The sequence below is a fragment of the Equus quagga genome, chromosome 5 (genome assembly GCF_021613505.1).
Source record: "Equus quagga isolate Etosha38 chromosome 5, UCLA_HA_Equagga_1.0, whole genome shotgun sequence".
Taxonomy (NCBI): domain Eukaryota; kingdom Metazoa; phylum Chordata; class Mammalia; order Perissodactyla; family Equidae; genus Equus; species Equus quagga.
The window spans coordinates 130,640,976-130,712,521 of NC_060271.1; the positions used below are offsets into that span (position 1 = coordinate 130,640,976).

General features: G+C 49.1%; 1 long non-coding RNA gene across 1 annotated transcript; it reads left to right on the forward strand.

Moving 5' to 3' along the window:
• Window positions 1–23,285: 23,285 nt before the first annotated feature.
• LOC124240193 (uncharacterized) lies at window positions 23,286–29,623 on the forward strand. Its single transcript, XR_006888805.1, has 3 exons — window positions 23,286–23,369; window positions 23,713–23,857; window positions 29,262–29,623. It is a non-coding gene; the product is annotated as an uncharacterized LOC124240193 (long non-coding RNA).
• Window positions 29,624–71,546: the final 41,923 nt, after the last annotated feature.

The following is a 71,546-nucleotide window of genomic DNA, read 5'->3' on the forward strand; positions in this document are numbered from 1 at the left end:
ATGTCATGCTAGGAATCTGGGAACACGCTATCAGAAAGAGGGATCCTGGGAACACCTGTCAGAGAGGAATCCTGGGAACATCCATCAGAGAGGGATGCTGGGAACACATCCTCAGAGAGAGGGATGCTGGGAACAAGCCTTCAGAGAGAGGGATGCTGAGAACATATCTCAGAGAGAGGGATGCTGGGAACCCCATCAGAGAGAGCGATGCTGGGAACACTTCTCAGAGAGAGCTGCTCCCCCTCAGAGTAGCAGGGCCTGTTACTACGTGTCCATGGAGTCCTTATTCAGAAGTTTCAGTGTGAAAAGGGAAGACCCTGAGATGTTAAGCCATTAAATACTACAGATAGCAAATGTTATTAATTATCTGAGAAATTTAGGTGTGATGGATTTTTAAACTTATGCTTATTTACAGTTCATATTGTCTTTTGGATAGCTAGGTAAAAATGTTTTGTTATTCCATCTAAGTCTCTAATGCACACTGTAAAACCTCAAACTCACCCATTAAGAATGACTATTACTGCTCCAGGTAACTAAGCAAATGCTACACGATCCATTTGCCAAAGAATATACTCCACCATGTCTGCACAGCTCTCCGTGTGTTTGTTCATTATGTGGAACAAAATACCTTTTGGCCCTTTTAATGCTTTCCCCCAAAGAACACCTCTAACCAAGCAGAAGCAATCTGATCCCCCAGCTGGAACGATGTAAGCGGAATTAAATATTTTTAAATGATGTCTTGATAGTTATGGAAATTCCTGGGCCTCCGCTGTGACTTGACAGCTTGGTAATTGGTAATTCGCTTTCATGCTAATTTAACTGGATCCTGGTTGACGGTTTTCATGTTAAACTCCAAGGCTCGTTGGCTGAGTCAGGGCTGCTCCTACAATGTGCTGGATGGAAGCAGTGCAGGGCACGGCTCGGGCCTCATGCTGCTGTGTCTCCAACAGCCCCCGCAGCCCCTGCAGCCCCCGCAGCCCCTGCAGCCCCGGCTCCTTACACAAGGAAGATGCTCAGGAAGCATGCATCTCATGAGTAAAGCCTGTAAAAGGGAGTGTGATTTTCTGAAGGGGAAATCAGTGCTTCTTCAGCCCCGCGAGCATTCCCTTACAGCTGTCACAGGCAGCTGATGGAGAGGAAGGAGCATAAGTTTTAGAGTGACACATAGCTGGTTTCAAATAATTTCTCTGCCAATTACTAGCTGAGTGGGAAAATTGCTTAACCTCCCTGGGCATGTTTCTCATCTACAAAATGCAAATAACGTATCTACCTTGGGGTGTTGCCTGCATTTAAGGAGTTAATGTGTTTGATTAAATATAAAGTTAACTGCCTGCAGCAGTGTTACGACGGCACGTGGTATTCAAGAAACACTGGCTTCCTTTTTCTTTCTCCTTTTAAGCAATTATGAAGCTGTTTTCAGCTGTTTTGTTACATTCCTTCCCTCTCCCCAAACACTATCGATAGCACTCGTTTATGACGTTTGACTTTGTGCCAAGCTCTGTGTCACGTGCGCACAAAGAGATCAAGCACAGCCTCCACTCTCAGAGGTCTAACGGTGATGGAGGCAGGGGGCTGTCAGGCTGGGACTCCAGGCAGTGAGGTTCAGGTCCAGACTCCTCATAGAGCCCAGAACTCTGATGGCACCTGGGGGCGATTGGGAAACATCAGGGGACCTCCCACCCAACGTGCACGTTTCTATCCTGACCTTCCGGTACTCTTACTTGGGAAACAAATCTTCTTATTAGCCCCAACTCTCAATCCTGGGGCAGGAAACAGACCCATGAGCAGGGATCTATGTCACCTTTCTTCTTTCCAAATGTCCTCCTCTTCACAATAGGAACTTAGAATAACAATTTACTGCATGAAATGAAGTATGGCAGATAACGGTATACAAGAAATAAAAGCTTCCTTATTATTCTGTTATTCATGATTTATATTGAGAGTTACCATTCACCTGAGGTGGCAGAAACTTAATTTTGGTGGATTTGGGGCCTCTTCTTTCTCCCTGGGTAGCATCTAGGTACCAAGGGGCTTATGTCAGGTTGAAGCCCTTAGTACTTGGCACCATGTGTCCACACGGATGCCTGCTGAGCTCTCCGTTGGCTCCTGGTTCTTCATCGCTGGTCCACGCAGCTGCCGCTGTGTCCCCGTCCCGCATGGCGGGGCCCTCCAGGGCTGCTCACTCCACACCTGCCCAGGCCCTGCTTCCCTGGGGATCCCCGCACCCTGCAGGGACACACCACTCTCTGGGGCCATCTATCACTCTGCCGTCCTTGACTGCAGGGACAGTTGTCTCTCTCTGGGTCTTCTCGCCTCCTGGGCATTCATGCCGGAAGCCAGCCCCAGGCCTCCTTTGCTCGGGGACCCCACCTATCTGTCTGGGGTTTTGCTCAGACCCTGGCCTCTTTGATTGCACTTGGCTGCACTTTGAATGTCTCCTCACTCAGGACAAAACCAGACTGTGCCCCCCTCTTTCTGTAAAGCCAGGCCTGAGAATGCTTTTGGGGCAAAGTGAAGAAAACACGGGACTTCTCTTCAGAGTCCCTTCTTTTCCTGACTGGCCCCACGGCACTGGGTGCATTCCACATAAGAGAGGCCAGGCTTTCCGGCCAGTCATCGTGCTCCAGGCGGGTTTTCTCTGTAGACAGGTGTCAGCACTGTATCTCTGGTGTGTGGGTTTGTGGCAGGAAGGGGGGGAGACCCAAGGACTTGCCCCCAACTCTCCCTCTCTTCTAAACCAGGACACACACTGGTTTCACATTTTTACTTCTCCAGCCACTCGTTTCTCCTTGTTTTCTATTTTTAAGAGGTTTTTAAAATGCCTGGGATGATTCTTTTTTTAAGATGGAAACATAAATCTTCTCGACATGACGTGGAATTTTAACCACAGAAAAGAGCACAGAGTCTTCCCAGAACGTATCTTGAGGAGATGCTTCTGCCTTTTCAATCACCATTTTCCTGGGAGCTCTCCTCACCAGTTCTCCCCCTCCCCCCACTTCTCAGCCAAGGCTCTCCTCCTCCAGGAAGCTTTCTCTGGTTGCCCAGCCAGCAGGGGGGGTCTCACGTGTGTGAATCTGTGCAGCACCCCTTAACAACATCACTGTCTTAGTCTGCTCAGGCTGCCATAACAAAATTCCACAGACTCGGTGGCTTACCCAACAGACATTTATTCCTCACTGCTCTGGAGGGTGGAAGTCCAAGATCAGGGTGCCAGTCGATTTGGTTTCTGGCGAGGACTCTGCCTGGCTTGCAGACGGTCGCCTTCTCATTGTGTCTTCACATGGCCTGCCTTTGGTGCGTGCACCAGGGAGAGAGAGAGGAATCTCTCTCTTCCTCTTATTATAATGCCACCAATCCTAGTGGCTAGAGACCCCGCCCTTATGACCTCATTTAACCTTAATTACCTCCAAATACAATCCCATTGGGCATTAGGGCTTCAGCATAGAATGTGGGAGAGGTACAATTCAGTCCATAGCAATTGCTCTCCAGTCTCCTCGGCTTTGGGGATTAACTCCTCCGCAGCCCGTGTGCCTTCCCCACCAGCTCAGCAATGGGAAGGCCCCGGCAGGCAAGCACTTGCCTTCACTGTCTTGACCTCAGCCCCATGCCTGGCCCCTCTGAGTCAAGCCTCAGCGCTGCCCCACGCTCTCTGGTTTGGCTCAATCCTCTGGCCGTTGCATCTCCTCCTGTCTCAGGTAGGAACTCCCTGCTGGCTGTGGGTGATAGAGCCCATTCTCCTTCCAAACGGCTGGACTGGGCTGGCTCCTCTTTCACCCCCTTCCCCGCAGGTAGAGTGTAGGGTATGGAGGGGTTTCTGACAATTTAGCATCACGACTAGTAACACGAGCTTGAGAGCCCAACGGGCTTTCTTCCACAGCCCGACTCTGCCATGAACAACAGCTGGCTCACCACACATGGCACCTGCCGTCCCAGCGGGGGCTCCTCTTTAAAAGGAAGATGACAATCCCGCCTCACCAGGTTTGGGGAGGACTGAGCATGATCATAGATGGAAAGTGCTCTGGACTAGGTACATGTTCTAGAGACATCCTGTGCCGCTGCTGCCGGCAACAGTCTGGAGCCGCTCCGAGGGTCAGCCACTCTGCTGGCTCCAGCGGCAGAGTTTTGCATTTGGCACCTCCTTGCAGACTCTCCTAAAACCTATTTCCCGCAGGATTTTCATTTCAGGCTTCCATGAGCAGGGGGCTCATCCCATCGTCTCTTGACCCCTCTGCACCCTCAGAGTTTACACAGTATCTGCAAACATTCTGGTAGTTTCTCCCAGTTTCTCCATCCCGAGAGCGATGAAGTCGCTGCTGCTCTGCCTGCAGGGGCGCTGTTAACGTCATGTCTAATTTCACAGCTCCTGGGTTGCTGTGCGTTTCCTGGTTGAGCAGACAAGACTCAGAGGACCAGGCCTGGCCAGCCGCTGGCCCTGCCCCAGTGCATTTACTTAGGGGTCGGGAGAGAGTGTCAGGTTTTCTGGTCCCGCTGTCATTGGAAGCAGGAGCAACATCGGAGTTTCCGTCCTGGAGAGTTTCCTTGGAGAGGTGTTTTCACTTGGGCAGGGCTGAGGATTTAGACACCTGGGTGTTTTTCATTTATTTTGAAATAATTTGGGGATCTACAGAAAAGTTGCAGAGACGTTGCACAGAATTCCTGCACACCCTCCCCAGTTTCCCCCATTGATATCTTACGTCATGGTCCATTTGTCAAAACTAAGAAAGTGCTGCTGGCACATGGCTGTTAACTAAACTCCGGGCTTGCTTTGGGTTGCACTAGTTTTCTGTTAACGTCCTCTTCCCATTCCAGATCCAGTTGAGGACACCACATTGCGGTTAGTTGTCACAGCTTCCTAGTCTTCTCTGGTGACAATTTCTCAGTCTTCCCTTCTCCCCACCCCCTACTCCCCTGCTTTCCTTTTTTTATTTTGGTAAAATATGTAGAGCATAAAATTTATCATTTTAACTATTTTTTTTAAAGATTTTATTTTTTCCTTTTTCTCCCCAAAGCCCCCCGTACATAGTTGTATATTCTTCATTGTGGGTCCTTCTAGTTGTGGCATGTGGGACGCTGCCTCAGCGTGGTCTGATGAGCAGTGCCATGTCCGCGCCCAGGATTCGAACCAACGAAACACTGGGCCGCCTGCAGTGGAGCGCGTGAACTTAACCACTCCGCCACGGGGCAGCCCCTCATTTTAACTATTTTTAAGTGTATAATCCAGTGGCATTAAATACATTCACAGTGTTGTGCAACCATCGCCACCATTCATTTCCAGAACTTTCTCATCATCCCGAACAGGAACTTTGTACCCATTAGACAGTAACTCTCTGTTTCCCCACCCCCAGCTCATGGTGACCTGAATCCTACTTTCTGTCTCTCTGAATCTGACTACTCTAGGACCTCATATAGGTGGATGCATACAACAGTTCTCTTTTTGTGTCTGGCTTATTTCACTAAGTATAATGTTTTCAAGGTTCATCCATGTTGTAGCATGTATCTGAACTTCCTTCCCTTTTATAGTTGAATAATATTCCATTGTATGTATGTAGCACATTTTGCTTATCCATTCCTCAGTTGATGGACATCTGGGTTATTTCCACCTTTGGGCTATTGGGAATAATGCTGCTGTGAGCATTGTGGACAAGAATCTGTTAGAGTCCCTGCTTTCAATTCTTTGGGGCATATATCCAGGAGCAGAGTTGCTGGATCATATGGTAAGTCTACGTGTAAATTTTTGAGGAACTCCTGTACAGTTTTCCACACGTTTCTTCTTTTCTATGACCTTGATCATCTTGAGGAGTTGGCTAGGTATTCTGTAAAATGTCCCCCAATATATGGGTTTGTCTATTGTTTCTCTCATGGTTAGACTGTGCTTTTGTGTTTTTGGAGAGACTACGACATAGGTGATGGGCCCTTCTCATCACATCACAGCCGAGGGTTCATGAGACGCACACGACATCACTGGTGATATTAACATTCAGCACATGGTTAAGGTGATGTCTGCCAGGTTTCTCCACTGTAAAGTTACTATTTACCCTCCCCTAGTCTATTCTTAGGAAGTGAGTCACTGAGTCTCGGTCCCTCAGGGGGAGGGGGGTGGGCTCCACCTCCCAGACGGCTGGTATGTACGTACATGACTTGGGATTCTTCTGTATGGAAGGTTTGTGTCTTCTCACATTTATTTACTTATTCAAGGGTTTATTTATATCAGTATGACCCATGCCTATTTATTTTATCCTTTGGGTTATAATCCAGTATGACATTATTTTGTTGCTCAAATCATTCCAGCTTTTGGCTCTTTCACGTTGCCTCCAGTGTCCCTTTGGGACATGCCCCGTCCTTTTGTTTTTTGAGCTCTGCTTTACCTTTGCTACTCCAGGGTGTATCAGGTTATCTTGTATTTTCCCTGCTCCATCCCTAGAATCAGCCATTTCTCCAAGGAGCCCTGGTTTCTTTTTTGAAGAGCCGTGTTTAGAAACCAGGCTCTTGGCTCTGGGTGTGAAATGCCTGAGTTTTGAAGGAGGTTTAGTTAATGTTCATTGACTGCCCTCAACCAACCCCAGCAGACATAGCCTGGGGCCCCAGCAACAGAAGTCAGCCGCGATGAGCACAGACAAAACCCATTATTACCTGAAGCAATAGGTGGTTGGTGCAAGGTTTGTCTCATTTTGGGGACACAGGTATATATCTAAAAGCCCCACTTCTCAAAGTTGTCTGTTGTGGGACAGGGCACAGGATGAGAGCGTAGAAGCCAGAGCCTATATTGTAAAGCCCTACAGCCAGTTACGCTGAGTGCTTTCGGGACATCTAGGTAGGCTACAAACATGCCTACGGTTATGCCAATCTGAGACGTGGGCAGCAGGAGGGTCGAACTTCCTGTAACATGTCAGTATGGCTAGTATCCCAGGTCAGGGTTGAGTACAGACAGAAAGGTACACAGGCTAGAAGGAGGGATGACCAAACTCAAATCCCAATGACCTTTCAATGAGTGTCCTTGTAGGACAACGGGCCAGAGAACTGGAAAGTGGGATCCTCTCCAAAGATCCAGGCTGTTGGTTGTCATGTCCAAGTAGAACTGGGCAAGTGGGCAGTAGGTCAGAGCCCCCCCCCCCCCCCCCAGTGTGTCAGCTCCGGTGGGAAGGGTGCAAAGGCTGGTGCCTGGAGGCCAGAGGAGTGCAAGTGAAGGACCAGTGCTCAGCAGAGCCCAGGACCACACCCTTGTGCCGTCTGCCTTCTTTCGTGATTTCTGCTGGATGTGGGCGGAGGCAGGCGGCTCTGCAGGACATGGTGGAGCCAAGCCTGCAGGTGGAGCCCTGAAGGAAGCTGAGGTTCTAGATCTCTAGGGTAGCTCCAGCTTCCTCTCTGAGGGGCTACCTCCTCTTTGACAATAGAATCTAGAGCCTACAGTGTCCCTATTGCCTCATAATATAAAAGTTACAGAGGGGCCCACATACATCAGTGGCAGGAGGGGTAGGTTTTGTTATTGGACTTGGGAAATTTGGACGGTGTCATTTGCTTTGCCAGAGATCTAAACCTACACAATAATGAGAACTGTATAGAGGTTTGCTATGCATAAGTTTGCTTGGCTTACACGCTAGACATTTTCTAGTGCAATTTTTAATTTCTCATTCCATCCAAGTTCCCTAGAGTCATTGCCTTTATTTTATAAGTCTGGTAGGAAAACATTTGATATCTGAAAGACTTCTCGGCCTGAAAAATAGCTTCCAATATTGGAAAGGGATGGAATCTTCCTAGCATTGTTCATGCTTGGGCTATAGCAAAGCTTCCAGAAAGATCTGCCAATTATTTCTCAGCAGGGCTGGCTGGAGCTTGCGCGGACTGCGCTGTGGGACTGAGGTAAGAAAACAACCAATTTTTCATAATTAAAAACATTCCCTACCTAATTTTGAAATGAAGAAGAAAAAGGAAGGCTTTTGTCCAATATATTTACAGATACGTTCTTAAAATCTGACTATAATGTTAATCTTGGTTCATTTGTTCAGTCATTCAACGAATATTTATTTTCAGAAAGCCAGCCGTGCATTTTGCATAGGAGCTCTTCTGTGCCATCCAATGTGCTTGGTGCTGGAAGAAAGAATGTGGTTTGTGCCTTCACAGGTTGATAGCCCCGTGGGGCAAGTGCTAAACAGAGGTATGAGGAGAGAGGAAAAAAGGATGGAGCAGGAAACCAGGGAGAAGCATAATTCTGCCTCTGCTGAGCTCCCTTGATGACTTACTAGACATTAATAATATGATTGGGTTCTGGTTCAAAACGGTGAACTGAGCACCTACATTTACCTCTTCCGTCTCCAAAATCTCCGCTGAAGTGATACTAAAGAAGTACTATAAAATTAGTAACAAAAAGGAGAGTCGGGGGCGGGGGGATGGCTATCCAAAGGCAAGGGATTTTCACGGATTTCAAGAAAATGCACAGCACACAGGATTGTACTGGTGGGTAAAGCAGAGCGGAGAGGGCTGCTGTCGGCGTGAGCCCGGGGGAGGGCTGCAGGGGAAACGGCAGCTGTTCTTTCCCTGCGAGCCCGGGGGTGGAGGACGGGGGTGAGATGTGGAGCACAGGCAGACTGTGTGCCAGCTGTGGTACTGTCCTCGGATTAAAAGGAGAGAAACACTTACTAAGAAGCTGAACAATCTACCGGGAAAGGACTGGATCTTGTAGCATGAGTTCTGGCACACCAGAGTAAAGGCACCCTAACTTCGGGATGAAGGCGGGGCACAGCCAAACTTGCCTGAGTCTCTCCTTTGAATCTTAAAGTCAAGTCTGCCATGCATATGCTTGGACCCAGACCTCAGATGTCCAGTTCCCAGGCCTCCAGGGGAAACAGAGCTGCGTGGAAGAGGAAGCCCTTCGTGACAGTGATTCACGTTGTTCAACCAAGTCCTTCTTTTATAAATGTAAATAGACAACTAAATATCACCACACAACTGGAAAAATAAACAGCATAAGAGAAGGGCATCAACGGGAACAAACCCTAGAGGAACCGAAGATGAACAGAAGATAACTTCGAGAAAATATAATTGGCCTCTCAGAGGGATTTAATAAAACATCATTTCCATAAAATAAGAATCAGAGGCTATGAAACAGGAGAACAGAAAACAGACGGCTGAACTTCCAGGGGAAACAGGCCAAGGCCATTCTTTCCATTTTCTTCTGGGAGAAAACTTCAGAAGAAAGTGTGGATTATATTAGAACTCACCAACAGATTATATTCTAGGATAGTCCAACCTCGGCAACACAAGCGTTGAAATCTAAAAATAGAGATTTCAGATTTTTTAAATTAAAATATAATTGGCATACCATAAACTTTGCCCGTTGAAATGTGCAATTCAAGAGTTTTTAGTCTATTTGTAAAGTGCAACCAACACCACATGTAAATGTTTCCACTACTACTGAAAGAAACCCTGTACCCATTGACAGTCCTTCCCCATTCCTGCCCCACTAGCCCCTAGCAACCACCAATCTACTTCCTGCCTCTATATATTTGTCTGTTCTGAACATTTCATATAAATGCAATCATACAATATGTGACCCTTTGTGTCTGGCTTTTTTCACTGAGCACGATGTTTTTAAGGTTCATTCATGTTGTAACATGTATCAGTACGTCATCTCCTTTAATGGCTGAATCATATACCATTTTATAGATAGAGCATTCTTTGTTTATCCATTCCTCAGTTCATGGAATTTGGTTTCCACTTTTTGGCTATCATGAATAAAGATGCTATGAACAGTTGTGTATAAATTTTTGTGTGGTCATGTATTTTTAGTTTTCTTGAGTGTATACCTAAGAATGGAATTACTGAGTCATATGGTAAATCTATGTTTACATTTTTAAGGAACTGTCAAACTGTTTTCCAAAGTGGCGACCCCACTTTATATTCCCGCCAGCAATGTTGGAGGATTCCAGTTCTGCTAAATCTGTGCCAACCCTTCTGATTATGCCCGTCCTCGTGGGTACAAAGTGGCTTCTCACTGTGGTTTCCATTTGCATCTCTATAATGACTAATTCTGTTGACCTTCTTTTCATGTCTTCAACACGCAGCCAGGCAACTGACAACTCTACTTAGTCTTTACTTCCTGCTCACAGTATCCTCAAGATCAGTTAGAGGTGAGGACTTTGGGTTTTCTCAGGTCTTTCAAGGGCATGCACACGGTGCTGCACGTATAGAAGATTCTGTCATTCCTGCTGATGTCACTCTGAGATTTCAGATCCTTGACCACAGCAGACCATACTGCCAAGGGGTAGAAGAATTTATTTTTGCTAATCCGAGAGAACAAAGTCAATATTTATTATTTAAATAATTAGTTGATTTGACAAAATTTAAAAGCCTGAGATATTTTCCTCTAAGCAACATTTGACCGGGGACTGGGACATCTGAATTTCCTCTCAGACTTCCATATTTTGAACAACAGCCTTATTTCTTTACCAGGGAAGTAGCACTATCAGGCTCCTCCAGTTTCTGTCCATATTACACAACTATTGTCCTTTGATATATGTGTCTTCTAGGCTGAAATGCAATTCAATCAACCAGTGAGGCCTGAGGTTTAAGTAAAAGGTTTTGATTACCAGATAGATCTTAATTTTTAGAAATCTTAATTTCTCCTGCCCCCGAAGAAATTCTATTAATGTAATTCAGCACATTAACCGGAAAAGAATACAGTGATTCAATAGATGCATTAAGAGCATTTGATAAAATTTAACATCCACTTATGATTTTTTTTAAAAGGAAAGAAAACTCAGCACATAAGAATTAGAAGAAAACTTCTTTAACTTAACAAAGGATATCTACAAAAAACCTACAGATACCATCTTACTTAGTGATTAAGCATTAAAGTAATTCCTGGTAAAACCCAGAAAAATGTGCCAGTGATCCCCACCCCCACAATATAATTTAATTTAGTAAAAGAAGTTCTAGCAAGAATAGAAAATGGAAGTTTTAAGGATTGGAAGAGAAGAAACCAACCTGTCACTTTTTGCAGATGATATGACTGTTATGTAGAAAACCCAAGAGATTAGACAATTAGAATTAATAAGAGAGTTCAGCAAGATAGTAGATTATTTTTTAAATTAAAAATTATATTTCCACATACCACAATCAAATAGTTATAAAATGTCATTTAAAACAAAATACCATTTACGACAGTTACAAAACAAGACAAACAAAAATAAACCCAGCTACCTAGAAATAAATCTAACAAAGACGTGCATGATTTTTGTGGAGAAAATGGTAAAATTTACTGAGCAACGTTAAGGAAAACCTAGAGATATGTCCTGTTTGTGGATGGAAAGACTCAACATCATAGAGATGTTAATTCTCCCAAAACAGATCCAAAGATTTAATGTAATTCTAATTTTAAAACTCCAATGGGGTTGTTCATTAAACTCAACAAGATTATTCTAAAATCTATGAGGAAGAATAATAGACTAAGAACAGTCAAGAACTCTGAAGAAAAACCAGAGTGGGCAGAGGGCATGACCTCCGGATCTCTTAGCACAGCAATGATCACTAAGGCAATTTTGTGTTGACTCGAAGATGGACAAGCAGAGCATGGGGAACGGAATGGAGAGGCTCCCAAAAGTCTCCCACACCCGTGAGAACGAGATATCGACAGAGCTGACCCTGAAGGTCAGTGGAGGGAGGATGGACTATGTAATGAATGCAGTTGGGGTAACTGGTTATCCGTGCGGCGAAGGAGGAAATCAGACATTTACTTCATCCCTTATGCAAAAGTCAATCTTGAATGGATTAAAGACTTAAGTGTGAAAGTCAAAACTTGGCGAGAAGATATAGGAGAGCCTCTTTATGGTCCCTGGGTATGGAGGGATTGCTCAAACAAATCCTGAAAGAGAAGATCGGTACATGTGGGGGGTTAAAGGAATAGCATTCATCCAAACACTGTAAAGAAATTAAAAAGATAAGTCACAAACCGGCAGAAGGCATTTTCAACACACAACTGACTAAAGATCCAGAACATATAAATATTTCTAATATGACAAAACTAAACTATCCAACACCAACAAAGCACAACAGACAGGCGTCCCCCAGAAGGGGAGACACAAATAGCCAATTAAGATGTGAAAAGAAGAACGACTTCCAGAACAAAGTAGTGACTGTTCAGTGAGCTCTCTGATAAAGAACCAGGAAGATCCGAGTGATGTGGTAAAGAAACACAGATGTTTTTCTTTCAACAATAAAAAAGAACTAGAAACCCAAGAAAAACAAAAAGCTGCACAGGAAAGTTGCGGTCGATTTCGCCAATGGGCCCGCCCAGGGCCGTTCCAACCCCAGATGGTACAACTGAGGGTGAACCTGGGCCAGCTGCACCAGCATTATCTGAGAAATTATTAGAAATGTTAATTTTCAGGTCCCGGCCCAGATCTGCTGAATCAGACACTCGGGCGGCAGGCCCCCCAGGGGATTCTGCTGCTCCTTTCAGGTGGGGGATCATGGCCCATTTGTGTGTTAGAGGCGGGAGAGCCAGAGGCCACATTCCCAGGCTCCCCTGCGGCCTGGGCTCATCCGGTGGCCTAGCTCCTGCCCCGCTGATGCAGGCCCTGGTGACTGGGGGACATCGGAGTGAGGCTGGCTTGCACCAGCAGGTCAGAGGGGCCTTGGTTTGCCTGCAGCCGGGACAGGCAGATGGCCCAGTGTCTGGCCCCAAGTCTGTGGGTGGTAAGAGGCTGGCACAGGCTATCTGTGATGCCGGCACAGATAGTGCATGAGACAGTGAGAACTCGAGGCCCCCAGAGGCCAGTGGGCTCCAATCCCTACATGGAGGGTGACGCAGTGCGGTGCTGAGGCAGCAGCTTCCTGGTTCTCATCTCCCTGATCAACCTCCTGCTTCCTGGGACAGCTTCCCTGAAGGCCTGGCTTTCCTCTTCTGAGAGTCATTTCTAGAAGCTCAGCCTTGAGCCTGGGCCTCCAACCCTCCCAACAATTTTATAAGCTTATAATTCCTCATATTAAATTTCTCTCTCCTTAGACCAACTAGAGTGGTTTCTGTTATCTGTTGAGTGAATTCTGATAAGGAAAAGGATTGTGGCTCAAACACACGTGACCCAAAATGAGACATGACGCTCAACAATGGATCCAGTATAAGAAAAGAGAATCTGCTTGATCTGCGTGCGTGGAAATGTTCTCCTCCTCGATCATGGGTAAGTTACACACAAGAGTCCTCAGGTACAGACATGAGTCCTTCCACACTTCACTTTACAAATTCCAAGCTGTGTCTATGACGGCCAACATCCTTTTACTAACTAGATGGATTAAAGGAGAAAATAAAACAGGGGTTTTATGACCCACTTTGTGTTGACAGCTCAGGAATCTTCTGCCAGAATGTGACGTGAGGGGAAGCAGTGCAATGCAGGGGTGAGTTACCTGACAACACAAAATTGTACCTGGCAACATAGAGTCTCCAACCCCAAGAAGTGGGCTTTGAGCTGGTTGATTGTGGGTATCAACCCGGAACAAACCCATCGCAGTTGGCTGCTGTGGCATATTAATCATTTTACGTATCAGATTCAACCCTTGTTATAAGTTTCCTTGGTTCCTTTCGGAAGACAGTAACGGTGGCCACACAGACACGAGGTGACGAGGAACCTGAAGTGCAGGATGAGGGAGGACCCAAGGGTGCAGGCCTCCCAGAGGTATCACCACTTGTGGCAGGAAGCTTCTAATATCGTGGAATTACGTTCCCTCCTCGATGGATCAAATCACACTACTTTACAGAAAATAATATTTGTATAATATTATAAACTCTATTGACTTTAGTTTTTAGAATTGACCTATGGGCAATTAGGTTGTTAATTCTATAATTAAGTTAATTATAGATACCGAACAAGATATTAATATTATAAGGCCTGATAAATTAAAAGTAATGGGGGAGCTGACCAAACGAGGGGCTGGGGAGATTGTAGAGGACGGGTACAGGGCCACGAGGAGACTATTTCCTTCATCTAACAGAATACGAAATGAAGGGTACTCTATATACTTGTTGGAACAAGAGATGGAAGTTTCTGCATATTTTTAGAGTTAAATATACTGGATTAACCAAACAGAAACTATTGTTATAACTAAGAAAATTCTGGAAGATGAGAGAGGTAGGAAAGAGTGTAAGCTAAATGTTTCATCTGTAAAGCGGGGAGTCAAGTTGCCAACAGAGGTATTCATATCTTGTTGGGGGGCCAAGACGAGGTGATGGAGAGAGGGAGGACATTTAATTTTTTAATATCATTCTTGATTGTTTAATTTTTCTAACTATGTGTGAATATTTTTTTTCTCTCTGTCTCTCTTTCTCCCTTCTAACTCTTTCTCTCATGTATCCAGTCACTCTGTAGATGTTAAAAAAAAAAAAGACAAAGCAGCTGGTCTCTTTCAAAACCTGGCCTCCTGAAATGGGAGGATGTGCGAACGGAGCCACAGAGGGAGAGCGCGGTGACACACCAGGTGTTACAGCAAAAGACCCTTCAGGTGGTTGTGTGGTCCCCGAGGGGGCGCCGGGCTATCCCCCGCTGACAGCGTGCGTTAGAAGGAGTCAGGAGTACTTTCTCCTTCTGTTGTTCTCTTGTTCTGTGTGCATGTCTCACCCTGTCTGAGGGCACTGCCCCAGCTTGGGGTCACTCATGGCTCACTCACATGTGAGCGTGTCTCCCCCACCCTCTATAGTCTGCTCTGGAACCTTCTTCTCTGAGGCTAGCTCATCAGTCAGAGGAGATGCAGAGTCATCAACTGCCTGTCTGCGAAGCTTTGGGGAGAGGTTCCGTCTGGTCCATTCTGGTCGTTTGCTTTGTTGCTTTTCATAGCAGCGGATCGCATGTGCACAGCCTGTCTATTGACAAAGCGTGTTTCTACTGCTTACGCCATGTGGCCTTGGAAGTCAACCCTGAGAGGGCTGAGGGGGAGGCCAGGAGAGCTGGGGGGAGACAGGGGAGGGAGAAGGGCCTGGGGCATCTTCAGAGGGACTTGATTCTGGGGGTGAGGGAGCAACAGGTCTGACTTCTACTTGAGAGAGACCACTGCCTCCCAGTGGATTGGAGACTGGCAGGGCCAACACGAGCCAGGAAAACCAGCTCACCAAGCACCCAAGGACACAAGAGGTGATGAAGCCTGCAGAGGGAGAGCAGCAGTGGAGCTGAGAAAGAACCAGGGTTTCCTTGGATGTGTGAGAACCAACTTTGCCTCCTCCGGGGCCCCCCAGCGCTGCCTTGTGAATGAGGCATTTACAACTGTGGTTCTGGGGTCAGGTGCAACGTGGGCCCACATCTGGCCACGCACACCATCATCCCCGAGAATGGTGACCGAGATGTAGTGTGGACAGCAGGGCACACCAGGTGCGAGCAGTCCCACCCCTCTGGGGCCCTCGCTCTGACTTCTTGGATGAGTTCCTGCTCCACCGGTTGGAGATTTTCAGAAGTTAAATTCAAAGTTGCTGGTGGTTTTGAGTCACCTGTTTTTTTCAATAGTGACTCTTGAGAGAAAATTAGGCTGTTGAGTGGGCGGCTGTTAAGGGTGCCTCATTTCCACATCGGAGAGCTACCCACACAGCAGATTTTAGTAGCACTTGAAGTGGAACCTGATTTTGCCTCTCAGCTGCTATATAAAAATAAAAAGCCCTTAAGCTGATTATAAAGATACCAATTTAAATGTATAGATACCATTTCCATGAGGGAAGAAATGTCTTCATTGCTTCTCTGAGGCCTCACGTCCCCTGTGGGGGTGCATGTCACACCCACCTTCCAGCACCCTGTAGCAGAGAATGGCCCAGGGTAGGGGAAGCGGTGGCCGTGGAAAGAGCACTGGACAGAGAGTCAGGAGACCCGAGTTGCAGGCCGACTCTGCTGCTGAACTGCTGTGTGGTTTAACCAAGTCACTTCTCTAGGCGTCCCAGCCTCTGTCCACGTGGGGACATTCCCGCCTGCTTGTCCACCTGACCACGTTACCCTGAGGACTGGATGAGCTGTCCGAGGGCAAAACTCTTTGCACATATTTTCTTGAGGTGGTTTGGGGGCTGGCAGGGTCAACCTGCTGCTCCCGTATTTGCCCCTTCCCGAATGAATTTTCTTTGGGCTCCTTTGGAAGAATTCCATGCCTTCCCCTCCTTTCATTCAGCCTGTAGTGACAGCCTCTTAGCTAAACTTGCTTCTCTTGGTTCCACCTTCGGTGTAACTGCCGGAGAGATCTCTCCAGCGCGCAAGCAGGAGCCTGCGCCTCCCTTGCTTAAGACAGAAGTCTTCAGGATCAAGGTGGAGCTCTTCAACTTGGCGCTCAGGCTCTCTCCTTGCTCTTCTGGCCTCTCTGCGAGTTTCTTCCCATCTCTCCAGGGTGAAGCTTTCGCAGCCTCCTCCAGGCGGCGGAAGTGCTCAGTCCCCCTCCGTCGGGAGGACTTCCGGCACACGGGGTAACTGACCAGCCCTCTCTGCTGTGATGGCGCGGAGTGGGGAGTGGAGTGGAGGGGAGGGCGCTGGGTGGGAGAAGGGTCTAACGCTAACCCATCCCATCACCATATCCGTCACAGACGCTCAGGACTGTTTGTTGAGTGAATAAATGAATGGATGATTTAAGATGCCCCTTTTGTTGGGAATATTCTTCTCATTCTACTGAACCTTTGTAGATTCCACTGGGGGCTACACCCTCTGCGGGAGAATTCCTGAGAAACCCTCCAGGGAGACTGCAGTTCCCTCCAGGTCCCCAGATACAGTTCTTTGTTTTCCTCCTCAGTTTTATTGAGATGTAATTGACACACTTCCCTGTATAAGTTTAAGGCATACGGTATTGTGGTTTGACTTGCATATCTTGTGAAATAATTGCTGCAATAAGTTTAGTTAACATCCATCATCTCATATAGCTATGAGAAAAAGAGAAAACAAGAAGAGAAAAAATTTTTTTTTCCTTGTGATGAGAACTCTTAGGATTTACTCTCTTAATAGCTCTCAAATACACCATACAGCAGCATTAACTGTGGTCGGCGTGCTGTGCGTTACACCCCTAGTACTTATTTATCTTGTAACCGGAAGTTGGCACCTGTTGACTACCTTCATCCAATTCCCGCTTCCCCCGACCTCTGGTAACCACAAATCTGATCTCTTTTTTTCTATGAGGTTTGTTTTTTTTTCAGATTTCATGTATAAGTGAGATCATACAATATTTGTCTTTCTCTATCTGACATTTCACTTAGCATAATGCCCTCAAGCTCCATCCATGTTGTCACAAACGGCCAGATTTCCTTATTTTTTACAACTGAATAATATTTCATGGTGTGTATATAGCACATCCTCTCTAACCATTCATCCATCCACGGGCCCTTACACTGTTTTTGTGTCTTGGCTGTTGTGAATAATGCTGCTATCAACATGGGGTGCAGATGTCTTTTTGAGTCAGTGTTTTCATTTCCCAGGTAGATTTCTGTCGCAACACCAGCACAGGTTTCCTTCACTGAGTTGCTTATACAATCCCGAAGTTTCTCCCGCCTACTCTAATTCCTACGGCACAGGATGAGCCCTGTGCATCCATGATGCTGAGTCTCTTCATCTCTAGAACCTGAGGTCTAATCCTGGCCCAGGAGAGGTCTGCTACCGCCTCTAACAAAGACGACCCCACACCACAGTCCACAGGGGCCTGGGGTGGTGGGCAGGTGCCGCGCCAGTCTGCTGTCTGCTGAGGTTGGCAAGGGATGACAGCTGGCCGGGATATGCCCCTTTCTGAGGTCACCTGCCCTCCTCCGCCATCCGCCTGTACCAGAGCAGTGCCTCTGCATTGCGAGGTGAGGGCCGAGCGCAGGGGCGTATCACAGGGTCGGAGCATGAATGCTGATGTGCTGGCACCTTAGCTGCTCCCTTGCACCCTCGGGACATAGCTCACTCCACTTCTGAACCTGTCCTCTCACCTCCAGCTCTCTGCCCACCTGGAAGCCCAGGTGTGACAGGGCAGGGGGTGCGCTCCAGCTCCATGGGTAGGAGAAGTGTGAGTGCTCCCGTTCCAGTTTGATATCCTCACAAAATAAAGTGGTAGCTGATTGCTCAATAGATCACTGGAAAAGTTAGCGCACCTTACCCGGGGCGAGCATCTGTGTTTCCTGGAGGCATCACAGTCTAACTGCGTGTGGAGGAAAGGCTGTGGCCCTTTTTGGTTCTGGGGTTGGGCCTTTTGGGAACAACTGACCCGAATGCTATTGTGTCAAGGAGACTTGGCCCTTTCCTGACCTACCCAGCTTGGCTGCTTCCCAGAGAAATAGCGTTAGTTGTCCCCAGTTTTTGTCCTTGATACCTGGCTGACATGGTCCCATCTCTGATGCACCTGCTCTGACGAAATTCCACTGGCTTCCTTTTCTCCCTCTGATGGTGGCGGTGGCAGGATGGCAGTGCTCTGGTTTATTACGTTGTATATTTTTTCCTCTATTAGGCTTGAGGGCAGGGGCATCACCTACTTGTCACTGTATTCCAAGGGCCCAACGCAGGACTGGATCCTGAATACATGTTCAGTAGATGTTTATAGAAAGAGTGAAATGAGTGCTGGGAAACAGGGGTTCAGCATCAGTGAGGAAAAAGAAAGCAGAAGTGGGCCTGTGACAATGGGATTCCTTGACAGCCCCACAGGCCTGGGAGGGAAGGAGATGGAAAGAGAGCCGGTGCGGCTGGGGAGGGCACGGAGGGGCAGGTGCACGACAGTCCTTCTCAGCCTCCTCAGTGCAGACTTGTAGCCTTTTCTGGCCAGCGTCTCCCCTCCCTCTGTTCTATCCCAAGGTGGGTGGTGGGCAGTGGACAGAGGAGCCTCCGCCGACTGAGCTGGGCGGATTGCGGGGCAGACATCCAGGTCGGGACTCTGTGCTCCTTTAGATTTCCCACAGGGCAGCAGGCCAGCCGCCTTCCCTGGGGGGTGAGAGCTATTTTCCTGGCCCAAACCAAGGGAAAGGGGCTCTACGAGGATCACTGGTAGGTACGGGGTGCCTGCAGGCAGAGGAGACTGCGTTTTGCCCCTGGGTGGGGTCTGCTGAGTTAGTGGCTGCTGATCTGACCAGTGCTGTGAGCAGGAGACCAGGGAAGCGGGGGGAACAGCAGGGTGAGGCGAGGCGGGGAGCCATGACCTGGCCTGCAGCCTCGCCACTGGACAGGGACGCTTGAGTCTCCATGGTCTGAGCCATCCAGCTGGCGCCCTACCCAGGAGAGCTGCCTGCTGGATGAGAGAGAGGCTGTGGGTGGACGGTCCTGGGGCTGGAGGAGGAGGTTGGAGACTCAGCTGGAGCCAGGGGAACTGGGGGCGGGGGCGCGGGGCACTGTAAGATCTTCATGGGAACCCAGGCAGAGCATCGTTTGGACCCCAGGGCACAGAGGGGATTGCTGGGCCTTCAGGCGGGGCCAGAGGAACCGCGAAGAAGCCACAGCCCCTGCCTAAGGAAACGCATCTGCGCTCCATGAACTTCCATCCCCGAGAGGTGAGCCTGGGCAAGTGGCTGAGGATCAGTGGTGGAGGCGGCCTGTGGGACCAGCCGCGCCCCTCTCCTGTCTGCCAGAGATCCTAGGCCCACACTCAGGGTGGGGCCAGGAGCAGATGAGAGACCAAGTTTAAAACGGACGGGATTCGGTCTTTTCAGTGGACTTTGCTAGCCACTGAGAAGGACAGAAAGGTATGAGATTTGGTCAAGCTGTTATTAGGGGAGCTGCTGCCCAGCGGGCAAAGGGGGATTTGACCAAACACAGTTTGTGGGGAATCATGGAAAACAGTAAAACCTTTCTACACCGATTCTTTTCTTGATATATGGGTTGCACGATGCTCATGAGAGTGCGGAGACCTCGCGTCCCCCTATGGCAGGTGCTCGCTCGTGCTCTCCTCTGACCTCCCACGGGCTTTGTGAGCTGGAGATTATTGGCCTTATTCTTACAGGCGCGAGCACAGAGGTCCAGAGAGGTCAGGACTTTGACCAGAGCTGCACGGTGGGTGAGGAGCCACGCAGAGTTCAATGATCTGCTGTCAGCCCACCCCATGGGGGCTGATGCTTACTGAGCATCTGTTATGCACCTGTGGCTTCTCCTGGGGTCTCTCTCTTCCAATGGGGAGGCTGCTCTTGCATCGTTTTACCAGGAGAGACACTGAGTGGTGCTGGCAAGTATGAGGCTGGAGTTGGTGCCCCAGTTAGTCTCACAGCAAATCCGGTCCTTTCCCCAGTATTCCCAGCTGCTCCATCCAGAGCCCTGCAGGATTCCTCAGCAGGGCCCAGCTTGGAGGTCTTGTTCTAATCCCGACAGAGCGTGATTGCTTTGACCTTTGGGCTCCACTAAAATGCAGTCTTCTGACCGAGCTTGTCTCTGATTTTGGAAATTGCTCTCAACTCCAGCCCTTGCTGTTTGGTCTGAAGCCACAGGGCGCCTTGAGTGTAGACAGAGAGCCTGGGCCCAATCAGACAGCTCCTGGCTCTCCAGCGCCCGAGAGGGAGCTGTTTGTGCAGGCCCTTCCTGCCTGCTGCCTTCTAAAGATGGATTGGGGGCCGCGTGGTTAAAAAGAAGAAACCTTCCATCCTGAGAATGCCATTGAAAGTCTGGTAAAAATAAATGCTGAGGCTCTTTGCTTTTGTAGGCGTCCTCATTGAAATCCTGTCTCTGTCCCTTTGGGGTAGGGAGCCTGGGAGACACTGCCGGGTCCCGGATGGGGTGCGGGTGTTTTCTCCAGACACGGTGAGTGCAGTCATGGATACTGCTTGTGTGGGCTTTAGTTATAGTCTTCCACATAAAACGGGAAGCATGCCAGCAAATATATAATATTTGCTTCAAAGTACTAAATTCCCAGAATTAGTCCTCCGTTTTACCTCGGTGGAGGTCTGGAGATTCTTGGAGCCCTTCTGGGTCCTCCTCAATGCCTGACGTCACCTTTTCCCTGCTTTTAATGTTGAACAAAGCATCTGTGGAGCACTCAGAATTGTCCCACATCTGAAGTCAGAAGGCCTGGGTCTGTGTTCCAGCTCCATCCGTCACTGACTGTGTGACCTTGGGCAAGTCTTCTAACTTTTCGGAGGCCTGGTCTCTCCCTCTGAAAAGAATAAGGGCAGCCCCCCGGGTTGGAATCAGGCACAAAGGCTCGATCAGCAAATCTGAAGCCCTTGGAGCCCATTAAGCGCTTGTTCATACATACGAACTGATTTCCTTTGAATTTTCTTTTGAAGCTCACTGTCCTTGTTGTATTCTGAGTCTTTGTTAGCTATTGGGTACGTTTTGGGGTGTTGATTATTTTTCCTTTCTCTCAAATGGAAAAGCCCCTTATGTCCATCCCTACCTTCTGTCTCTGTGCAAGTTTCCCTTTCACCTGCTGCCCCTGTGGTCTGTTGATTTCCCATTCATCTTCCCAAGCAATCCTTGGTCCTCCTAGCCACCTTGGCAACAGACATGGCTCCCATTGCTTCTGCCACTAGCACTGATCATAATCCTCCATCTCACAAGCACATCTAAGATGTTTCTCATTTTGGTAGCACCATGTTTTTCTTCCTCCTACTTCCTTTCATCCAGATTATATTGACGTGTTTCAAAGAAGGAACTGAAATTGACTACATAGGAGAAGGTGGGCTGGAGGTTGCTTTCTTGCTGAAGGTCTTAGTAATTTCTCTTTCCTCTCTTCCATCTTGGTACTTGGTTTAGAGTGGGTGGTGGTGTGAGGAGGGGCAGGGGTGTAAGAACTGAAATTATTTAACTTGTCATCGCAAAATGTGGAGACCCGTGGGGAAAAGCCCTCTTTTCACAACATCAGGGACACACAGCCTTTGAAATCAGAGACCTCATTTTGAATCCTCACTAGGCACTTCCGCTTTTTTCTTTTTTAAAGATCATTAAGTTTCCTTCCAGATTTAAAGACATATGTTTAGATATTTAATGCGCCCAGAGATGTGAGATGTGAGGCAGGGCAGCGTCTTCATTTTTTCCTAAATGGATAAGCCATTGTAACAATACTGTTTCTTGATTAGTCTGTCTTTTTCTGACTGATTTGAAATATCATCTTTATCACGTGCTACATGACAACACATAGGTCTGTTTCTGGATTTGCTATTCTGTTGCACAGATTTTTCTAGCCCGCGCCAGTGTCACATGTTTTAATTACCATTGGAAAGCTTGAGTTTCTGAGCCGGGATATCCATGGATACTCGGAATTCGCTTTTGTACAAGAATAAAGGGGAGCTGCAGAGTCCGCTCTTCCTACCAGCCAACTGGTATTCCCCAACGCTTGTAAAAATAACATAAAACAACAATTTAGACTTCTATTTTATTATTTTAGAAATCATTTTGAGCATCCTAGTTAAGAAGACATCACTAAGTCTTCGAGCTGAAGAGAAGTAGGACTCCAAATGATTCATTTATGAGGTGTTTGTTCCACGGAGACCAGCTTGTTTTCAGGTCTGGGAAAACAAACCAAGTTTGGGCAAATTTCCTGTTTTTCAGTCCTGGTGCTGGGGACTAGTTTATGACATCCCGTGTTGTGCCGCACTGAGTTTAGGGTGGGGCGCTGCGTGCTTCCAGTCCTGGCCTAACTAGTACCTTACAGCCACGGTCAAAGTCAGGTTGTTGTGACTTTCCTGGGCTTTGCAGTGGGCCGGTCTCAGGCCATCAGCTGTCACCTGCACAGTCGGTAACTTTCACTGACATCTGGGAGATGTCTACCATCTGAGATTATTCTAGAGCGCATCTATTAGGTTTCATGAACTTTTTTTAAAGTTTCCAATTTTGAAGAGTAAAACGAGTTTTTGATGCTTTATAAGGCGGGGGGAGTATTTGTTGGACACCTAGTTTGTTCCTCGACACTGAGATGCTTTACTTTTGCTATCCAAATTGATTCTTAGGGCCCGCAGAAATAGCTGGGCCATCCTGTGAGAAACCTGAGGCGGAGAGATCTCGGAAACTTCCCCCATCAACACATCCCCATGCAATGGAGCAGGGATCCAAACCCCGCCCTTCAGACCACCTGCTCTCTGCCCCATCGCGCTTTCTCTGGTTGCCGTTGGCCAGTTCAGATTCTGCTTCGTTCTGTGCCATGTGCCACCTCAGACTACGATCATTTTGTAACGTTATCAGTAGGGCCAACCAAAGCCAGAGTTGAGGGCCATTATTGTTTCCAATGTTTTTCTACATTTGTTTTAAGGCAGTGAAATTGCCTTGGAGTTTTTGGCACAATTACGTATCTCATGTTCCAGATTTGACAGTTCCTGTCTGTTCCTGTCTGTGTCACACTCCTACCTCCCACCCCACCTGGCCTCAGGTAAACCAGGGAGAGAACTGGAAAGGCTTTTTTGTGAGTCACCCTGGCCAGGGCGAGAACATCCAGAGAAGCAGCCTCACGCATGCTGGAGTCGGAACATCCCTGACATTGGAAGGCTCAGACCGGTAACCCTCACAGAACGGGCCAGAGAGAACTGCACAGCATTTAAACTGAGTGCAGATGCTGGGTGTGAGGGGCTGGGGACAGGGAGATGTTGCCCTGCTGGGGAGTCACAGCAGCGGGGGAGGAGGAAGGAGGGAGGAAGACCTCAGAAATCAGGGCTCCTGCGCCAGCCAGCAGGGACGCCGGTGATCCAAGCCAGTGTCAGATTTGACAACCACAGTGGCTGGGAACCCAGGAGAGACATTGTCCCCATTTTACAGATGACACACGGAGGCTCTGAGAAGCTCCAGAGCCTCAGTGGTGGAACCAGTCTGTCCGTCTGATAATTCCTTCTGTCGTTTTCAGCATCCCATGCTGTGAACCACAAACTCCGGTGCCATCTTCATTTTCCACAGATCGGAAGGACTCATTGGTCCCCCATTCCTAGCACCTGCTCACTTCTCTGTTTCTTCTTTCTCCTGTTCGGGCTTTGGCGTTTGGTGATCATAGGGTAAGTATACTTCTGCATTCTGCTGTTTTCATTTTGCATTGTTGGCAAATATTTTCCCATGTTGTTCATACTTCTCATTTTGAAAATCTCCATGAATCCCATTGAGTTGATGCCTCAGAACAATGTACTTGATCCTATTGTTAGACAGCGAGGTTGTTTCCAGGGTTTAGCTACTATAAATTATGTGGTGACCAGTTTATAAACAGAAGACAGTGTCAGGTAGGGGATGAGAATACAGCCCTGCAGTCAGACTGCCACGCAATAGCTGTGTGACTTTATGTAGGTGGTTTCATCCCTCTGCGCCTCCACTTCTTAGTGTATAAAGTAGAAATGATAAGAGCGCCTGTCTTGGGAGCTCTGGGTCCCTAGCACAGGCAGGTCTGACTCTGCTAACACAGCGTCCAGGGTCCTTTGCTTTCCCATTTCAAGCAGCAACATGTCTGGTGACTTGGAACGTTCCTCTGAGACGGAAAGTGCATTTGTTTTTCTAAGGCTGCGCTGACTAATGACCAAACTTGGTGGCTTAGAACAGCACAGACTTACTCTTTTCAATTCTATAGAGAGGAGCCAAACACGTTCTCAGTGGGCTCAAATGAAGGTATGTCCCTTCCTGGAGAGCCCAGGGAAGAAGTTGAGTCCTCGCCTTTTGCAGCTCCAGAGGCCACCTGCTTGGCTCACGGCCCTTCCTCCAGCTCACAGTCCACAGTGCCAGGCACTCCTTCTCCCGTTGCCCCTCTCCGCTCCTCTCGCCTGATTCCCTCGTCCATTTTTAGGGCCGTTAGACTCACCTGGACAACCCGAGATACTCCCCCTATGTTAAAGTCAGTTGATGCAAAACCTTAATTCCATCTCTAAGCTTAATTCTCTTTTGCCTCATAACCTGGCATATTTACGGGTTCTGGAGATCAGGACGTAGATATCTTTGGGAGACATCATTCTGCCTGCCACATGCTGATGGGGCTAGAAGCCTGGACTCTACGGGTCCCAGGCTCCCTTGCTAGGCGACTTCCAACTAGAGTCGGCCGATGAGAGGCCCTGGCAGCAGATTAGAAGGTAGAAGCCCTTGCATTCCTGGAGGTGGCTCTGGGGCGGCAGCGGCCCTGGGTCCAGCAGCATCGGGCTGACCTCGGGTTGTGGCCCCAGCCCAGGGTACTGACAGCTTCCTTTTCTCTGCCTGGTACCTTGGCCCGCTCTGCCCCTCCAGCCTGGAAGTAGTAGCAGCTTCCTGATCTCTAGGTCACACCCCGCTCCCTGTGTCCCCTCCCACACCTTTGTCACAAGCTCCGTGCAGGCAAGGCTGGGAACCACACAGACATACCTCCTCCCGTGGCTGTGGCCAAGGTGAAATTGGGTACACGTGAGTGCCCCTGGTGTAGTACCTGATGCTTTAGAAATGCTTAACATTTCTCAGTTATACATGATTTTAGATTTTAGGTTTGTTGGCCTTTGCTATGCTAAGGATTTAAATTTTCAACGAGATAGTCAAATGCCCTTTTCCACGGAAATTTCTTCTACTGATTCCACTTTGAAGAAGTTAGCTTCTCTCTGAGGTTGAGATAAATGTTCAAATCTATTTTTAGCAAGTTTCCCGTACTTAAAATTATTTATTTCCTTGAAGCATCTGGAGTCTATTTTGGGGGCATGATGTTAGATGTAGGTCTAAATTAATTTCTGCATCCCTGTGCAATTAGCGCGACTTCATTCAATAGCGCTTTATCTCCCCAGCGTTGGGTGTTGCTTATTTTAGTGCGTATTAAGTTCTCATACATCTGTCGGGGGCTCTGATCTGCTGATCCACACAGCCAAATAAGGACATCCTGCAGTTCTGAGAGTGTCATTCTGCAGCCTCAGATGTGAATGACAACTTGTTTGGGTAACTCATTCTCAGAGCACATCGCTTTCTGCCGAGCTGGGGCCTATAGATACATTTCTTTTGTCTTTGGGAAGTTAAGTTATGGGAGGAATCAGAGGCAGCTATGATTCATACCTTTCATTGTAACCTGCCTTTCTGCTTGGGTGATTGCTGAATTCTCTCTTTTCCCTGAGGTTTAAAATTTTTATGAGACGCCGTCTTGGTGGCTGTCTCTGATTGTAAATTTCATCTCTGTGAACCTCTTCTGCTCCCAGTTGTGGTTCTTGTTTCAAGTATCATTCTCCTACTAGAATCTTGATTTTATTTTCTCATGATTCTTTTGTTTTCTGATAGTGACTTTAATTGCTCTATTGTGATTTTTACTCCATGACTTTCTTTAAAATAACCGTCATCCTGGTTTATTCTTGTTTACCTGCGGTGATGTCCTTTTTCATTTCTTGGAGAAAAGATGCCAGCAACTCTCTAAATTCTTACCCTCATGTCTGATGGAAATGTCAGGGTGTGTAACTTTGAGCTCTCACTGTTTTGTTCCTAGGTGGGGTGAGTTTTGCTAGCAGCCATCATGTCTTTCTGCCTTGCTGTCCTTCGCACATGAGCTTGTTTCCCATCCTGGCTGCCTCATTCATGCTTGTACCTCAGGCCACATCCTCATGCCAGGGAGGAAGAAGGGGGAAGGGCAGGGGAGCCAGGAGCTTTCTCTTCCCATAAGGGAAGGGACACATGGATTTTTGCTTATATCTCACTGTTCAGTACTATTTAGTTTCCTAGGGCTGCAGTAAAAAAGTACCACAATCCAGGTGGCCTAAGACAACAGAAATCTCTTCTCTCTAGTTCCAGAGGCTAGAAGCCTGAAATCGAAGTCTCAGCAGGGCCACGCTCCCTCTGAAGTCTCTAGGGGAGGATCCTTCCTTGCCTTTTCCAGCTTCTGGGGTTGCCGGCATCCTTGGCGTTCCTTGGCTAGTAGACACATCCGTCCCATCTCTGCCTCTGTCGTCACGTGATGTTCTCCCATGTGTTTCAATCTCATCGGCTCTTTTCTTCTTATAGGCGGTCATATTGGATTAGGGCCACCCTGCTCCAGAATGACCTCATTTTAACTAAATGCGTCTCAAAGACTATAGTTCCAAATAAGGTCATACTCACAGGTATCTAGGGTTAGGACTTCAACGTATATTTTGAGGGGAACACGATTCAACCCACAACAAGCACCATGTCACATGGCCACCCTTAGCAGCAAGGAAGCTTGGAAGACTGGAAATGGAATCTATTTAGCTAGACACACTGACATCTCTCCCTTTTTGGAGTTCCCTTAGTAAGTAAAACAAGGAGAAGGCATATCTAGCCAGTAACTAGCCGCGTCTGCCATAGCGGTCTAAGCAAAAGCCACAGCCTCGCCCAGGCAGGCTGAGAGCTCAGTCTGGCAAACTCCTGTTTATCCGGAAATCAGACTTTTCTGGCCCTCTGCAACCTTCTGATTATGGACATGAACCCAGAAGGTCTCTGTGCAACCAAAACCTCATGCCCAGGTCCACTATTCCATAAGATAACCTCTCTCATGGTCGCTCAAGAATACTTTTTCTTTCTTTTTTTTTAAACAGGCTTGGTTTCTTGATTTCTGATGTTGCAACCTACATTAACAGCCAACAAATCCCAGAAATTAGTGACAATTGGCAGCAGTAAGAGCAGCCTATTAGTCCTTGTTGATGGCAATGAGGAATGAAAATGGAGAGTATGTGCTTTAATTTGTCTTTCTAAGCGGTCCAGGCAATGCAAGGCAGTCTGGGTCCCTGAGCACGGGGCACACTCGCACACTCAAGAGAACGCGGGGGTGCGCCCTTCCATGATGACTGTCTTCCATTCATTACTGGCTGAGGGCACAGGGCCCGGGGGGCCAAGGGGGACATGGAGGGTTACACCACGGGGCAACAAGGAAGTGGCATGTACCTCTGTGATGTGTTCTGTGCAAATTCCCATCAAATGTTTCACTCCTTAAAAGGGTAAACCAGTAATTTGAAAACCTTAATTATGCCAAATAGCTTATTTTCTAAGTTGCTTAGAGGGAGAACTGGGTTCGAACACGAGTCCCACTGTATATTGGGGTGTGTGGCAAGTTACTTAACCTTAAGCCTCTTGGAGCCCTCTCTCCGCATTGATGAAAATGAGGCAGAACTGCCCTCTCTTACAAGATTCAGGCATCCTGCACCCAAGAGCCTCCTGACATCTCTGCTTGGACTCTCTGCCAGCTCCCAGGCCATCCCCCTCCCAGTCCTCTCTGCCTTCAGATGTCAGCATCCACCCAGAGCACAAGGCAAAGGGCCTCATCCTTCATTTCTCCTTCGCTCTCTTCATCATCCCAACCCGCCAGCCAGCCCTGCCAAGAGGCTGTCCTACCTCTAAAAGATGGCTTTTTCCATCTCTACCACCATGAACCTGACCTTAATTAATTGTCACCTTAAATAAGGTAATTAATTAATTAAGGAGTAACTTACTCTTTCCCCAGGTCACTAGTCTCCCTGATCCATCCTCCAGACAGCTGTAAAAATGATGTTTTTAAGTGTTCATGAGACCAAGCCTCTCCTTTGTTTAATCCTGTGAGATTGAGCCCTTTCTTTCCCCCTCGACCTTGCCTCTTCCCACTCCCCCGTCCCCGACTACACTCCCATCTCATTGGTCTTCCCTCTGTTCTCGAACACACCCAGCTCCTCCTAGCTCCGGGCCTGCCTTGCTCTCCGAGATGAGCTCATTGGGGAAGGGACGATGCTGAGGGTAGGATGGGTCTGATTTCATGAGTCATCGGGACCAGTTGTGATGCTCCCTGCTCACATTTAGTCATGAAATTAATGAGCAAATTAACTGGGAACTGATTATTCCAAAAATAAATTATAAATTCAACTTCTTTCTTTTGGCTTAAAGCGTTTGAAGTTCCACAACTTTTCTTGATAAGAATGAAAAGAAAAGAGACATTTGCAATTGTAATTTTTACATCACTTTTATATAAAACTACAAAAGAAAGAATAAGAAATATCAGCAAGATCAAAGGAAATAGAAAAACTACAAAGAGGGGGAACAGTGCTATTTTGCTATTTTGTTTACAGACTATTCAGAAAGACACGAATAATACATAAGAAAGCGTACTGATTAGTTCAGGAAAACAGAGGGTTGGTACTTTATTATTATGAATGAAGACTGTACGTGGGCTGGGAGTCCAGAGGGAACGGTGCTGAATCAGTGCACGGAAGAAATCTATGAATGAGGAAACCATGAAACCAAGCTGGTCAGAACTGTGTAGGAAGTGAGTTAATTCTGCGGGGACCTCTTCTCTGGGGTGAAGTTCATGGGCATTGTGACAGATATTCCAATTCCCCAGGTTTTTTTTGCTTACTTTTGGTTTTGTGATGCTATTCCAGAAGGTGGAGATTGCTAGAATCTCATCTAGGTTCCTAGAATCCCAGAATTCGAGCACAGCTTTCTTTCGCCTCTCTTGTATGTTGCACTTCATCTTCAGACCTCTTTTTCTCTTCCTTTTTACAGAGGGAAAGAAATGACCCCTCTCACTAAAAGTGAAACAGAGAAACCCAAGATTAATAGAAAGAGAAGTGTGATGCCGTGTGCAGAATGCACTGAAGAGGAGAGATCCTTGTGGACACAGGACCAGCTGGACTTTGAGGCTGTCTCCAGAGAAGATCTCTAAGTTTCATGTAATATGCACAGGCTCATGACAGTGGCCTCGCGAGTCCTCATCTTCTGGAAGAGCACATCAGATCCTGTAGGACAAGGCTAGAAACAATGGTAGATGAAGACCCCAGCAAAGGAGAGGACTCTCCCTCTCTCTCTACTCATCCACCTACCCATCCATCCATCCATCCACCCATCCTTCCTTTCTTCCTTCTGTCCATCCATCTGTCCATCATCAACCTCCTTCCAGAAAAGAGGAGAAATCTTGCAAATATACAAATAATACTTCAAGATAGATATGTAAAGTTCATAATAAGAAAGATACAGAAAAGGTAAAATAAGTATAGGAAAGTAAGCTGAAGCCAGGAGTGAGTCTGTCCCACAAAATATCTGCCTCTACATCCTAAGCACCTGCTAGGGATGAGGCACATCCTGGCTCTGGGCTTTCCAGCAGCCGATGGGAATAGGGAACATGACGACATGATTGCTCCCTTAACTCTCAGTGTCTGTAAGGTAAAAATAAACCCGTTGCCAAGGAAAAGCGTGGCTGCGACTGTTTCAGAGACCAGTGCGAGTTTTCCTGGGGCTTTTGTAGAAGAGGAGGGTTGAGGTTTAGCCAGGAACCAGGCTCCTGGGCTAGTGATCGATGCCCAACCCCTGTTAAGGGGAGACTGTGTTGTTAAAGTAATTAAACAAGCAGGCCATTAGGCTGAGGTCAGTAGAGAAGGGATGATGCTGAGGCTGGGATGGCTCTGATTTGTTGAGCCATCAGGACTGGCTCTGGTGCTCTGGAGGTGGGGAGTATGGGAGGTGTCAACAAGGCCCAGCACCCTGAGGTCATCCTCCCAGCCTGCTGGCCTTCTCTGGGTCTTCAGCAGGACCATGAGAAGAGGCTTTAATGCCTTAGCAGCCTAGGTCAGCAAACCAAAACCTAAGCCTGTATAGCCTCAAGGTTAAGAGACAGAAACCCAAGGACAACCAGCCACAAACGTCCCGCAAGGCTTTCCTAAATAAGGACCTGCTTAAGCTACAGCCAATCAAATCATCTCCCTGCTTTGCTGTCACCTCCTCTCTACGAAAGCCTCTCCCGAACCCCTGTCAGTGGAGCGCTCCTCCTAACCACTTCCGGCTCAGTGCTGTTTGATTGGAATTGGTTTTTGCTCAGATAAACTCTAATAATTTTTAATACTCCTCAGTTTGTCTTTTAACAGTGGTTTACTGGAAACTGTTTTACTCCTTAGCATGGTGCCCTATGCGGGTTGGGGGGAACGGAGCTGCTAAGATGATGCGTCACCTAGGGGGTTGGGCCCATCTGTGTGGTACTGGGAGAGGAAAGGTAGAGAGTGCGGCCATTTGTAGAAGAGGATAGGATAGGATAGAACAGAATATGAAATGTTCAAACTCATCAAAGTATAAGAGAGAAAGGAAGCCTGAAATCCCGCCACCCACCCTGGATGTTGGCTCCTGGCTGATTCGCGGCCTCGCCACTGCACGGGGCAGAGCATCTGCCGTGAGAATTCCCTGCGGGGCAGATTCCCTTGGATGTGGCTTGAGGCCTTGCTGTGTTCGTTGCAGAGGATTTTCTTCTGAAACCTTCTCTCTGGGAGGATAGGTTGAACTTTTCCTAAAGGTCCTGGCGGTGGATCCCAACGATGGGGCTCCTTCCCGGCGAGTGCCCTCTTGTGTCCATGAGGGCCCGATGTTGGTGGGGGCACTTCTCATGAGAGTCTTCTGGGGATGGTAAATGATGCCTCCACTGGGAATTGTCTTCCAGGCAGAGCAGCCTCATGTCTCTGTTGTGGGAGTTTCCCAGTTGGCCATTCTGTGCCTGGAGGAGCCTGCTGCATGATGAGAAGGCTGCTCTTGGCCATCCATGGCTGCAAAGCCTTGGCTGCCCACCTGGGCATTCTGGGGCCTTGCGGGTGAATTTCTTTCTGGGCGTGTTGGTGGTCACCACTCCCTGGGCTTCGAGATGCAGGGCCCTTCCTGGATTCCTGGCTCCCAGACATCTGTGTGTCCATCATCCCTTTCCTGTCAGGAAGCTCCTCAGTGCGTCCTCCCTGCAGAGCTCTTCTTTCCGTTTCCCCAGTTGGCTCATCCCACTGTTCTCCTGCAGTGCATTTAAGAGACTGCAGTCTCTTAAGAGACTGCAGTCTCTTAAGAGACTTTAGGAAAGCATGCGGAATTTTCCCTCCTCCCAGGGAACAGACATGGCTGCATCTGCAAAACGACATTGCTGTCTGGACAGAGGTCATTCGCACAGAAACGGGGAAGATGAGGGGAAGAGACAAACCAGAAGCCGCGCCAGCAGCCCTGGGGCCCAGGCTCCTGACACACGCTCCCTCCTCCACCTCTTTAGAGAAACAGAAACTTGCTCATCCTTAACTGACTTTTGAAGTTTAAAAATATACACTCTACAAATCAAAGTTCATTATTAAAGTTCAAACTTCAGTCTTGTAATCTAGGGGAACTTTTTTTAAAGAAATAAATAAATAAATTATAATATGAAAAAAGTAGGGCAGCCAGGACTGTCTGGCTCTGTGAATCTGGTTAACCACACAGATCTTTGAAGTGAAAAATTTTCTGGCCGTGGATCAAATTATTTGTAAGAGAAAACTTTCTCCAAAAATATGGCCATAAAAAATAACAAATGAGGTCTCCCACTTCAAGTTGGAGAAGACACACTTTCACCTACCGTTCCCGCTAAGTACTAAACCCCTGGACATTAGACATAAAACAATCACGAGAACCATCTGAAAGGTGGAGAGAAGAAGGCAGAGCAGCTGGGACCTCGGGACTCAGGAGCGACACGGTAGTGAGTTTCCTTGGTTTTCCTGTTGCCTCATGTGTCCCAGACCTGGAGCAGAAGAGGCCAGAAACATCCATGGGCACAGACAGTAAAAGTCCCAATAAAAGCCTGTTCTCTGGAGCCAGAGGACAAGGGAAGGGGCAGCCTAGCAGGACCGAAAACCTTAGACAATAATCCTACTCCAGCAGACACCATGGAGGACACTGCGACCCCATTCCTTCCCGTGTGGTGAAGGCCGACTGAGGCACCAGACTCCCGCTCGTGGCTGGAAGGGACACCTTCCCTTCCTTCTGGGGAGAAGGACACGGTGGCCGTGGTGGGTGGGAGTGGGTGGCAGCATTGTTAGAAGGGGAGGTGAGTGGGGAGCAGAGGGGATGCCACTACCTGGGGCAGGGAAGGAGTGAGCAGAGCCCACAGGGAGGGCCTTGGACTGCTCTTATCGTCTCCCTCCCTGCTGTTCCTGACACCACAGGGCAGGGCGGGAGAGTCAGTTCTTGGGTCCCTCTCCGGTTGCCTACTGAGCTGAACCGCAGGGCCGTGGCCCTCTCAGTTAGGAGTCTCTCTGGGATGCGGCTGCAGCCTTGGGGAAATAACCATGCTTATGGAACGATGATGTCCTCAAGGCCTCCATCCATATGTGGTTTCCCTTGAGTTAACGTTCAGATGAAATGGCCTGAGTCCTCATCCAAGGCCAGCGCCCTCTCCCAATGTCCGAGGAGTCTTGGGGCCATTGCTCATGTCACATTCCTGCCTCGCTAAATTCCAGTCTTCACCTGCCCTCTTGCCCTCTAGGGTCATTGGCCTCTCTCTGTCCTTCACCACCTCAGAGACGAATGTCACTCTTGCCCCTTCACTCCCTTGGAGCAGTAGGATCACATGGAAGCTGTTCATATCAGGTGTCACTCAAGACTTAGGGGAAGAGAGTTTCTTAGAGCTTCACGCGGAATGTCAGATATCTCTGTTTCTTCAAATTGATGAGTCATTCCCTCACAACAGGAATTTCTTGCTGGCTGATTCCCTCAATAGACCTCGGCTTCCACCTATCTTTCTAGGCCTCTCTTTCCCCCCAGTTTCGCATTCAGATACCAAGTCTCTTTGCTGGTCACCAAGAAGCTGACAGTGCACAGTGCCAAAATTCCTATTACTTTGTTATGCAGAACAATTTAGCGCTCTGTCTGCCTCAGTCCTCACCCACCTGGCCTGGTCTGGTATGTCCCGCTTCTCACAACCCAAAAGCCCTTCAGACATTTTCCCCAACAGGAGACTGGGCCACCTCTGAGAGAATGCTTCCCCTCTTCTAGAATGCAGAGGCGTAGCAGGCACAGCCTTCTTTTAATGTTTATTAGCATTTTTCTTTCTCTTATATTCATAAAAGAAAGTGTGCTGCCAAGTTAACTAGTCAAGTATAGCAAGAAGAACCTTCCAGAACTTTCTAGAAAGAACTTAGCTCATGGATCTCAGGAACCAAAAGAGAAGGAAGGAACCCAGGCATTGAGAGGCGGATAGAGACAGAGCAAGAGAGGCTTGGGGCAGACGACTGGAGGCCTGTCTCCTCAAGAGGCAGGGTGGCGTCTGGGCCAGACAGAGGGAGCAAGGAGCTGAAATCAGCTACCACTCCCAGGAGCTGGACATTCAGCGGGAAAGCTCTGCAAAGACAGAGGAAGGCTCCCTTTCTTGAGTGAGAGAGGGCAAGGCCCTACCTAGAACAAAGCCCCACTTTACATCTGGGTAAGATGCTCTGGAAACAGAGATCCCTAAGATTGAGCTCTTAGTTTGGCCAGGCCCACCTCCGGGCCAGCTCCATCCCTCTGATTGGAGCCCAGAACATTCCCGTGCCCTGATCCACCCGGCCTCATAGCATCTGCTGTGCCCAAGGGGACCAATTTGAGAACTGGAACATGGAGGGGAGATTCGCCGAGCAAGGGAACATGTGTTCCAGAGGGGAGGTCAGCGGGAGACTTGGGCCCACTCAGTTTCCCAGTTCTGTTATAATTTACCTCTGCAGCACAGCCTCCTCGCACCCTGCAGCAAAAGAGAGGCAGATGGGGATACAGCGTGTGAGCTTGGAGACAGTTCTGAAGGATGTCCATCAACAAGAAGGCTTTCTGGGTTTTGTTTTGCTTTTCTTGTTTGCTTTCAAATAACAGAACAAACCAGCAGATGCATTGGGCAGATGCAGATTCCTAGCATTTAGCAAAATAGCAAGCAACATGCGATGCCCAACAGATTCCTTGTTTTTGCAGGCGGTCTGGAGGGATGCGGCTCCTTGAACCGTGGGAAGAGTCAGAGCTTCATCTTTCTCTCCACCAAGGGCTCCCAAGGAGCATCTGGTTCACCCCCCTCCTCCAGACCACCTGCCACCGAACCATCTTCGTCTCATCCCAGAAACACCCTAGTTTCTTCACGAGGATGATTTCTATAGGGAAAAATGATCTCCAAACATCAGTGAAAATCTTTTGAGTATGCACTGCCAGTATACATATAGTTATATATTGAAATATATATATTCCAGTACTACTTTAGTAATACATAATATACAAAATGTAAATGAAAATGAATGAGACAAAAATAGGGTATAAACTACTGGCTTGGATAATGTCCTCCCAAAATTCATATCTCTCTTGGAACTAAAGAATATAATCTTATTTGGAAATAGGGTCTTTGCAGGTGTAATTAGTTAAGAAGTCATACTGGAGTAGGGTGGGGCCTTCACCCCATGTGACTGGAGTCCTCATCAGAAGAGAAGACACACAGGCACACACAGGGAGAGCACCATGTGGCCACGAGGCAGAGAGGGGAGGGATGTGTCTACAAGCCCCGGAATGCCAAGGCTTGCTGGCAACACCAGAAGCTGGGAGAGGGAAGGAAGGCTCCTCCCCAAGCGCTTCCAGAGAGAGTGTGGCCCTGCTGACACCTGACTTCAGACTTCTAACTCACTGAGAGCATCGCTTCCTTCCACAGCCTGTCCCCCTCAGTCCTGAGCGTGGTCAGTGCTGACGTTATTCACAGTTTCCCAGGCCAGAAATCTGGGGGTCCTTCTGATGCCTCTCTGGCCCCCACCCCAGCTACAGCAAGTCCTGTTGATGGTGCTTCTCATTCACTCCTGTCCCGGAGCCTCTGGCTGCACTGACAGTCGCTCTCGCTTCCCTGGATGACAGTAGCAGCCGTCTCTCCGGCCTCCAGTCGTGTCCTCCTTCAGTCCTTGGATTCGTGGGAAGTTCATTATGCTGGCAGCCAGCATGGTAGACAGAAAGTTCCTCGTAGGTGAGACAATTCCTCTGTGAAACCCCTTGCGTCTGACTCCTGACCAAGGGCTCAGTAATGTTTGCAGGTGCAAAATCCAAGTCGTTTTCTTCCCTCTTTTGGCAGAAGTCATGGAAAGCACCACTTTGGGCAGACACCTGTCTCTCATGAGTCCTCCCCGCCATCCCAGAGGAGGAGCAGGGCCATCTCCTCAGCGGCTCAGTGTCCCTTGTCCTCCAGCTCTGTGCCTCCCAGCTGCCTCTGCCGGGGACACAGCACTCCAGCTCCTTCCTCGCCGGTGTCCTGGCCCATCGCTCCCCGCTGCCTCTTAGCCTTCCTCCCGTCACCCAGATCTAGTCAGTGCTTAGGACCTGTCGAGTCCACCTCCTGGATGGACTGCGGTCCCACTGCCTTCTTTCCCCTCCCTCTGCCACCAGCTCTCCCGCACCCCTCGTCAGTCCTGCAGCCTTTAAGACAGGCAGCCCACAGGTCCATCACGTTCCGGAGCCAGACTTTGATCTATGATGCTGCCTTCACAGTGCTTTACATATTTTAAGATATTATTTGCTAACATTTTAAAACCAGGATCTTTCACATAAATATTCCAATCTCCAGGTCCTCCTGAAAAATCAGAGGCTCTGCCATTGAAGGGCCACCTTTCTTCACAGGAGATCAGTGGGGGCTGGGAAGGAGCTGGCTGTTTAGAAGGAGCGCGGGTCCCACTGTTCCCACCGGCCCAGCGCCCCTGGATTTTCTTTCAGACACGGGCCTGCTTTGATCTGGAATTCACCCCGCAGACTCCCGTAGGCACTTATTTGCAAACCCTGCTTTATAACCTTCAAATACAGCCAGCTGATAAGGCAGTCTGACTGGACAGGATTTTCAGACAAAATTTTCTTAATTCTCTCCAGTCTCTGCTCTTATCCAGTCCACACTGTGGCAGATTTCATAACTTCCCAGGAACTTTCATTGTTTAAAGATCAGTCCAGTCCAGTGTTTTCACATTGCAAGTTGTGACCTGTTAGAGGCTCATGAAATCTGTTTAGTAGGTCACAGCCGGTATTGTTTTAAAAATAAAATAGAATAGGATAGAAAATATCAGACTGTGTTGCATGTAGCAAGGGTTAAGTATTGTTTTGTGAAACTTTTAATTTGATTATTTATAGGTCTATGCACTTGTGTGCCGGTTTGCAGTGTAAATATACTCCTTACTGTGAGTCTTAGTCTCCTGGGACTCTTAAAATGCTCCCCAATTCCAAAGAGACGGAGAGGGGAACTCAAGGGCACTAGAGAGTCGGCGGGGAGGCAGGCTGGCACTGCTGGCCACCTCTCTTTCCCCCAGTGCCTTTTGCAAACCTTGCTTTATAACCTTCCTGGTCTTGTCGGGGTGCTGCTGTGGGCTTGTCCAAGAATGGCTCCTCCCCCCATTCTCAGGGGCTGCTTCCTCTGGGGTTGCAATGAGTAAAAAGTCTTATTTTAGAAACAGAGGGCTCCTCCAGTCTGGAATGAATCTTCACCAGCCTTCTCCATTAGGGCAATCTTCTCCCGTGTGCTCCGTTACGTTATTTTCGATGTTGGTGGTTATCCCTTGAAAGAAGTCTTGTGTTCTAGCAAGTTTGGGCAGTGCTGGACTTAAAATAAATGGGTTTCTTGTCTGTGAGCCTTCTCAGATTGTCTAAGAATTCTTGATGCAGTGTTCTCTAGAAAATGCTTTGGGAAATGCACGCTTAGAGGTTGAACTCTAAGGCTCCTAAAATCTGAAAGAAGTTTGCACTCAAATCTTGAAAGGAGGCTGCAGATACCTTGGTTTCACCTCTTCTCCCCCCGGCCCCTGAGTGAATAATTCTCCTTGTTGCCTTCATTCAGCGAATGAGCTGGATAGTTAGACGTCGATGCTGCCTTTGATGAGCTCGCAGTCCAAGGCGCTATTAACAAGATGAGGACATCAGCGGCTGCAACGTAAGTCAGAGAGGGCCCTGCCCCAAAGGAGAGGAGTGGCCAAAAGCCATGGGCACTGCACCGAGAGGGAGGCCTCCTGCCAGCTGAGGGACAGGCCAGGCGGTGGATACGGAGGTGGCCTCTGAGGGAGCTGGAAGGCTGTGTGAGACACACACTCGTGCAGAGGGGTGGGCGGTGTGGGCACTCAGACAGGAGGGAGAAGTCTAGGGGGAGGCTTGGAGCGAGGAGAGCCTGGGAAATCCAGAGGCACAGTGCCTGGGCCGAGGTCACCGCTCAACGTGAGCTGCGGAGCGAATGCTTCCAGGGTGGAGCAGGAGTGGGAAATAGGGACATACAGACAGGGCCAGACGTGGGAGGGCCTCAAATAAGGGCCTCGAGTCTTCCACCTTTGTGCTGTTGGGCGAAAGGAGCCATGGAGGGTGCGCGGGCTGGTGATGAGGACGGTAGGTCCCTGACCAAACTTAGGGGGGCAGGTCACTGTCCCATGACCAGATAATGTGGAAATCCCTCCTTGCAGTGGGCCCTGGGCTGCCGCCCTGCGTCTTAGCTCTCTGCACAAATACGGCAACAGGATGATGGTGCGAACGAGCCCCTGTCTGGCTTTGGAGGGTTTCCAGGCTCCCCAGCAGTGGGGCCTGGATGCGCACCCCCGCCCGTGGCTTTCTTTCCAGGACGGGCCTGCCAAGATGAACAGAACCTGTGAATGTTCTTCCCTCACAAACGGATGAGCCTCCGGGAACAGGCACCGGACGCCTCTTTTGTGACTCGCCCTGTCTCGGTGACTGTGTGGTTGCTGCTTCCATCTCCTGCCAGCTGTCGAAACAGCAAGGCCTTGGAAAAGTGGATTCATGTCAACAGGCCGAGCAGACAACTATCCCCAGGACCGGCTCGCTCTGCCCTTCAAAGTGGGCCTCTCTGTCCAGGGACTGAAAGCACAGAATGTTTTGGCCCAAGAGCACAGCTCAGAAAGGTAGCTGGTTGGGAAATTCTCCCTGCCTGAGCAATGGGTCCTCCTCAGGAGACCCTCAGCGGAGCAGGTGGCTCCAGCTGGAGTCTCTCCCAGGAGAAAGGCTGCTCTTGTTTCCCCGATTTCTGGTCTCCCAGAGCTAGAAGGGTCCTCCAGTGATCATTCAGTCTGGCTCCTTGTCTTGATCGGGAAAGCATCTAAGGCAGCTGGTGTGGAACCTCGGCACCGAGCCAGGTGGGAAGCTGGATGCAGGAGCTGGGGAGGTGAGAACGGCGCTGGCTAGGAAGGGAGGGGAGCCGGGAGCCAGCATCCAGAACACCCGCCCCCAGCTGAGTCCCCAGCCATAAAGCGCAGGACGGGAGCCGGAGCCCAGCGCTGGGTCATATGGGTCTGTTTTTAAGGGGACCCCTGTGTGAGGAGCCCGCACTGAGGAGAGACCATGGGGTTTGAAATCAGGCAGAACCTCTGAGATGTTCAAACATACCCCTAAGCCATAATTCCTTTCCGTGGAGCCTGCGGAAAACCCTGGTGGTGTTAGGGGTTATTATTTCGGTCAGAAGGCATTATGCCACAAACATAAAAGCGACATTCTGGAATTTGATACTTCATTGGCGAAATGATTATTTGGCTGAAAAATCTCATAAGGCCAATAATAACTGTGAAATCACCACTGCGTTTCATCACTGAGCTGTCCCCTCACCCCACCACCACTGAGAAATGAAAACAAGGCTCTAAATTTGTTTTCATATTATTTTATCCATAAATGGGTCTTGGCTTAGAAAAACACTTACATCATTCCACGGAGGAAGCAACAAAGTTCATTATCAGATGGAAAAATCGGAGCAGGGAAACTAACCGTCCAAAGAGGGAACTGAGGCTGCCTGAGCCGAGAGGAGAGAGGGATGCTGGCCAGATGTTCCTGCAGGAAGAAGGATCTTGTGCCCTGTAGATGGCAAGCTGCCTGCCCGGGCCAGGTCTCCCAAGGGCCCGGGGCCCACAAGCAGGCCACCATGCCCATACGGCCAGACTCAGTGGGGGCCGGTTAGCAAACCCAAACCACGGGACACACGCAGGATGGGTGAACGGAGATGTGGTCCTGGCAGCCAGACGCCTGCGCGAGTGTCCGCGTGAAAGGACACCTCTTCTTCCTGGCTGGGAGCTGTCCGAGGTGCCGCGGCGGAGCCTGGCACACAGCCGGTGCAGGGACTGTAGGAATGGGGAATGCCGCACGGACGTGTCTCTGACTCGAGGACCACGTTTCTCTGAGCTGCAGTGGTAACAACTGTCGGTGGCTGCAACTAGATGGCATGGAGAGAACTCAAGTCTCCGTGTCATGGCTGGATTCAAGTCCCGGTTTTTCCATTTGTCTGCTGGGTCAACTCACACACTCAAGGACTCTCTTTGGGCCTCAGGTTTTTCACGCATAAAATGGAGTTAACATGAGTGAGAACTGAAAGAATGCATGGAAATGCCTCAAGCAGGGCACCTTGGAGGTGCTCAACGGAGGAAGTCTCGGTCACGCTCTACGTTCCTGCAGCTGGTGGCCAGCTCACCAGGAGAAGTGGTGCTGGAACTCTCTTTGGTGCCTACTGGGAATGCTTGGTGGATGCTGTCAGTGTAACAGATCTGTTCGTCCGTGTGGGTTTCTTCCCTGAGTCTCATATATGCAGAAATTCGAAGCAAATAGACATGACAGACTCCTGAAACCCCTATTAGGTGCCAGTAATAGAAGCGTCCTTCACCCCCCTTGACAAGTGTGAATCCTTTCTGAATGCCTCCAGCTGTTAGAATGGGAGCCGGGAGCTGCCAGCCTGGGGATGCACCAGAGTGGGAGGCCCTGGGACTCAGCGACGGATGGGTCTTCTCAGGTGGGGCAGAAGCTGAAAGCGGGGAGCCAAGGCCAGGAGCTGGGGGACTGATCAGTGGGTTCGTCAGAAGGATGAAGCGCAAGCAGGGTTTCTCAGTCTTGGCTGCACATTGGAATCACCTGGGAGGCTTCAGAAACTCCTGCTGCCTGGGTCCTGCCCCTAGGGCTTATGACAATGGGTCTGAGGTGTGGCCTGGGTAGCAGAGTTTTAATCTTCCCCAGGTGATTCTAATGTGTAGCGGAGGTGAGACCAGTGATGCAGACAGCAGGGCACCTGGAGATGAGAAGAATGTGGGGAGGTTGGCAGCATTTGTCAGGCCACTCAATGCAAGAACACCCAGACGTGCAAAGGACGAAATAAGACCAGCTTCTGGGCTGGGATACAAAACCCTGGCCAGAGGAGACCGGCAGGAGCCCCATTTCCTGGGACCCAGTCCAACGTCAAAGGGAGACTTGTCCTTCATCCTCTGGGCTCCCTAAGCACACTATGCCACCCCGTCAGAGCCCCAACCTCGCTGCACTGCACTTATCTGGTTATCTGTCTCTCTCGCAGGCTGCAGGGAGATTCTGGAAGGCAGAGGCTCTGCTGTTTATTTATTATTAAATCTGAGCACCCCCAGTAATAAGGACCACGCCTAGCCATGCCTGGTCCCTGGTGGGTGTGTAGTGAACGAACAGACACCATCTTGGGTGACTTGTTTGGTGCTAATGTGATGTTCTATATCGCCCAGACAGAGGCTGGGTTGGTCCCAGTGCCTGGGCCGAAACTGAGCCTGTTATCAGGAATGAAGTGATTTCATGTGAGAAGAAAAAGAGCCTGGGGCCTCATTGGGCCTGATACCCCTTCTGATTATTTGCCTAAATGAAGACTTTCTTTAATAAAAAGTAGAATTTCTAGTTGCCACAAACCATTCAGGTTCAAGGAAGACATTAGGCAGCTATTACATGTTACTGAACAGTTTCTTAATCTGGTTTATTTTCTATTTTTTAGCTTGTGCTCATGAGGCATTAATTGCTGTGCGCAGAGCTAGGGTGACGTTAGCAACCTCCCATTCGGGAGGGGAGGTGGTGGGAAGAAAAGGCACCACGAGCTGCTTTTCGGAGTGTGAGTTTAGTCTGTCAGCTTTGACCTTTCCATTCCAACTCAATGCCTATTCAACAGAAACCTTGACATTTAGAAAGGCAGCGCATCCAGCCCACATCTTTATCTTATAGGCCGACCACTTTCCAGATCCTTCTTTCTTCAGAGCCGCAGCCGCTAAAAAAGCAGTTTGGCATTTCTGTTACTTCTGTTCCCCAGGTTTCTGAAAAATACAGGGGAGTCGGAAAGTTGAAAGATAAAAGTGTCGGTTATCTGACGTCCGTTCCCTGAATGCACTTGCATTTGCTGGTGGGTGTCTGTGTGTCTGCACACAGCTTTATTTTGCTGTGAAAAGGATAGGACCGCAGGTGTCAGGGAGCAAGATGAGACAGGTGGAAACCCACTTCAGCACACCTATTTTTAGTTCAGATTCTATTTAAGTGGAAGTGATAACTTCAAGGTAACTGGCAAGAGAAAATGAGTCTGTGTGCACAGTAATTGTTTTGCCCAAAAAAGGAATGAACATCCTTAAGGTATTCTGAAGGCTGAGTGAAGGGAAAAATCAAAACAGGTTACTTAGAGAAGAACCTTTGTAGGAGGGCCCTTTAAAGACATCAGTGGAGCCAGGAAAATGATAATAATACAGTGATGAATAATGAAATCTCTGGCTGACTCAGGACCAGCCATAAGACTGCTGCATTATCTTCCTCTCTCATGTCGTGGCTCTTGAGATTCTAAGCGCACCAGCAGGGAAAGTGACTAGTTATGAAGTCTGGTCAGTGCTGGAACTTACCACCACCCAGACCCACACCACCCTGGAAGTCCTGAAAGCCAGTGTCTGCTCTGACCACGGTCTCTAACCTTTCAGATCCCTCTCTCCTTCACTCCTATCACACCTGCACTCTGACATCTTAGAGACGTCAACCTTTTTATTATACCCTTTTGTCTATACCCTTCCTCCCTTATCTTTACTTCCTTCACTGGCACAGGCTCCGTGGCATATTGCTTAACTGAATTCTTGCCAAGATCTCAACTCCCTTGTCCCCTGGGTCATTCCAACCGTCTCCCTTCTACTGGAAAACTCCCTGACGGTACAGGTGGATGCCCACTGGGCACAGCTCTGCCTGGCTCTCTCCTCTTTCCTCCTCAGTGAAGAACAAGAGGGCATGGGTCTGATCTCATCTCATGTGCCTCTCTCAGCCCGTCCGATGCCTGGCACAGAGCAGGTGCTCAGCAAATGCCTGTTGAAAAAGCATTTTCCCTTTTCATATTAAGTGGGCATCAGGGCAGAATTTAAGAGTTCTTTTGTCTCTGCCAATATTTGCTTTGTGATACAGGATCATTCTCCAGTCTGTCTTCTTCTCAGTTTGCCTGAGCACATCAAGGAAGGAAACAGTGACACAGGGCGGGTTAATGGCCTTAATGCTGACACAGGATGAGCAAATACAGATCCATTGACCACTTGAAGTCAACAGTCAATCGTGAGCATGGATTGAATCCCTACTATAAGCAAGATGCTCTTGTGCGTCCTGAAGAGCATTAAACCCCGCCCCTTCTGTCTCCAGGGCTCAGCATGTGGTTGGAGGGAAGAATACGAGGGAGAGGAGAGAGGGCACGAGACAAGTAGACGGCTGCACTAGAGGGGATGGCACTGCTGGGAGGAGGGGGCCTCTGCCCTCTGCTCCCCTCTGGCTCTCCACTGATTGTCTGGGCGACTCCAGCAAGTCACTTCCCCTCTTGGACTTCGGTTGTTCTCAATAAGACACAGAGTCACATCGGATCATCATGGGGGGTCCCTTTTTGGCTCTGACACGCAATGGCTGAAGTCCTGTCAAGCTGAGGCGTAGTCAGAACTTTTTTCCTAGAAATCAGGGTGTGCTTGGGCCACATGGTTTTCCCTGGCTTTTCTCCCAGAAAGGAAACTTCCCAGGGTCCGAGGGGAGAGCAATAAAGAGAGCATTTAAATCCGCTTCAGCACGTGCCCTGCACTAGCCCTGAGTTGAGAGAGAATTCAGGAGGGCAACATTTTGAGATTGGAAATCTGGAGCTCCGAGGCGGAGCAAAGCAAGATGAACTTTATTTTTCTATTTGGAATTATTTTCCTGGAAGAAACAAGTGTTCTCTCCATCCCTCGTTTATAAAAGGGGCCCAATAACAACAAGAATAATAAGCGTGCCCTGGAGCTGTTGCAAGGATGAAGTGAGATAGCGCTTGAAAAGCATGCAGCACATGCAGCCGGCAGCGAGCTCAGTGGAGACTGTTATTCTCATCATTCCTGCCTTTACCCTTCCATCTCCATAAGCTCTGAGGAAGCCTCCTAGGGCTTTCCAGTTCCTAGCTTTTCTCCTGGGCAAAGCCACTGCCATTATTTTTGCTTGCAATTCAACTTAGCTTTTTTTAAAAAAAACATTTATTTCCTGTTCTTGCCACTGTATCTCTTCCTTGGAAAGAATTTCTCGCCAGTCAGTGCAGCCTTGGCAGCCATATTATATTTCAAGAAAATTAACAAGAAGCAATATTATTTGAAAATTATCAAAAATTGGCAGGTGATGTGGCTCGGCTCTGATTCACGTTCAAAATAGATTTCCTATCTGGCTGGAACAGGCTTGGGGGTGGGGAGGGCAGGCAGAAGGATCTGAAAGGCAGAGAAATGCCTAGAAATGTGTCTTGCTTTCCCTCTTCTCATCTACCTGTTGGGACCATTGATAACTTCTTTCTTTCTTTTTAGGGGAAACATAATTTTAAAATAGTATGCTTCCTTTTTAGGAAAGTTCTAAATCCATGGGAATAACAGATTCTGTTTCGAAATGACCTGCATTTTAATCCCATGAAAAGAGCAAAATTGAAACTCCAAATTTTCAAAAGATAAATGCTAGTAGTTCATTACAGAAGCATTGACTGTTTGGGGCACACAAGCCATCAGTCTGAGAATAGCGGTCTTTTGTGAAGGAATTGTTAAGGAACTTAGAGCTTGTCAGTGAATCGTGGGAAAGGAATACTTCAGCCCGTGTTTAATATTTTAAAGAATTTCCGTCAACTTTGAATGAGGGTCAGATTTGCCTAAATGGATAAATTAGGTCCAGAAAAGATGCCCTGCCAGGGAGCAGGGTCGTCTTCGAGTTCTCTGTCTTCTCATCTGGGATGGTGGGCTCTCGGCCCCTCGTGTGGGGAGGAAGGCCATGCCAGAGTCTGCCTCCCCCTGGGTGGGTACTGTTTCACCATCAACTTTAGGTTTTGAGGCCAACCTTTCAAAGCTTGGTTACTTCCTCCCTGGCACCAAGTGGACGATTCTCGAACTGGTCGCTTGGAAATGATGGAGAGAAGATGGGCCTTCTTGCCCAGAACTGCCTTCCTAAAGGTCATTTAGCACACAGTGACGTTCCTCTGACAATATGCATTTTCTGCCCAAATACTCTTTGCAATAAAATGACAAGTCATAATAAGAATAATTTTTTAGAGTTTCTGATATATCTTTAAATAACTTCCTTTTGTTCCTTCCTCTAGTTTTGTTTGCTTTGTACTACAAAGGTGTTAAAGTTTTAAGGATCGTTTAGAAGATGAAGAAGGAAGAAGGAAGAAGTTGAAGAAGGAAGAAGTTGAAGAAGGAAGAAAATAGAAACTGCTCCAAATCTCTCTACCTGGTGATAAGCAGTATTAATATTCTGGTGGCTGCTGTGTGTGTGTGTCTGTGTGCGTGCACATCTGTACAGCCATTAGGCCAGCTACTCATTCAGTAAGTATTTATTAGCACTCATTTATCATATGCTTAGTGTCATATGAAACATGCTACTTTGAAACACAGCGCTTTCACTTAATATCCTTCCATAACAGTAAAACAACCTCTTTCGAAATCATTTTTAAATGCCTCATGGCATTCCATTCGAGCAGCACACCTAGTGGTATTGAAACAGCGTATTTCCTGAACCAATAAATGAATATACTCGAATTTATTACCTCAATATGGCTTCATATCTAAAGGCCCTTCCCCACTCTAATCAACGTATTATTCTTATTTATATTGATAGTATTATAAGAATAGCAAGATCAACAGTCAGCATTCATTTCAGACTCGCTATGTGTCAGACCTCGTACTTACTACTCTACAGGAAATATTTTATTTAATTCACACAACAATCCTACAAGCTATCTACTGTGATCGATATTACCTGTCAGTTTGTCACATCGCTCATTCTCTGCATTCTCAGTCCCTCTACGCACTGGACGACTGGCCTCTTTCTCTCTGTGTCTTTAACTCCACCTCAGTCTTCAAATTCTGGCTCTCTAAAGCCAGAGACAGATTATAAAATACATCTTATGTTAAAAAGCAATAAATGCACATGGAATACAATTTCAAGCAGTACCTAATAGTATACACTTCAGAGCTTACAAAATTTGCTTGTTTTATTTTGTCTTAGTAAGATGTTTTGGCCTCTCCTTTTCTTTATTAATGTGAAGCCGTCTATGTCGGCTCCCTCCACGAAGCTAAGAGCTTTCACTGTCCTCCGCCTCTTACCCCCAACTCCTTCTTGTGATTTTAAAGTCATATTTCTAGTTTTCCTTTGGTTACCTGAGAACCTAATGGTTGTCTACCCAAGTTTAAATCCTACATATAAACCTTTATTCACTGATCTGTCAGTGACAGGAAGTGTCTCTTCTTCCCCGACTGTGTGAGATGGAAAATTAACGTCCCTCTGCTTCTTTCCACCTCTGCTTACTGTCCCCGCGCCCCAGCTTGTAGCTATACCATCGCTTTTATGTTGTCACTGTTTAAACACTGATGTTCTGTTTTGTACTTCTAATTTTTAAAGTCTTCCATGATTTTCCTACGTGTTGAACATTGAAAGCAAAGAAACCACGCTTATAATATAATGATTGTGTAAACAATAATCAAAGCTGAACTAATTAATAAAAGGAAATAAAACCTACGTGGCTAATTCTGTGATGTCGGTAAGGAAATATTCTAAATGAATTCTCTCTTCTTACGTTCTCTCCATTGCTCAAAATTGTGCCTTGTTTCATCGTTGCTCTTGCCAGGCGGCTTGCAATGGCCCTCACTTTCTGTGTGGTCCCCTCCCTCGCGGAATCACGGTTGACTCACGTGACCAAGAAAATACTGTGGAAGTGACAATGTGTTACTTCTGAGGCTAAGTCATTGCAGCTTCCTGCTCGACTTCTCTTGGATCGCTTGTTCTAGGGGAAGCCAGCTGCCATGTTGTGAGGACACTTGAGCAGCCCTGTGGAGAAGCCCACAAGGAAAGGAGCTGAGGCCTTCCACCAGCAGCCAGCATCAACTTGCCAGTCATCTGAGACAGCCACCTTGGAAGCAGCTCCTCCAGCCCCAGACAAGCCTTCAGATGATGGCAACCCAGATGCAATCTCCTAAGTAACATGAACCAGGCCCACCTAGCCAAGCCACTGCCAACTTCCTGACCCATGGCAGAGAAAAGGACTGTTTATGGTTGTCTTAGGCTTCTAAGTTTCTGGGTAACTTATTCTGTTAATATAGACTTTAACTAATAAAGACTTTAGTACTTGGACAAGAGTGTAGCCATCACAAAAAAACCCCCAAACAAACCAGAAACACAATGAGATGAGACTCTGGGGACCTTAAGAGGGGAGCATATCTTCTGTGTGTGAGAAACCTGAATCACTGGGGCCAGAGGACAGATTGTGGAAGCCAGCCACCAAGATGACCCCCAGTGATCTTCACTTCCTGGTGTTCATGCCTTTGTGCGGTTTTCTCCCACAGTGAATCACGTTGGCCTGTGTGACCGGTAGAATACTGCAGAAGTGACAATGTGTGGCTTTCAAGGCTTCTCCTGGATCATTCGTTCTGGAGGAAGCCAGTGACGACATCATGAAGACACTCAAACAGCCCCCTGGAGAGGCCCCCGTGAAGAGGAACCGAGGTCTGCCACCACCAGCTTTCCAGCCATGTGAGTGCGCCCCCTCAGCAGTGGATCTGTCAGCCTGAGGGAAAGCTTTAGCTGACTGCATGCTGGCTGACCTCTGCCTGCACCCTCCTGAGAGACTGCCAGCCAGAACCTGCAGCGAAACGGCCCCAAATTCCTGACCTATGGGGACTGTGAGTGACAAAAAATGTTTATTATTGTCTTAAGCCACTTTTTTTTTTTTAAAGATTGGCACCTGAGCTAACAACTGTTGGCCATCTTTTTTTTTTCTTTCCTGCTTTTTTTCTCCCCAAATCCCCCCAGCACATAATTGTGTATTTTTAGTTGTGGGTCCTCCTAGTTGTGGCTTATGCCACTTATTTTTACGTGATTTGTTATGGCGCAATAGAGAATGAATACACCTTTATATTTGGGTCATAACTTTTTGTGAAGTTTATTGTTTTTGCTGAAGTTTATGAAGCTCATCTGATGTGAACAGAAGAAACCTGCCTTCTTCACTATGACATTTTGGCTTCTCAATCGATTCTTTCGGGAAAGATCAGTTCTGGACTTTTCCATCCCACTCCACAGCTATTACTGTTCAGTCATTTATCCAATAAATATTTATTAATTCTAAGTGCCAGGCCTTAGGAACACAGTAGTGAATGTGATGCCTGACACCCAGAAAGTGCTCAATCAATAACTGTTTAATGGCCAGGAGGCAAGAGAAGGCCTCCCTGAGGGAGCGGTGATTAAGCTAAGTGGGGATGAATGATGGAAAGAGCAGCAGGAAGGTTCCAAACTAAAGAAAAAGCTGTGAAAGGCCCTGGAATGGAGGTGAGGGAGTAGAGAGCAGGGCTGAGGCAGTTCTCGGGGAAGGTTGGGTGTACCAGGGAGGAGAAAGATCAGTGATGGTTGGAGGATAAGGTGTGCTTAATGGAGGGGTAATTGAACATGTTTCACAGACGTCAGTTTTAGGTGTCAACTTGGCTAGGTTATAGTCCACAGTTATCCAATCAAACACTAATCTAGATACGTTTTGTTAGATATGATTAAATTTTCTAGGTATGATTAAAGTCCATAATCAGTTGAGTCTTAGTAAGGGAGATTATTCTAGATAATCTGAGTGGGCCCGATTCAATCAGTTGAGAGGCCTTAAGAACAGAACTGAGGCTCCCTGGAGAAAGAAGAAATTCTGCCTGGGGAGAGCAGCTTGTGCCCAAGAATTGTAGCTGCCCTTCCTGATGGCCTGCCTTCTGGATTTCAGACTTGCTTTGTCAGCCCCTCAATCACAGTGCCAGCCCCCACAATCAGGAAAGCCAAATCCTTGCGATGAGTCTCTGGATGTATGTCTCCTCCTGGTTCCGTTTCTCCGGCAGCACTCTGACTGATACAAATGGAAGCGACCCCTTGAGAGGCAGAGTTTGAGCACACGGCGGGAGAAGGGCTAATGGAGAGTGGGACGGGGGAAGAGGTGGGACTAAAGCTCAGAGGGGAGATTGGCTGTAGACGTAATGAGGGACATTTTTTCTCTGTCACAGGAGGGAGGGAGGAGGATGGGTGGCGGATAGGTTTATAAATTTAGTGGTGGGACAATGACAAAGTTCCCAGCAGATAACTTTTATTATCTCTTGGGGAGGAGGAATCAGAGTCACTTGCTGAGAAGAGGGAAGAGGCAGGGTTAGATATGCGGAGAGTGGGAGAGGTCAGAAATGTTGATGAGGAGAGCAGGGAGGGAGCTGAGCGGAGAGGAGTGTGGGATTCCCAAGCCACATTGAGGTGGGTGGTCCTGAGCAAGCAGTGAAATATTAGCAGTGCTCAAGTGCAAAGCCTGGTGAAATAGACAGGTGGGAGCATCTTTAATTAGCTGGCATTGGCATCAGATCAATGGTAATGTACTGAGAAAGTACTCACAGGGCTCAAGAATTATAAAAATATCTCAGATATCAGTGCCAGATTTGACCATTTTGACTTTTGAGCTGAAAACCTGCCTGTATCCCAGCTCCTGCTGTCACAACTTTACCTTAAAATCTGGCTACACAGACATCATACTCCTCGTCCTAAATATATGTGAGTAGAACACCAAGCAGCTGGATGCCTTTTTCATCTTTTCAGAGTGCATGCTCAGGTAATTTTTTCAGAAAGGAGCACTGGTTGACTGATTGGCTGTATGTGGAATTCCAAGATTGAAATCATTTTCTGCCTAAACTTTGAAGGCATTTCTCCACTGTCTTCTAGTGTTCAATGTTGCTGGTGAGACATCTTAAGCCAAACCACCAGGTATAAAAATAATGATAATATCAATAACAACAAATAAGACAAAAAATAATCATTTTCTCTCTGTAAGCTTTTAGGGTCCTGTCTTTACATTTGGTAATCTGAAATTTCGTAAGGATAGATCCAGGTGTGAGTGTTTTATTTGTCGTTATCCGTTATGCTGTCTGTGTTGAGACATTTTCCTCTGCCTCCTTTGTTCTGCCTAAAACTCTTCCACATCTCTTAGTTCTGAGATTTTTACATCTCTGTCTTCTCTGCTCTCTGTTCTGGGAGATTTTTCTCGACTTCATCTTACTGCCTTCCTTTTGTTGTTATTTTTTACTTTTGACAATAATTTGTTTTTTTATTTCAACAAACTCCTTATGTTCTCTGATTTCTCTCTTTTTGTAGCAGAGTGTTTTACTTTTATTGATGCAAACCTTGTCTTTTTCTAAAGATATTAATTATAAGTGTTTCTAAAATTTTCTCTCATTCCTTGCGTTATTTGTATATGGCATTTTGTTCATCTTGCTCCTTTTCCTTTGGGCTATTTTCCACAGGCGGCTGGTGAGTTTTGTTTTAATTCATGTTTTTCATGAAGGTCTGAGTAGATGAATAACAGAGCACAGCCGTGGTGGGCTTCTCTGCCACTGTCAGCTTCTCTCTGAAGGAGAAGGCACACTCTCGTGAATATGGGAGGGTGGCCCCAGCGGGCAGGCTTTACTTCCCTCCCCAAGAAATACCGCGCCAAGGAAGCCACTACTGTCTTGGGAGCATCTGCCTGGCATCAGCCATGGGGGGTGTGCATCTGCCCGTGCTCATACTCTGGGCCTGGGGGTGCTGAATCTTCCCCCACCCCTGCTGCTTTGCCTGCTCCGACCCTCGACCCTTGACCCTCGGTGGCTCTGCCATGAAAATCAGCTCCCAGTTCTAGTCTCCACTCTCCCAGCAGCTCTGAGCCGGGCTCCCTCCCCTCTGCCATGTCCATGCATTTGAGCAGATGCCCTTCTGACTTCCAGAAATGCGTCATGGTTTGGAGGATACTGTTGTACCCCTATCATTTCTCAGCTGTTTAACGATTTACCCCTTCTAAACCTCCTTACTATGGCTTCAAAGGGTTTCTGGGAGGCAAAGGTTTTTGACATTTCAAAAGATTTTTGCAAATGCGCAGTTGACCATCTTGGACCAGAAGCCCCAGAAGTTCTGTGCGTGTGTGCATCCCGATGTGATTCTGTTTTCCTAGAAAGGAGGAGAATGTTTTTCTCGCTAACAGCTTCTCTTCCGACTCATGACGCTGGTGGTGTGGAATAATTATTTACCGTTCCAGCAGCTCTGTGTCCTTTCTTTCTCCCGTAGCCCACACCTAATCTGTGAACAAATCCTGCCAGCTGCACCTTCACACGTCCATCCAGACTCTGGCCACCCTGGGCTGAGCCACTGTCCCCCCTCCTGACGTGTCTCCTGCTTCCACCTCTGTCCCCTTCACCAGGTTCTCCACACGACAGCTGGGGAGAGCCGTCTACAGTGCATTAGGTCATGCCGTGTGTCTGTACCACCCTGCCACCCCGCAAATCTATACTGGCTTCCACCGCACTCAGGGTCACCACTGAAGTCCTCACATGGCTTCTGCAGCCCAGTGTGATGGGCCAGCCTCCCCATCCCTCTGCCCTCACCACACACTTTTCTGCCTTTGTTCCCATCTCATGTCCTGGTCTCCTTGCTGCTCTCTGAAAATGCCAGGCACCCTCCTGCTTGGAGCCTTTGCACTTGCTGTTCCCTTTGCCTGGAACACTGTTCTCAAGCATCTCCCAGGCCCCCCGTGGCGCCTTCCTCACCCCTCAGGTCTTCACTCCAGTGTCACCTCTGCAGTGAGACCTTCCCTCACTCCCCTGTTTTAAATTGCAACCCCCCCATCATCCCACCGTGTCCTCTCTCTGACTCCACTTTTCCCCAAACACCCTATACTTCCCCTCACCCTGTTCCTTGTCTGTTGTCTCCCACTAGTGTGAAAACCCCGTGGGCATGGGAATCCTCCTTGTACTTTCCTCCCAGTACCTAGACAGCCCCAGCAGCTCGCAGGGGCTCACAAACATGTGCTGAACGACTGAATACATGGATGAACTATGGATCTTTATTCATCTCTGCGGCGCCCAAACTCACTTCCAGTTCTAATTCTTTTTTTAAAAAAGGGGGTTGTGGTCATGGGGCCCTTTCCGCCGAGCACAGCATTTCTCAGACTCGTCTTCATTATCGTCCCTGAAGAGCCTTTTCAGACTTTTTAGACTTTTCTTATTTGTAACCCCCTGTGAAACGTTAATGCCACAGATAAACTGCATATCTTTTTGTGCTCTATATGACTGACTATCTGTGCTTTATACACGAAACGAGTAAAGATTTTTCACCTGAATACCAGCTTTCGCCCTCTTGGGGGTTATATCACCTGGGTTGAGAATCCGTGATCTAGCAAAACAGAATATTTCAAAATAATTTAAGCAGAATATAACTAGGTTTTTAAAAACAGCTGTGCAGTGATGTGGGAGAAAGGGGAACTTCGTCACTGGGGGACAAGCCTGAGTTCTGCCATTGAGCCCACAGTCGTCCTGGTGCCTTAGCCCCCCCCCCGGACAGTTGAAGCCAGGCAGACAGCCAGCAATGCAGCTCCTGCTGGATTTCAGGGGAGCTCTGTCCCGTGGTTGCATCCTGGGAGCATGGAGACAAGAGCGGTGCCAGCATCAGTTCAGCCCTGGCCCTCACAGACCTCCTCGTGAGCCAGGAAGCCAGGGCCCAGCCCTAGGCAAGAGCCAGTTCACAAATAGGGCGATGAGCATCCTGGAGCGCAGCGACCTACACAGGGATGAGGGCAAACTGGGAAAGCACTGAGCCTTCCATCTACAACGCCCCATTGCCTCTTCCCTGAGGTCCCCTTGATGCCCCAGCCAGAGGCAACCCCTCCAGGCCTGAGCTCCAATGCCACCCACCTGACATCAGGGTGCCGCACATTCATTGCCTCGTGGCCCAGTGGACCCCCTTGGGCCCTCACGTCTCCTCTTTGGAGGGCATGTGGTGTCATCCCTCCCCTGGCCTGCGTTCTGAGCACAGTGGGCCGTGGGCTCTCGTCTGAGTAGACCTGGGGGCCTGTGCTAGTGCACGGCAGTTAATGTTGCCCCCCATCTGCCTCCAGGAGAAGGTGCTAATTAGCCATGTGGCAATAAGGGAAAGAACACCCGAGGGAATCAGGTGTAGATCATTGAAATATTATTACGGAACAACTGGACAACTAATTGTCCAGGGAATAGTGCTTGTGTCAGTTATGTGCTAATTTGAAGGAAGCGATAGTGGCTCATTACTGAGGTCCCTGCAGAGGTGATGGACTCTCACTGTGTCTTTCAAATGCCTTTCAGAGTCCTCATCTAAGCTGCTCCACTCGGTCACCAAGGTTGTCCCTACAGCCTCGGGTACCTGATCCCACACTGCGTCCCGGAAAGTCCACTTTCGAGTCTGAGAGAGAGGGAGACCAGGGGGGCCTGTGCTTCCTTTCCATCACTGAGCTCTCTCAGTGGGCTTGAAGCCTTTGAAATTTTGTCTTGGCCTTTTGGGCCTAAAATATCAGACTAGGGCCTCTCTCTGTTCCCCATGAAGGAAAGCAGAGTCATAGCCTTTAGCAACAACAGGACTTCAGTTGGGGGTCAAGGCCAGCTTCTCTGGGACTTAGGACTCCCACAGCTGCAGAGCCACCTGGCAGCCGGAGGAGCTTGCCTGGAGATCCGCAGAGCTCCGCACGAGAGGGCCCCCGCGTTGCTGGCGTCGGGGAGTGATAGGCAGAACTGCGGAGCCTGGCCCCTTCATCCTGCTTTCAAGATGGCCCTCGCCTTCTGCAGCTTCTCCTTCTCTATCCCAAGTCACGGAGGGACTGCCATGGGGCCAGCCCCAGGGGCCCTAGGCAGTGCCACCAAATGTGCCCCAGTTCAGCCCCATCCCCAGATTGGGGGGCCTGGGACGAGAGCAGAAATGAAGACCCACATACCATGTGTCTAAATATTGAAAGGTTATAGACCAAGCTAGCAAACTGTTAGATAAAATACGTCCATATACCTTTATAACCACGAAATGAAAAAATATGTGGAATGATACAGCTTATGTGCCTGAAATTTAGTAAAACATGAAAGACGTCAGAACTTAATATTACGTCTGCCTGTCTGTCTGTCTGTCGACAGGGTGAACTCGTTGACAGGGCCCCTCCCCTGGCGGCCCCCAAACGTGCTCGGCCCTCTGCCCGGAGTGCTCTGACCCACGGTCTCAGCAGGGCTGGCTCCCCCTCATCTTGAGGTCTGGCCCTGCCCACCCTACTCTACTCTGCCCCATCGCCGTTGGTCCAGGCACCTCACTTCTCTTCCTCTTAGAACTGGCACCATTGGAAGTCACGATGTCCTGGATCTGTTGACCTGTCTGCTGTGGCCTTCTCCGCTAGAAGGAAAGCTCGGTGCAGCAGGGACCCTGCGTGATGTTCGCAGCCGAACACCCCACAGCAAATACAGAGCCTGTACTTTAAGCTTGTGTTGAGCAAATGAATGAATGAATACTATACAATCAGTGGTATGGAGACTTTAGAATTTGCTAGGTAAGCGGAAAACTGGTCCGGGAGGAAACATTAGAAACTTAGCAGCAAATATAAACTGCTTAAAAACGGATTTCGCTCTTGCGCTCAAAATAAGAAGTGCGGGAAATCGAAAGAAAATTCAAAGACATTCAGATACAGATTTCAGTGTAAGCTCTCACAGTGGACAATGTGGGGACAAGATGGCAAGTGGCATCCAAACGACAGCTCTTTGACCACCTCTGGGAAAGACCCCAGCAGCCTCAGATGGGCTCCCTGTAGCTATGGCCAGCGTATACACCCCTGCCTCCAGACAGAATGATGGGCGTAGGGATGCGCACCTGTCCCAACCTCAGCCCCTCACAGCACTCTGCTCTTCTGGCCACAGTCAATTGGTCCCGGGACGTGACCTGCTAAAGAAAATTGTGAAACTCTGAAAGGAGCAAAAAATGATTGGATGTCCTTTCAGTGGGCTGCTAGCCATTGCCCAGGGGACACTCCTGGGGTTATCCGATTCTATAGGAATCTGTGTCTTTCATTGTCTTTGATACTATTTAACTTTTTAAAGATTAAAGTTAACAGTGGAGAGCTGATGGTGATGCAAATGATTTCTGTTCACGGAAATGCAAATAATTGTGTTCTGTCAAATTGCAATTGATTACCACCCCCAGTGGAAGAAGTCAGTTTTGCATCTATCAGAAAATCCTTTCTGCATTCCTGATTGCACGTATATATATATATATATATGTCTCTTCTCTGGAGTCTCCTTTAAACTTGGTTTTCTCATCTTACCGGATCTCTCATTAATTAATAAGTTCAATAGAATCTTCGACCTGTGTTTGTTTTATATTTCTATGAGTCACATTTTTACTCTTAAAGAAAAAAAAATTAATCCTTTAACAGACCCAAGCAGAAGCAATTGGAATTTTGGGATTTGTTGGCTGGCATGTTGCTCTGTAGGCAGAAGTCAGTCTGCAGTTTGGAGGAGCTAAAATTGACATTTCAGGAGAGTCAGAGATGAGAGAGAAAATCCTGGGAGCTCTGGTCTGCAAGGTCGGGCTGCAGCCCGTCCTTCCCTGGCCGCCTGGTTCTCACCATCAACTCAACTTTTGTCTAACCTACTTCGAGTTGGGTTTCCTTCAACTACAACCAAAAGAGGGCTTGCCCACACAGCTCTCACAATGTAAGAGGTGGATTTAAGAAGCCAGGTGGAGTTTTAAAAATCCAGCTTGATCTGCTTGAACGTAACAGGCAACAGACGCTGATGGAAGCAGACCCAGTCTTCTGTGTAGGGAAAGAGGGAGGAGATGGGGTGCTGGCACTGACGGGGCGAAAATCACTGAGTCTGGGGGATTCATGACCTGGTGAATGGCAAGTTTGAGGAGGGAGCTCAGAGCCAAGAGGGAGATGGTTGCTGACGCCCTGAGGGCACCCCCAGCAGCTCTGTGCAGAGGCCACTGAAGGCTGTCCTCTAACTGTACCTCAGGGCACGCCCAGGACACACGCCTCCCGTGGGGGCACAATGCCCAGCCTGTGAAATTCCAGCATAACTACCCTGACCTGGGCAGATGAGTGGGTGCCCACTGGGGCTTCATTGACAACTTATCATTTGTACCCAAAGTCTAAATATAAAATGAAAGGTGAACGAACACTACCACAAGAAAACCAAGAGGAACATTGCCAGAGCTTTTACAAACCCTAGTTATTCTTGGAGCAATTGTGAACCTTTCAGAGGGCATTTTACCCCCTTGTAGAAATACCAGGTAATTAATGAGGTGAGGAAATAGTAGCCAACTTTCCCAAGTTACTTTTTTAATTTTGGGGTGAGGAAGATTGGCCCTGAGCTAACATCTGTTGCCATTCTTCCCCTTCTTGCTTGAGGAAGATTGTTGCTGAGCTAACATCTGTGCCCATCTTCCTCCATGTTCTGCATGTAGGATGCCGCCACAGGGTGGCTTGGTGAGCGGTGTGTAGGTTCACACCCAGGATGTGAACCCGAGAATCCTGGGCCACCAAAGCAGAGGTGCGAACTCAACCACTGTGCCACCAGGCCGGCCCCCCAAATTACTTTTTTAAACACTTTCGATTGAGCTTGGACATGCTGCTACCTAACAATGCTGGGGCCTAGTGTAATGCAGAGCGAGTGGACTCTGGGTCCGAGAAGCTTGGATTTGAACCCTGGTTCTGCCATTAATTAGCTAAGTGACCTCGACTGAGTCCCTTACTTCCCCTGAGCCTCGGGTTCTTCATCCAGAACAAGGGAGTCCATGCAGTCATGAGGATTGTGTGCGACAAAGCGTGCAGGTGTCCGTCAAGGTTGGAGGACTCGCTGTGCAGTGGAGGAAGAAACTGGGGCTCCTGCAAGAACACGTGGGTCTCTAAAGATTCAGCCTTTCCTGATACCCCCTCTCGCTTCAGACTTCCGATCCAGGGCCGGGAGCAGGCATGTAATTCTTCAGGCTTATCCTTTTTGGTATTTTAACTCCATTTAAATTGACTTCCATCTAGAACAGGACCAGCTGGAAATCTATTCCAAGGGCTGGTCCCACGCGGCTGTGAAACAGGAAACAGCCCATGGGAGGTGATTTCAAAGGCGCCTGGGGAGGCTGCCCCGCCCCCACCCTCCAAAACACTCCTGCTTCCAGAAATTCCACCTTCCTGCTTCATCCCTGTTCTAAGGCTCACTCCGTGCCCAACCCCCAGGCAGGACAGGGCCACACCTGACACGGTGGCCAGCCATCACAGCTCAGAATCCATTCATTTCAGAACCGGCAGGGGCTCTACAGCCAGACATCCAGGGAGCAGAGTGCAGCTCCAACGCTCTGGCCCCATGCAGAGGGCAACCTCAGCTGTAAAAAAGAAGAGGCGTTGTTGCCAGGGTTCATGAAATAGTGTATGTAAACTGTCGTTTTGATGTTTCTGTTATAATTACTTAGATGCTCTTTTCCTGACCGAGCCAGAGTGTTGGGAGCAGAGGACATCTGATCCCTGAGTGTCTGAGAGGACCAGACACCATGGACAGGGAGAGAGCTTAGAACAGGGTGAGTGGGGTTCTGGGGAGGGCTGGCCCTGCCACGGCTTCTCGTCCAGGCACTCTGTGGGCCCTAATGTCTCACAGCTCCCTCATCAGGGGTCATAGGCAGTGTTTGTCACCTGCTGCGTGCCCTCCTGCAAGGCAGCCTTGCGGGTACCTGTAAGCAGGTGCCTGCTTCCCCCGCAGGGGAGGGGCACGTGCAGGTGAGCCTAAGGCACTTCCTTCACAGACCCCGGCTCCAGCTACCGCAGCTCTTCAGGGTCTCGTGGCTCCCTGTGTGCCAGGCACCAGCGCCCAGGAGTTGACCTGTATGGGTTTCAGTGACCCAGAAAGCAGGCCGAGCAGAGAACCAGCATCAGCTCAAAGGGAGATTCAAGCTGAAAACAATTTTTAACCCCCCCGGAGGGACTCAAGACTTGTCATATATGGGAGGAACGGCATTTACTTACTCTTGTACCTAGGAAGTGACATCTTTGAAAAACAGTCTCCACGGGAAAGTGTCCATTACCTGTGTGTTTTGGGACAGTTTTCTCCCATCTGGGTGCCCTTCCCTGTTGTGTCGACAGAGAGAAATGCTCTGCACCCCACATGATGGATGACAGAGGATCCGCCTCCAGGGGCTTCCCTGAGCCCAAGAGCTGCTGAATTCTGCTTCTGTGGCCTCCTGCAAAGGCCCACGCGTACCCTTGTCCATCTGTCCGCTGCCAGGCTGGGAGCTCCTGGCGGGCAGAGTCAGGGCCAGCACAGCTAAGGCACCAAGAAAGCCAGCACAGAGCCAGCACCCACTAACCGTATCTTTTTACCTTTTCCTTCCTGCTTCCTTCCCTCCCTCCTTCTTTCTTTCTCTTCTTTTCCTTCTCTCCCTCTCTCCAGCAAAGCAACAGATATGTATGTCACACAAATGATTGCTGAATGAATAAATGGGGACCAACCAAGAAGAGCCAGAGAAGCTGCAGGCCAGTGTAGAGGTCCGGAGGGCTTCGGCCTCCTGCTCATCCTGGTTCAGTCCCGGCTCCTTCACTCACGAGCAGCATGACCTGGAGCAAGTGCTCAGCGTCTCTGAGCCTCAGTTTCTTTATGGAATTGAGTATATTAATATCCACCTGTGTTCTCGTGAGGATTAAATAAGATACTGTGGGAAAAGGTGCAGTTACACGTGTGAGTCACTCCGTATGCATCCTCGTCCTTCTGCTCATCCCTTCTCATGCACTCCTGCCTTCTGCTTATGAGGATTACAATGTCCTGGATGCACGTGGTGTCAAGGCCATGACTCCCAGCTCAGGAGGAGGTCACAGCCTCATTCTCCCAGTGACTCTCTTCCCCTCACTGTAAGCAGCACAGCGGGAGACAGTGTTGGGTCATGTGGGCAGGTCACCTCAGCATCCAAAGGGCTGCCGAGTGGAGAGGGCCCTCAGTGACTGTGACCGGACACAGCTCTCCTGGCCTCGAGGCCTTCACTGTAAACTGAAGGTGATCAGACCAAATGGAGCCAGGCATGGGAGCCGGGCTCCTATGGCCTGAGCAGGCATGTGAGGAGGTGTCCCATTGAGATGTTCCCGCCTGGGTTGGGAAGCCCTGGAGGAGAGCTGACCCCATCCCAGGGCTGACAGGAGGATGGGGAGTTGGGGTGAACTCACCTCTTCTAGGCTCTCCCCTCGTCCTTTTAAAAGAAGCCCTTCACACCTCCGTTTTCTGTCCCCATGGTCATAAGCATTAGCTGACCACTGATGGACAGAAGATTTCAGCCCAGGGCTGAGGTCAGAACCTGTCTGGAGAGAAGACCCGGCCTGTGGTCAGAATCCGGCTTTCCACTACTTTTTACCTGAATTAAACTTAACTTTCTGCCCGCTCCCGCCCAACTGCCTCTTCCTCCTGCACGGGCAGGGCAGCTGCTCAGGTCCTCACCCCACTGACCAATCAGAGCCTTACCAGGTGGCGGGAACCACCCAGGGCAACCAGTGGAGAGTGTCTCATCCTGCTATGACCACAGAGCTGTCATTTAGGAGGAGCTGCCCCAGGCCGTGTGCTGGGCGAGGGGAGGTAGAGCACAGCTCCTGGCAGCCGAGGGGTGCTAGAGAGCATGGGCAGCAGGACTGGGCTGTGGTCACCCAGTGGTTGACTCCCCATCCCGTTAAAGGTACCATGAGGGATGCTGTGTAATTTTTAAGCATCTTTTCATTTCCATGTCTAGGCATACAACAACCCAGACAAGACTCCATCTGAACTGTGACTCAGTGAAATGGCCTTCTTCTCTCTTTCTTTCCCTCTCTCCAAGCCATTCCTACTCTGTGGTCCCCCATCCTATGATGATCTTTAGAAACCCCAAATCAGCCCCGTGTTCCCTGCTCAGACATCTCTGAGGCACCCACCACCAAGCGATGGCGTCTGAACCTCTCACTTCAGCATTCTAGGCCCTTCTCCATTGACGGGTGTTAGCTCACAGCACACATGCCCCCGGCCCCTGAGCCCAGTGTCTTTGCATGTTTCGCAGCTCCCTAGACTCGACTCAGACATCCATGTGGTCCAGAAGGCCCTTCTGCCCAACAAAGTCAGGACCCTGCTCCGCCACTTTCGAGTCATGTGACTTTTGTCAGACAATGTCACATCTCTGTGCCCCACTTTCCTCATCTGTGAGATGACAGTTAATCCTAGCACCCGCCTCATGGGATTAAATGATTTAAAAAGTGTTAAGTGCTTAGAACAGCTCTGGGCACAGATGTTAGCTATTGTTGTTGTGCTCAATCTCAACAGCTGTTAGCTCTCACTGTTCTTCCTCAAGGGCCAGCCCAGATCCCACCTCCTCCAAAACATCTTTCCAGAGCCCTCACTGAGCTCCCGTCACGGTTCGTCTCGCCCTCTCACCATCCCACAGTCTGCAAGCCTCTATTTTAGCCCTCTCACCATCTGGCTGGCCCACAGTTATTTTCGTATGGCTCTGACTCCCTCAGACTGAGCTTCTGGAAGGCTGGACGGAGGCTTACTCACCCCCAGTGCCTGGTGCAGAGGGCCAGCCCCCAGCAGGCTGGCCCGGACTGCGGAAATGAGCCACGCTGGATGGCCACGGCGGGTCTGTGTCCTGCAGACGTGTGGGCTCGGAAGAGTGAGGGTGGGAGTGTAAGACGTGTGAAGAAGCTGCTGCGTGATCATAGGGCCGAACGGAATCGCTATATGGGATCTTAGCACAGCGCCTGCCCCCCAGGAAGGCATGGTCGGTATTCCCTTCTTCCCTTCCTCGCTCCACTGAGACCAGCAGTGAGCTTTGCAGCTCTTTTCTCTTTACTTTTTTTTAAAGGTCATCCAAATTCAATGTCAAGACCAAGTTCTCTCAGGACGCTGCGTTGGGTTCCCCAGGTGTGCTCTCTCGTGTTCTGGCACAAGCGCACCATCTCAGGAGAGGTGACAAGGGCTGGAGTCGTCTGAGGGCCATGGTGGGAACCCATTCCCCAATGGGGGCAGCCAAAGAGGCCTCTGAGGCCCAGGCTGCAGGGAGCCGGCACGGGGCAGCAGGAGCCTTTCCCCAGCCCTGCAGGTGCTTTTCCTGGGATGTCCAGAGGGCCGACTGGCCAAGGGGACGTTGTCTAGGGCAGGTTTGGGCTCTGTCCTAGTCTGGGATGGCCCAGAAGCAAACCCTGAGACAAGGCTCAGTGCAGAAATCTTTAGGGAAGTAATCCCAGGACACAGAGGGCAGGGGGCAGATGGAAGGGAGGGAAGGAAGCCGTGATGGGGCGTCGCCAAGTATGTCGCCACTGGGGGCAACTGAAGTTCACCCTGTGGGGCCCCTGGAGCCCTGTAGGACACACACCTCAGAGCTCCCCGGCCCAGGGGGACAGAGGGGAGTGCTTATACCACTCCTGTCAGTCATTAGTAGGGGTGCTGGGGGCTGGGCGAGCGTTTCTTCTCCTGCACTTCCAGGCCTCACTGCAGAGGGCGGACGCTGGTGGTGGCAGTCAGCCAGAGTGCGGCACCCTGGTAAGACCTGCGGGCCGGGGACAGGGCCGGGGGCAGGGCTGGGAACACTAGCATCTGCTACAGGTTCCCAAGTGAATAGGACTGTTGAACCACTTAGAACTCCCGTAGGGAGTGACTCCCAGTGACTAGAACTGTTCCGGCGACAGCAGGACAGTCTGCCGCCCCCTGGAGACTCCCAGGTCTCCCCCAGCCCTGAGCCTCTGCAGTTCTGAGTCTCAGTGGGAAGGTGAGTCCCGCCTTCATTCCCGGTCCTTGGGGCCCATCTGCCCTCTGCCTCATCTTCCATTTCTTCTCCTGATTTCCCTCTCTTTCCTCCTCTTTCATTTTTAGATACTCCATTCCTGTTGTTTGGTCCTCTCTTATTCCAATAATAATAATATGAATGTGAGTATAACAGTAATCAGGCACATACAATTCCAAAGGAAGTACTCCAATTGCCCCACTTTTACACTGATACTCAGGCACAGGAGGGTAGGTGACTGGGCCAAAGTCACACAGCGCCATCCGGCTGTAGAGCCTTAACTCTTGTGTGCTCATTGCTGAACCACAGATCCAGAGTGGCCAAACCATGGGGGCCCGAGGTTACCTCTTCATCTGGGCACTTTCTCAGGCCTCGGAGGCAGAAGGAAGCAGAGGCCCAGCCTGGCCGGGATTGAGGATGGAGCAGCCACAGGCCTTTTCACAGCATCCCCACTTGGGACTATGGTGCTTCGTCCTGATCTGAACTGCAGTAGAAGTTTCTTGGTTTTATTTCTTCTTTTCCAAAATCACATCACTGCTGGAAGATACACTCATTTTTATACCAGCAAAAAGAATGAGTTAATAAACAATTTGGTGCATTCCATTTGAATGGAAGATGCTGCAGGACCCCAGCAGAGGGAGATGGGACCCCAGCACCTGCGGGATCTCGGCCGGTCATGCCAGAGAGCCTTCTTTGTAATACTTTGTCAGGGGAAATCCATGTTCTCCATGTTTGCCGGAAACGTAATGCTATCTGGACCACACTCTGGATGTTTTATTCCTTTTTGGCGATTCTGGAAATCTTCGAAGTACAGAATTCATTGTGTCACAGGAAGAGGGGGAGTTGCTTCTTGGTGCCTAGTGACTTTGCGTCAGCTGGGACGCGCCCCGGGAACAACCCCTCACTGATGAGTTTCTGAATGAATCCATGGCTGAGTGAGGCCAATAGCTTTCTTTCCTCCCAAACGGGGAGGAAGTCTCAGAATTATGCTAATTGTTGAAGGTTTAATGGATAAATTTTAAAACAGTCCCAAATATCAAGTGAACCAGGATGGCGCTGCCCCAGCGGAAGAATCTGGGTGGGGGTGATAATGACCTAAATGAAAAGCCCCGAGGAGAAGCTAGTGCCTTTGGAGGGGTTCGAAGAAAGGAAGTAAATGGTAAAAAGTTTAATATCTGGGGGATTTTTTTGGATAAAAGAAAAGAAGCTTTGCTCATCCCAGCTCACATACGGTGCAGACTGTTGTGAGGATTTAGGTAGAGGGATAAAGGAGATGGAACCTCAAGGAGATCCAAAATCAGGGGTACGACTCAACAATGAAAGACAAACAGCCCAACTGCCAAACGGACAAAGGATCTGATAGCGGCTTCTCCAGAGAAGATCTACAAATGGCCTACGAGCACGTGAAAAAGATGCTCACCATCATTCGTCATCAGGGGAACGCAAATCAAAGCCTGGAGAGGCATCACTTCACAGCCACCAGGACGGCTATAATCCAAACAAGGGAAAATAAGCGTTGACAGGATGTGGGGAAATCCGAACCCTCATACACTGCCGGGGGGGATGTAAATGGTGCAGCTGCTGCGGAAAACACTTCGGCGGTTCCTCAGAAAGTTAAGCATCGTTAACCATATAACCCAGCAATTCCAAGCCTAGGTATATACCTAAGAGAAAGGAAGACACATGTACACACAAAAACTTGTACACAAATGTCCACACCAGTGTTATATATAGTAGCCAAAAAGTAAAAACAACCCAAACGTACATCAACAGATGCGTGGATTAACAAAATGTGGTGTATCCACACAATGGAATATTAGTCAGCCGTAAAAATGAAGTTCTGATACAAGAGACAACATGAACGAACCTCGAAGACATACGTGAAAGAGGCCAGACACACGTGCCACATATTGTTTGATCCCATTTCTATGAAATGTCTAGAATAGGCAAATCCATGGAGACAGGAAATAGATTAGTGTTTATCAGGGGCTGAGGGAAGCAGGACATGGGGAGAGACTGCTTAATGGAGTGGGGTTTCTTTTCGGGCTGCTGAAAATGTTCTGGAATTGATAGTGATAATGGTGGCGTAGCGTTGTGATGGTACTAAAAGCCGCTGAATTGTAAACTTTAAAATGGTTGAAATGGTGAATTTTATACGAATTTTACCTCAATCATAACTTAAAAACAGGGCTGTCTTTATAATTCCCAGTTTGCAGAGCCCAGTGCAAAATCAAAAAACGAGGACTTTGGTTCACATATTCTGAATTTTGAGATGGCAACACCAGGATGTTAAACCGAGCGTGAGTGCTGTGTGGCTGCATAGGCTGTGGCTTCAGGGCTAGGAGCCGGTGTAGCCCTGAGAGCACTCAGGGACCTCTGAAGCAGGAGCCAGGATGCCCAGCTCCTCAGTCACATGGCTCCGTGACAGCGCAGGTCTGCCCTTCTCGGGTCCCCATGCTGCTGCTGTTATGGCTTCCGCCATAACATGGGGCTCTACCCCGTGGCTTGTCTCTCCTTGTTCCATCCCCACTGCTACTTGTGGATTCTCCTTATGCTTCCACATTCACATTCCTGAGAGAGGCATCTGATGGGCCAGCTCATCTGGTGGTTAGCGGAGAGTGTGGTAGTTTTTCTAGCAGCCTTGTCATAGATCGCTGGTACCTATGGGGCTCTTCTTCAGCTCTGGGGATCCTATGGTCCAAAGCCTGAGGCTCCTTCAGCAGAGGTCAGGCTGGGACCATATCCCATGGATGAGATAGGGACTACATTTGAAATGTCTGCTATACCCAAGGCATCACTCCCATGTTGAGCTTTAACTCCCTAAGAAAAGGCGCCCCCATCTCTTGGATTCCAGGCAACTCTGAGCTGTGGTTCAGAGTCTGGAAAAATGGTATCTCCAGTGGATGGAGGGAGCATCACCACCAGAACTACCTCCCTGGACCCAGTGGTCAGTGACCAACTCCCCAACCCATTTCAACTCCAGATGCAAACAATCTCTCAGGTTCAGCTTTTCCTCAGTGCTGCCATGGGCTGAGGCTATTGTCTCACTGAGGGGATCAACCAGGGCCGGGTGAGCACTGGGGCCGTGGGAAGGAAGCTGAACCATCCCTGTTCCCAAGGAGGCAGCAGGATGTAGTGAATGGAGTCAAGCCCTCACTGTGACTTCCCTGGCAGGACCACCGCTTATCTGCTTGGTGCTGGTGTCCTGTGTCGCCATTACCTCTTTTCCATCATTGCAGCCCTCCCGCCAGCTCCCTCCTGCCTCACCAAGCCCTGCCCGTGGCCACCAGACACTTTCACTCCGTGATGGCCCATCTGGACTTCAACCCCAGCCAGCAGAGCCTCAAGCAGTGGGAGAATGCAGAGAACCTAAGATTTTACATCTGGACGGGGCCTCGAAGAGCTTCTGGCCCTTGACTTTAAAATATGTTCCCCTTATCACTCGTTTTTTCACAGAGTGGAGATTTTATTACTAGATGTCCTGCTTCGGTACCTTCTGCGGGATGTATTTTCATCCATAGACTGCACTCACTTTGCATTGTCACCTTTGGGAACCTACAATCCAGAGATAACCTGAGGACAATATAACCAGCAGCAAAGTGGAGCAGTCCTTTCTTTAAATAAAAATTTCTTAAAGTTAAAATGTTGTCTTGTCGCAAAGTAATAAATATTCATTTGCAGAGGAAATAGAAAATGCTGAGAACCAAGCTGCAGAAAATAAAAATTATTCCTTGAGATTACTGCTGTCAACATATACAGTATTTCTTTCTATGCATATATGTACCCAAAAAAAGGAATCAAGGCTGATAATGAATACGTGGCTAATTTGCTTTTTTTTTTCAGCTAACGATATACAATAACTTTTTTTATATCACTGACTATCCTCTTATATATTATTCATATATATAAAAATATATTACACATACATATATTCTCCTATATATTATCTATTATATTATTTTAATATCACATAACATTCAAGATAGTACTAAATCAGTCTTCTATTTTTTCTACTTTTTCGCTTTGGTGAACAATGCTGCTACGACCTCCTTGTGGCTAAGCCTCTGCACATATTGGTGATTATTTCCTTGGGATAAATTCTTGAAGGTAGAATTACTGGGTCAAAGAATATGCAAAAATTAAGGTTTTGAAATGTAAGGCCAAAATGGCTCCATAAAAGTTATAATACAATATCCATTTATCTCTCCAAGAGTAGTCCATGAGAATGACAATTTATTTGCATCCTTGCCCACCGATTATTGACCAACTATACTTCTTCTTTGCAACATCTTTCAATGCCTTTTTTTCATTTTTTACTGGAGTATTTCTCTGTTCTATTGATTTTTAACAGCTGATATATTACGGCATTGACCCTCTTACTAGCCATATATGTTGTAAATATATGTTCCAAGGTTGTCGATCGCCTTTGGTTGTATTTACGGCTGGTTTGGGAAGTAGAGAACTTCCCTTTTTATGATCAAGTCTATCGGTTTTATCTGGATGGTTTCCACCTTTGGCATCTCTCTTCACCTTGAGGATATATAGATATTAAGTACTGTTTTCTCCTACGTACTATGTGCTCCTATAGTACGTTTACAGTTTTTTTGCACTTAATGTCTACTCCACCTGGAATTTATTTAGTTCTATGGTATGAGTTTATTTTGTGGATTTTGCCCCACCACTCATTTGAGAGGAAACTATCACATCTGGGGCTATACGCCACCCCGCCCCCGGCTGCCAGGCGTCTTCTGCTCTGATTGCATATCTGGTTTTCTGTTATTGTCTGAAAATCAACTTGGTTTATGCAGCGGCTCCTCCTCCTCAGCACTCCCTGGGCCTGGCCCAGCCCTCACGAGCCACAGCACACGTCAGGGTGACAGAGAGCACGTCTCCATTACCCCCGACGGGCAGGAGAAGCAGTTGATTGACTAACTGTGAGCTAGCCGTGTGCTTGGGGTGATTTTGGGTTCCATCCTCAAGCAACCCTGAGAAGGGTTACTATTCCATTTTATGAAGACGAAACGTTAGGCTCAGGAAGGTCTCATAACTCACTCCAGCACCGCTACAGGTAAACGGCAGAACGAAGCTCAAATCCAGTCTCTTCACTCTGAGACCCAGGAAACCCTTGACTTCACAGCCCACCCGGTGCCCTCGGGTGGAGGGGAGCAGACAAATTCTCCCCCTCCCCTGTCGACCCCCGAAAGGCTCCCCCCTGCCAGGAGGAAGAGGCCAGGCCCCTGAAGCTGCCATGGGCTGAGTGCCCCACCAGATGAAGAGGGGGCCCTGGGAAGAGAGAAACATCATGTGAGGGAGACAGCTTGTTCCTCAGGCCTGATTTTCCTTTGCAGGAAAAGAAGACGGCTATAAATTCCGTACCATTGCAAGGTGACAGAGCGAAATGGGATTCCAGCAGGGAGGTGAGAGAGGCTAAGGGGGCCCAGCTGTTTGATGAATTTCTATTCATTGCCCTGGAGTCAGAAAGTTTCTGCATCCACTGTGCAATCTTCTTGGCAAACCAAGCCAAGGACACAAGCCTAATGTGAAATGCCCACAGTGTCCCTGTGGCCCCGATGGTTAGCCTCTGACTCCACAGTAACGCGGGCCAAAGGGCAAGTGTGGTCTTTGCATTTCCCCTGAGGTGGACCCCAAGGTCACCTTGGAGTGGGGTGGGCGAGCACAGAGCTCTCAACAGGTGAGATGCAGAAGGGTCCTACATGGTCCTGAAAGATCCTGTAAAAACCGTCTCTACAGCATCCATGCACATTTTCATGTTCTTAAAACCCACCATGATGGATGATGACAGAGAATCCAGATAAACAAAGAAATGTGCTTCTTGCAAAAAGGGGGCTTGTGGATTTCAATTGGGTAGAATCCAGTACTTTTCCTTTCAGTCACTCAGTCGATCAACAAACACCTGGTAACCATCTCCATGTACCAGACCATGAACATAGACAAACAATACATGGCTCCTGGCCTCAGGGAGCTCACAGGCTGGTCTCTCGTGTACACAGATACGCTGCCAAAGGCAGCGGGACAGGAAGCTGGTGGGGGGGGGGGCTGGGGGTGAGTGGCAGCGGGCCCCTGAGCCAGCCTGGGGAGATGTCCAGCAATCAGGGAGGGCTTTCTCAAGAGGTGGCTTACAGTAGCCTGCCAATAAATGTGCATTGGGCCAGACTGTGGAAACACCTAGAAGAGGGAGGAGGGAGGGCCTGGCAGGCAGAGAGAGCCTGTGTGCCAGAGTGAGGAGGCTGTGGGGAGGGGGAGGGGAGCACTGGGACATGCTGGAGGCTGAGAGGGCTGTCGGGTCCCCAGACGAGGACCTAAGACACGAATGAGACCTACCGGACTGAGCAAAGTGGAGAGAAGGAAGGTACCCGAGTGGAGAAGCAGTCCTGGGAGGCATCTGGGTGGGTGGTAGGACACCTGACAGGAACAAGTGGATCTGATGTGTCCCGGGGGGAAAGGAGGTGGCTCGGGACGTGGAGAGGTCCCAGCTGGTAACCCTGGAGACTGTAGCCTGGCTGCCTGCTCCCTCTGCCTTTTCCTTGATGTCCCACTAACACGGCTCAGGCCTCCCTGCAGGGCGGTGGGTTGTCCTGCAAGGACTTCTGCCGACTCCCAGGAGGGCTCTGACACGACTCCGGACTTCCCAACCACCTGCTCATCTCCTTTCCAGTGACCTCGTCTCCTCCCTCCCCACTTCCCCACGCGGGGACAGACCCTCTCCCCCAGCCCCCAAAGCTCTGCTAGTGCAAGAGTGGTGAGCCAGGTTTAAAAACTCTTCTACTTATACATTTAGAAAGATGGGGGGCGGTAATCTCCTCCCGGCGCCTCCTACCTTCCCCAGGTCGTTTATTCAATCACTGTTGAATAAACACCCATGTGAGCTTGCCACTAGGAATAATACAGACACAGACTGTGCCCTCGGGAGGCCCCTGGCCTGAACCAGGAGGCAGAGGAGCAAACCAGTACCTCTCCCGCAGAAAAAGGCACAAATGCAACCAGGACAGCAGGAGGAGGAACTGGTCAGGGTCGGTGCAGGAGGCGTTCGCCAAGAACTAGTCTGTCAGAAGATGTTTAGCCAAGGTGTTGACAAATAAAAATGGCAAGCAGTAGGATATATTGGAGTATATGAGGAAGCCATTTGGTATAAACCTAATTCGGCCTGACTTTGTTTTTCCAAAAGGGCCTGACTGTGGCCATTGAGCATGCATTGTATATCTGCTTAGGCATTTTGAGATACAGGTGCAGCTTCCCTCCCCTCCCAACGTTGGCATCTCTTTAAAGATTAAGCATCTTTCCTTAGGCTGGGAACTGATTGCAGCGCTCATCTGTGACCGCCCAGCTCGAGGCAACACACCTGCCACCCTGCGGGGTTCACCGAGGCAGCAGCCCTATCTGCTGTTTCCATCAATCGCTGTGCTGACAGAGCAGCCTCGTGACTATTGTAAAAGGGACATTTCAATCATATGTGAAACATACTCTTTGAGGGTGTATAACCACCCTATATACCCCGACTTCTTTGGAGTGCTCTGTTCCTTTGTGGAAAGACTCTCCCGGGTTATAATCCTCAGATTTCAGCTCAGAATAAACTCACCCAAATTTTCATTTATAGATTGGTTATGGATTATTTTCGTCGACAGTATTAAATAACGAAGTGGAATTTCCCTGGTGAAAGAGGAGAGACTGACAGTCCACGCAGGAGGAGAGCAGGAGCACAGCCCTCGAGGCACAGGAGAGCGGGCGAATTAGGAGCAGAGAGCATGCCGTGGGCCCGCGGTGGGGCATGAGGGGCGCCGACTGGCCAGGGGACAAGGCTGGGGCCTGGGGAGCCTTGTTTGCCTCCCTGCTGGCCATGACTGCACAGCTGAGATGACAGGTAGGGATTTTCTGGGGAAACTGAGGCCCAGAAAGTAACATGTTCATGGTCAGTAGCTGGTTGGGGCTGGGCGGGACGTGGGAGCTACGAGACGGCTCCCACGGCGCAGGTGGTGGAGACCCAGGGTCCCTTTCCGCCCCAGGTGAATCCGCCCAGAGGAGCTGAAGGGGGAGGCGCGGGGCGGCTCCTGGGAGCAGGACCGGCGCTCTCTCGCATTTGAGCACGGAGGGGAGGGAGGGGCGAGAAGAGGTGAGCGGAGGGGAGGGGCAGTCCCGCAGCTGGAGTCCGGATCTCAGAGCCTGCCTCCTTCAGTGGGAGGAAGCGCATCATTCAGTAGGAATCCTTTCGGAAATTACAGGTGCCGGAAGACAGGAAGGAGAGCCACAGCCCTCTCCCCCGGAGGCCCTCCAGCGCGCCCACGGGAGGCTGCTCCTGGGCCGGCGGCCAGCAGATCTCCGACTGGCACGAGGGAGAGCGGAGAGGGGAGGCGGGCTGGGGGCGGGGCTGGCTGAGCGCGGCCGCAGCTCTCACCCGCCCAGGCCTTCTCTGGCCACCCCTGGCTCCCGTGACCTCAAAGAGATCCTGGGTTCAGGGTTCTGTTAATGCCGAGTCTTGCTGCTGCAGCTCAGGAAACGCGATTTTGGTCATGTCACTCCTGCTGCTCAAAAACCTTCAGTGACTCCCTTATTCCACCCCAGAGAAGAGGCCTTAGGTATGCAAGGCCCTCTGTCTTAGTCTGGGTCCACCCAGAAGACCCTGACGCACGGACATAAATGCAAGTATTTATGGGAGGTGACGGGAACACTAGTAAGAAGGGGACAGTGAGACAGGGAAGAGGCTGACTGGACCCTAAGCCCAACGGGGAAGCCGGGCAGGCGGAGAGACGTCCAGTCCGAGGGTGCGCGGTCTGGGGTGTTTGCACGCCCATAAGTCAAGCGCTGCTCCCACACGGGGCACATTCTCGGAAACTGCGGCCTTCCCTGTGAATGGCAAGTGCTCCCCAGAGGGCAGAGAGATCCCAAGGCAAAGACGGGCAGGCGGGAGCCTGCAGGGGAGACGTGGGTGGGGCACCAACCCTGCGTGCGGTGGGGTGATATCTCCCTCATCTGTCAACCAATCTTGTGCAGCCACACCACAAAGTTCCCGCCACTGAGAGTGGTACCCCCTCCTCTTGACCAAGTCCGCCCACCCCATCCCCGGGAAACCCACTATAATCCCCCCGTCTTTGAACTTCCATACTCTTTTTTTTTTTTTTAGTATTTTTGTCTTGTTATTTAATTAAAAGACAGACATCAAAGAGCAGGAGAGAGAGTCTGGGCTTCCAGGTCAACCAAATTGGGTTATGAATCTTGGCCCGACCTGTTTTAGCTGCGCCATCTTTGGCAAACTGCTCATCCTCTGAGAGTCTCAGTCTCCTCGTCTGTGAAATGGGAACAACATGCACCGCGCAGCCGCACCCTCGCGGGTGTTGTCTCCCTCCGCAGGCGTGGACACGCGCGTCCACGTCCTCGCGGGTCCTCTCTCCCTCCATAGGAGACTCCTGTGGGGCAAGGACCATTCTCTTTGCCTCCTTGGCTTTCCTTCTCCCCACCCCTAGAGCTCGATAGGATAGCGCTGGGCACTTGGCAGGAATTCCATGAATATTTGGCAAACGCCCCCACACGTCTGTCTTCGGCATCCCCCTCTCTCCTGTGCTCCAACCCCTGGTTTCAGGGTTTGGGGCAGCACAGCCTCGCTGTGCCACCAATATCTCACAGGCAAGGTGACTAAGGTGCTCCTCCCGCCTAGGGCTTCTCCTCCTGATCTCAATTTGTCTGCCACCTCTGCCACCCCAGGGCCCATTTCTGGAGGCTGAGCTGCTGCAGAAGGCTGTGAGTCCTGGCCAGTATTGAATGGCCATCCATGGTGGGTATCAGAAGGACTGCTGGCTTAGTTTCTAGAACTTTCCTTGTGGGGCAGACCCCAGACAGCGTGGGAACAGCTCTCTGAAAGCAGCTAAGCCCCAGGTTTCCTGGGCACTCTGAGATCATTGTGTAAAGGGTGGCGGTGAGAGTTGTAGCGGCTTCTGAGCCTGTCTCCTCGTTAGTAAACAGGAATTGGTAAAAGAACCTCTGTCTTTGGGGTTGTTACAAGAATCACATGAGATAATGTGTGTAAAGCCTTCAGCGGAGACCCTGGCACAGAGGGAGGCCGTCGGTCAGTGTCAGCTCTGGTACTGATGGTCTCCTCATCGTCATCATCATCACCATCACCAGTGTGATTTCACACCCATTCTCTCAACTCGGCCTACTTTACAGGATTCTTTTGAGAATAAAATCTAATAAGGAGCATTGGAGTTTTCTGAAAAGATA